The sequence below is a fragment of the Helianthus annuus genome, chromosome 1 (assembly GCF_002127325.2).
Source record: "Helianthus annuus cultivar XRQ/B chromosome 1, HanXRQr2.0-SUNRISE, whole genome shotgun sequence".
NCBI lineage: Eukaryota > Viridiplantae > Streptophyta > Magnoliopsida > Asterales > Asteraceae > Helianthus > Helianthus annuus.
Genome location: NC_035433.2, coordinates 54,308,352 through 54,380,440, shown reverse-complemented (window position 1 = coordinate 54,380,440; position 72,089 = coordinate 54,308,352). Strand labels below are relative to the sequence as shown.

The following is a 72,089-nucleotide window of genomic DNA, read 5'->3' as shown; positions in this document are numbered from 1 at the left end:
CTTTTATGACATAAACATACTAGTTTCACCTAGTGCACATATAGTACATGATTTCAACTATGTTTTGCTATATATGTTAAGCATGCTAGCACATTGATCTCACAAGACACTTTTGTTTCATATGTTTACTTAGCATATGGACGCATTGTTTTACATGACATTTCTGCTATGTATGTTTACTGAGCATGCTAGCACATTGTTTTACATGAACATTTCTACTATGTATGTTTACTTAGCATACTAGTACATGGTTTTCATAGCATGCTTACATTGGTTATGAGATTTGGTATGTTCAATCGGGACAATAATACATTCATTAACATTGATCACGTCGCTCGGTAGTATGTAATGGTACCATAGGACTTGACAAATCCCGTTTCTGACTTCCTAGGTTTGTTTAGAAGTTAGGAATGACAGAATCCGATATACATAATTTAGATAAACCTTTAATTTGTTTAAGGGTTTGTCGCCACAGTCGCAAGGCTTGAATGTATGCGATTAACATTACTGCATAAATGTTTGTAATCATAAAGCATTATTTTCTGCAAAACATAACATTTGATTTAAACTTAGGTTTATTCAAAAAACCTTGTTTTGTACATTTTACTATGGGGTTGAGTAATTACTAGTTATTCACCATACATGACATTTGTTTTCACATTGACATTATCACATAGTTTGAGTAGATACTTTCTGCTTGCTATGCATTACAGTTGGTAATACATGATACATTTCTCACATGACATTGAACATGGTTTGTACATAAACATTTTGACATTGAACAAGACATTTTGGTTGGTTATTGATAAGTGACTTATGTAACGGGGCTATGTGTTATATGATAAAAGCATGGTGGATACGCCGCTGGTACTTCCTACATATAAGTGCTTTTATTGTATTACACATTGTTGCGTTATCTAAACCATTTGACATAGACATGAAACATTTTATACAAGTACATGACATTGTTTTACAAATTACACATTTTATACAAAATTCATTTATACTTGGTTATTCATTTAACCATGCATTATCTTTTTTATCATCATTTGATTTTCACATCGATTTTTCATATGATTTTATAAAGGAAGACATTTTACAAGGTTCATGACTACATTTTTGTAAACACTTCTTTTAACTACAAGTCATGAATCCTGCATAAACAAAACCTATGTATCTCACAGGAATTTTTATGATGACGTACCTATTTTTACATGTGTTTCAGGTGCTAATGCATGATGATGTTTGTGCTTCACTTAGGCGGACTCGGGCCTTAGTGACTTAAAAGATAGTTATTTTTGTTATTTTAGTTTGAACTCAAAGACAATGTAAACTCTTTAATCAATAATACAAAACTTTAATTACCATGGTTGTTGAAACAATAATTCTGTCGCTCCACTCCCCGACATTTCCGCCGCGGTTTGTTGTTTTACGCGGTCGGGTTGTGACACAAGATTAAAAGCTACGTAAAAACATCAACTTAAGCATAAACGATCACCGGTTTTCAACCACGTATCACATCCCCACACTTGTCGTTTGCTTTCCCTCAAGCAAATCTGTTTTTCACTTTCACGTGGGTCGAACGAGAAACACACGTCCCATTCCCGTGACTTAGGTTACGGTCTAAAGTCATACCCGGTTCAAACTTTTTACAATTTACAAAATATCTAACAGTAAAGTGAATAATCACATATAAAATGGTTATCCAAGATTAACTCACTTTTGAAACCAATAAATTATGCACATCCCTCACAATGTTCTCTCCACTCGGTTTAAAATTGGCTAATAATTGATGCATTAGCACTTTCGAAATAATCACTCAAACCGATTAGAGCACGTACCCGCATAGGCTTGCAACTGAATCATTCTCCACCACCGAACACGGATACTAAGCACAAGTCAAAAGGTCTTTAAAGGGTTGTAGCGGGGCTAGGTGAAGGGTATGGAATAGGATATTTTTAAAGTGGCTAAGGTGATGAAACTCGATTTTTATTACAAAATCACTATGCTAAACACAACTATCTACAACATCGAGCTAGAAGGCAACACTTTCCGCCTTTTATTCAACAAACTAAGACACATATTTTTGTATTTTCTCAACAACTTTTCTCCCTTTTTTTTCGTAACATTTTTTGATTTTTTTTCACAATAAATAAATAAATCACAACTATACGAACATATACTCCTACAATCGAATTTTCATCATACGGGCTTAAAAGGAAAAGGTTTACGGTTATGGGCTAATTGGGTTGGTCAAACAAAAGGTTTATGCTCAAAGTGGGCGACTGGGGGATTTATTTGGGTAAAGATAGATAAATGGTTTTAAAGGAAAAGGTTCACCTAACGCCTTAATCATTCTCGTTCTTGTATTTAGTCTATGGTCTCAAACGTATCAAAAGATGCAAGTTCTACAATACATGACTAATGGTCCACTCAAACAAAGAAACATAAATATGTAATTCTATGATGTAAAAGTGGCTCAAAACCTCACATATATAAAGGGTATGGTATGTGACATGCATGATGTGCTAGTTTCTTAGGCGGATTATTCCCAAATAACCACCCGCTATATACCCGTCATGCTACTAACTTGAACTTGACCATGACAAAAGACCAAATGGGTTGTGCCATCCCTCGTTAACTTAGTTACTTGTGCTTTTTAGATCGCTTCACACAAAGACATTTTGAAAAAATTTTGAAATTTTTCCCCCATCCCCACACTTGAGATAAACATTGTCCTTAATGTGTAGTGTTTAAATGAACGGGTCAAAAATCGAAAAACTTTTACTCCCTATCCCCACACTTGAGGTAAACATTGTCCTCAATGTGTAAGAACTAGAGTTTTTAAAACGCACAAGGTATGTGACACGGCTAACTTCCCCCAAAATTTCACCCCGAAATTAAAGTACAATTACAATCCACTTATTTGCTAACTAAAAATCAAAGATAAAAAGAAACGTATGCACCTATTTTTTCGCTCATTCCTCGTGTGCTCTTCATCTTTCAACAAAACTGGTCGTCTCACGAACATGATGTACCTACAAATCTCAACCCTTGTGTAGAAGCAAGCTTCTCACAACCATCAAAATTTGTTAGTTACCTAGTTCTACCACTTTTATGAAAACATTACCACGCCACACGTTATTTCACTTTGATTTATGTGGAAAAAAATAATGTACAATAACAACAAACCTAACTCACTTTTGTAGGAATCACGGTTGCATTTAGCTTAAGCAACAAGCTCTTTTAAACCTCCTGATAGCTCGGGAGGACGAGTAGGTCTCGTGAGGGTTATATAGGGAACACACCCACAACATTCATTTAAGTAAGAAAATAAAATAAAATGAATAATAGTACAAACTCTACAACAATCATACCTGATTTTCCTCTAATGATGGTCGAAGTGCACATTTGCCTACCGAGTTTCCAACATACGCTCGGTAGTTGGCATGCCGAATCCACACTCTTTTTATTTTACGCGGCATGCGTATTAAGCAGCTTTGGGGTCGTTTCTTAACAAATTGGCCAATGTCTTGCAACGTCACCCTTCGAATCCTTATGCCCAACCTTCATCCCCAACTTTGTTGGTTGGAGTGATAAGTATGGGAGAAGGATAGATATGAATTTGGGCTTCTTTTGGCTCTGACCCATCTCGCGGCATTATGTCTTTTGCTCGGTTCAAACATTCAGTTTCTTGCTCTGGAAGATCTATAACCTCTTCCACCACATCACCATCCACCATTGTACCATTAGCCAAAACCTCCCGCTCGCGTTTAATTTGGGCTATTTCCTCGGTTAGTTGACCAACCTGAATAACCAAAGCCTCAAATGATTTGTCCCTCAGCTCGTCTTTCTTTTTCATTTTTATCATCATGTCCATGATTGCATCGAGCTTAGAGTGTAATGAATCTTGAGGCTTCTCGCATGTCGGCTGAGGGGAGTCATGATAATATTCATCATACTCCTCCTGGTAACTTGGGAAATGTGGCAAGTCGGGTTCATAGTTGCTGTAACCACGCTCTTGCTCATAATGGTAATCAATCTCCGAATAGTAGTAGTCTTGATAAGTTGGTGGTGGTGGTGGTCTAGCATATGGATAATGTGAGGATGGACTATAGAAATCTTCATAATCCGCCTTCCTATATTCACACAATCCGTTGAGGTAGTCTTCCCGATCCTTGTAGGCTTGAACTTTTTCATAGAAAACAGAGCAATCCTCTAAATAATGCTCTCCGCTTCTGCAACACTCACACAGATCATCATCTACCCAATTCATATTGAAAGATGGTACCTGCAAAACATGTACCTGCACAAACAAGCTCGACCACCCAAAGTAAAATCACAAAAATACAACAAAGAAAAACTAAACTAAAATCGAACAAGCAATGAAATACTAAGCACACTAGCTCCCCGGCAATGGCGCCATTTTGACGTGACCGTGTCGTCCCGATCAGTCAAAAACCCAATTAAACCTAGGTAGCTAGGGTAAGTCGGGTATCGTATCCACGAAGAGCATGTGGTCAGTATCGCACGACCTGTTCGATTAGTTAGACTATTTACAAAAATGTACAAAGTGATTATGAAGATTCCTAATTTTCTTTGTTTATTTGGTTTGAAAAGAAATCGGAATGAACCGACAAATGACTGTTATCTAAAACAATTGTTTACTAACTAAGATTGAAAAACTAATTTACTTAATTGAAAACAAGAATTGGGACTACGAATCACACCCGGTTCGATAATTGAAAGACCTAGGGTTCCTACATGTTTTAACTTGATTCAATTGCATATAGTGATTAACAAATTTCTATCACGAAGATTAGGTTCCAATTGTTATCAACGTCATAGACAACGGACCGCAATGCACTTCGTTACCTCGGACATGTAAATCCTAACCTAAGATAAGGCATAATTGCATATAACCATTTCGCAAAGTCAAATTTTATCATCACTCGACAATTTACGAATTCGAAACAAATGCAAGACAATTATCAAAGGTTTCAAATACTAAACAATTTGTCACAAAATCAAATCAAAAGACAAATGCAAAAACCCAAGAAAATCTTACAAAATCTACACCGGGGTGAAACCGAAGAGACTAGCCATTCATGGTTGAATGTACGTGATCACCGAACGATGAACACGATCACCACACCATGATCTTTGTGTCTTGGAGGAATTATGGAGGTTAGAGTTTGAAGGTGAAGGTGGAAGGATGAAGATGATGCTGATGGTGATGGTGGAATCGATTAGGTTAGAGATGATGGAGAACAGTTAGGTTTTAGGTTAGAGGTGAAGGTTAGGAATCAATTAGGTGTGAAGAGATGTTTTTGGAATGGGTTAGATGATGTTTAGATGATCCCTCATGGTGTTTTTATCATTAACAACTCGTAACCCCCGAAAACTTGGTCAAAGATGGTTTTAATTCGTCCCAACAACCAAGAAACTCAAATTTCGCGATAGCAGAAACTAAGGGGCGTCGTCGACGCCATTTAGGGCGTCCCCGACGGCCCCTAGATGTTCCAAGTTCGTCCAACGCACTAATCCACTGCCTACGAACATTTTTTGCCGAAGGAGGGTTCTGGAGGGCGTCGCCGACGCCCCCCCATGCGTCCCCGACGCCTCCTGGTTTTGCTGGTTGTTGGACCCAGTATGGCCTTAACAACTTCTTTTTACATAATATGGCAAGTGATTTCAGTATATGTGAAAAAAGATGTGCGGAAATGAAAATCAGACTTTCAAGAAACAAGACCTACAGAATTATCAAGTTTATATCACTTTGAAACAAATTAGTTTAACAAGGTGATTGTAAGATTATTATCTAATACAAATGAATCTTGATTTCTGTGGGTGAGAAGAGCAGTGGAGTTTGGGTGTTTGTATATGAATGCTAAGCTTCAAACTCAAGTATCTTCTGCCTCTCGAGCCTTCTATTTATAGACGGTTGTGGACATGAATAAACAATTGTTTATTCATGCAATAAGTCCTGCGTAAAGTAGGAATTTGACATATTCATTGAATCCATCGTTCAAGTTGCATTTGTAATCATGATAACCAATAATGTCATGCTTCGGTCATTGGTGGCAGGATAGAGTTGTGATTTTTAGACAAGTAGGTCTTTCATCAGAATTTCTGATAAACCACTTCATCAGAAATTTTGGTGAACAAATCATCAGAAAAGTCTGATGATCAGAATCGTCAGAAACTGATGATATTTCATCAGAAATATCATCAGATCCATCAGAAATGACCTTCTCTGATAATCCAAATCAACTCTTGATCAACTTGTGATTCTTTGAAGTAGATACTTTGCATTTTAGTTGTTCTATCTGATTTTTTCTTCTTCTTGCTGTGATCTTCAGGACTGTTATCTTCTTCAGAGATCCAGTTGATTGAGATTTTCTTCAATACTTATAAATAAAGTTTCCTAACAGTTTCCCCCTAAGTATTGTAAGAAAATGAACTACCTCATGAATATAAAATTTCCAAACAGTGGAAACTTAATACTTGCAAATTTAAACCAGTTGCTAAAGTTTTGAAAAACAAATTACATAAAAGATGAAGAAAAAAAATAAACAAGTTTTAATTCAGCTTCATTCTCTTATGCACATCTCCTTTCTTTATCTTCTTTTTGTAGGAGATATACTTGTTGCAGCTAACATACATGTCTTTGTGCCATTCTCTTGCTTGGATCCATTCTTCAATCATTTGCTCAATTTCTTTTCTGCTTCCCTCCAAGTTCTTTTCTATCTTCTGAAGATGTTCTTGTCTTTTGTTCATGGTTTTCAAGATATACCTTAGAGTTTGATTTGAGTACTTACAGATGTCAACACTTCTGAACAGAGCTTTGTTATTATCATAGTCTCTGAAGATTACACCATATTCTTGTTTTCCATCTTTGCTTGTCTGCATAATGATGTCTCCAGATCTTGCATCTTCCAATATTTCTGAGGGAACTTTTGTCTTTGGTGATCTAAAGTACACCTTTTTGTTGTGCACATGTTCATAATTGATGCATAGATCAAAGTCTGAAAAAGCCATTCTTTCAAATAGCAATATTCCAGCCTTTGATATGCCATTCAATGCCCTTCTGACCTCTTGGTTATTTTTCTTTTCCTTTTCATAGTGATCCTTCATGAACAAAATGTCCAAAGGATGCAACTGGTCAGCTAATTCTTCATCAGTCACCTTCTGTTCATCCCCATTTTCTCTTTGAAGTGTGTATCTGTTTTGTACATAAGTTCCTCCTATATCATCAGTTGCAACTTCCACTTCATCCACCTTTAAAATTCTCCTTACCGGATTCTCATTGTGCTTGTGAATGCTATATGACCCTCTTTTCATTCTTTCTTCTCTTAACCCCAGTCTGGTAGGAGATAGTGATCTTGGCATTTCATCTTCTTTTGTTAAATAGTAACTCACCAGATTGTATTCTAGAAAATGTCATTACATCCCTTGCAATTTCTTTAACCATGATGGACTTGGTTTCAGAGATTTTTCTCTTAACAATCTTTGACTTTGCCTCACCTTCTTGTTCCCATTCCTTCATTGTTTGTATATTCATATATTTGCTTATTGCTGAGTCATCAGATACTGTTGGATTTGGAATAGCAGCTAGCAGTTTCAAATTTGTAATGACTTGAGGTTTTGCAGCTGCTAACCTTTTCAGCATTTCACCTTTTTGGGATATTTGGAGGTGGACCCATCATTGTGGTATCAGCTTTGGTGATTGGTGTGGTTGATGATTGTTGAGGAGTTGACTTTGGAGCTTTCTGATGTGAGCTTACAGCATGAATTTCCTTCATGAGTTCTTGAGGATCCACTTTGGCTAAACTTGCAATATTGAATTGCATCTTCTCCATTAGTTGTTGTGTTTCTCTTACCAGTTTTGAGTTGCTGGCCATGTTTTTCTGAATTTGGTTGAATTTAGCTTGAGCTTTCATCTGATTTTCAGCCCATTCTTTTGACAGCTTCTTAAAGGAATCTGTGATACTGTTATTACTTGCCCTTAGAATGGTAACTTCTTCCAAAACTCGGTTTCCACTGCTTGACTGCCTTGACTCCATCACATTTACAACTTGTGCTTTGATCTTTTCTATTTCTGTGAGAATCATTTGGATTTCTGATGCAGAAATGTTGAGTTCTGGTGCTTTTTCTTTCATCTTCTGAAGAGACTTTAGTGCTTCAGTGTTATCATCAGTTTGTTTCTTTATTACTTCCACTGATTCTGACAAAGTCTTCATCTCAGCCCTTTGACCTTGTATTTCTGACAGCAACATATCAAGTTTTTCTTCCACTGGATTTTTGCATACTTTGTAAACATTTTCCAACATAGTTTCCAGATTTTCTTGATTCATGGGTTTTTCAGGGATATTTGGAACAACAGATGTCCCTGCTAACATTCCAGCTGCAAACATATTTGCTGCTGTTTTGGAAATGAGAGGGTCACTTTTGGCTTTACTAGAATTTGGTGCAGCCTTAAGTTTACCAGTATCATCTCCACCAGAGGTGAGTGACATACTCTCATCCTGGATTTCCTTATATCCTTGAACACATCAATATGTGATTCTCCATAAGTTTTTAAGGTAAACATATTACCTTTTTCTGGATTTCGTTGATCAGTTTCCTGATCTCTATCTGTTGAGACCTCATACTCCTCCTCATTTTCTGATTCAGAGTTGAGATTAAAAGCACTAGTAACCTTTTTATCAACATCAGTTTTTTCATGTTCTAAATTGTAAGAAACATTTACTGAACTTTCTGAGTTAGTTTGTTTTGAGTGAGTATCAACTAAAACAGTTCTTGAGAGAGATGTACCAGCGATATGGGATTCATCATGATGTATTACTTCAGTTGCTTCAATTTCAGTGCCATCAAATTGAGCTTCTTCATAATGATCTCCAGCATCTTCATGAATTCTTCCAGCAATATGTGATTCTGCATGATGTTCTTGTGCTGTCTCTTGTAGCATATCAAAATCTGGATGAATTCATCCTTCATGAATTTGATCATTTTCAGCATCATCTGGTAAGTTGGTAATCATCAGAATTCCTTCTCCTCCTACCTCTTTTGATGATCTTGACTTTTGTTCTTCATCTCCTTCTAGTGATGAAGAGCATTTGAAGACTTCTCTGATGGCTGAGTCTGATTTGGTTAGAAGTGCCTCATGCTGTATTATGAACTGTGAATCTGGTGTAATGAAACATAGCACGCTTTCTGGTAATATAGGGATATCTTTGTCAGATTCCCATCCATGATTAAAACTCCAGGCCTTCATTGTGTTTGATCTCCACAGATTTTCCAAAATTAGAATCTCTATTTCTCTTGCAGCAAATGTTTCAGAAATGAAAATAGAAATTAACCTCGGATATGGCAGATGTGAGATTATTTTTCCATTTTTGGTGATGACTGACCTCTTGATCAGGTTAAAAATTTCTAACCCATAATCAATTCTGAACCCAGTTATGAGTCCATACATGATTGTTGGAACAGCTTGATTAATCTGATCAGTTCCTCCGATTTTTGAGGTGAGACATTTGTTTAATACTTCCATCATCACTTGCCATATCGATGGCAATTCATTTCTTCTGATTGAACCAATTTTGTTGATCTTCTTGTTTTTGTAACCAAGCCTAATGATAAAACTTAGTAGCTCTTTCTTGCTTGGTGCTTCAACATAGTTATCAAGAATAGGTAGTTCGAGCCATTCTCTTACCCTTGCAGGAGTTAATGTTACATAAACATTTTCCCATACATGAGCAGAGATTTGGTTTTCTTCAACTTCATCAAAGGTGTGAACAAATTGTTGTAGCAGCTTTTCTGGTACTTCTCTCTCTTTTGTTAGAGCTCCTGAAATTGGACAGTTCATGAGATACTCTATCAGAATTTGACATCTCATATCATATTCTGAATGCTCTGTATTCATCAGCAAATTGTTTTCTTTCATTGGTAGAAATTCAGTGTCTTCAATGAAAGATACGTCGTGTTGAACAATTGGGATGTTAAGGTTTACTTCGGCCATTTTTGAGGTTTGTGAATTAGGGTTTGGAATTTAGGGATTTTTGAGTGAGGAACAGAGGAATTTGTGAGAAAGGTGTGATTTTTGAATTTTTTGCTAAGTGAGAGTTATATAGTGAAGGGTTTTAGCAGAGAGTTGTGGGTTTATGGAGTTAGGAGGATATGGAACGTGTCATGCAGTGGCGGTTAAAGGATTATTAAATGTCTTTATTACCGTTTGATCATGGGATGTCGGTTTTTGATCCATGATATAACCGTTAGATCGTGGGTATCAAGACTTTAATGATGATTAATCGTGTAATCGTGGTTGTGCCCTTTCAACTTGTTCTTTTAATTTGCAGTTTCACTGAAGTACTCATCTGAGTTCATATTGGAGACAATTATCGGTTGTATGACACCTTTCCATTTTTGTGGACCCTACTCTTTTGAGGAGGTGCAATTAACTTTCTTCATCTTCATCCTTTCTTTCCTTGTAAGTCAAAGTTCTATATCATCAGACATTCAACAATTTCTGTTAACTAGTATGTATTTTCTTTGTTCTGACTTTTGTTTGACCCCTTTTGATAAGGTCAATAAAAGTCAACAGAATTTGATGTGTTTTTCCCCTAAATTTGTGACCGTTTTCACCAGATTTTAAAGCAACACTTCATCACTTTTGGTATTGAGTGAATAAATTTTTTTTTTTTTTGAGATGAGAGGGAATGAGATAAAATTAGAAGACTTACACTGGTTTTTCTGGTACCGTCCTGATCTCTTTGTCTTTTTCTAATGTTTCCTTGTTTTAATAGAAAAATTTGATTGTTTTACCAGATTTTATTTTTGGTTATCAGAAATTTAGAATTTTGAGTTAAAATTTCATTTCTGATGATCATATCCATTTCCCTATTAGCAAAATAACACAAGAATCAATTTAATGCAAAACAAGCAGCATATTATATAAATATATTTATCATACAATCTATCTACACACATAAGATCCAATCATGGAGAGTTCTAATCAATATCTATTCCATCTCCATGTTCTATCTCAAGAAGTACCCAAAGTTCAGTTACCAAACCAGAATTTTTATTTGTTGGTCTGAGTAAACTGATGCTTGCATTCTTTTGAAGATACAACTCTGCTCTTTGATAACCAGCAGGTATACCACCAAAGCCCAGTTGGCTTGTGATTATCTTCATCAGAAAACGAGGATACATCAAAAATGGCTTGCCTGACCACATGTTGCTTGCAAAGTCTCTCATTAAATAATAAGAGAAGTTGTAAGGAATTTTTAATGTGATGGCTCGGCAAATTTCTAACAACTTATTATGTCACACCCCGATTTCCACACATTTCACCGGTGGGCCCGGTGGGGGATTACCGTGACGTAGTTGGCAACAATACAGTCAAACAACATAATATTTAAATGCACAGCGGAAGCAAAAGATCGATATATTTCAACTGAATATAATTGTAATATCATGTATCACCAATAGTTGAAATAATCCACAGGGGATCAAAATAAAATAGGAAATAATGTTCAACAGTTTGACGTCCAAGCTTGCGAGACTTATTGTGGACGCTAGGAGGAAGCCGGCCTATTTCGCTTAGTACCTGCACTTAACCTTTTTGGGAAAATACGTCAGTTTTTTACACTGGTAAATACATTCAACCGACACTTTTGAAAAAGGTTTAATAAAATTGATTTGAATTCACGTGGCACAAACTTTTATAACTTGGGATAATTATTTTAATATAATACTTGTAAACGAATTACATGTTTCTTTGCGTTCAGTAGCCCGTTCCGTAGACCGGGTTAAAGACTAATAGACACACCACAGGTATAATACCCACAAGGCTAATCCTTAAGTGAGATACCATTTTTCATATGCAGCAGTCAGGTGTACGCCTACACCCCGTGCTTAGGTCGTGGCCATCTCGTAAGATGATGCCAGGGATATCCGGGACATGGTCATTAACCCCCCAAAGGCTTTAAGCAAACTAATCAAATTTTTAACGGGTCATCTTGATAATACTTAACCACTAATCGATTAAGATCAAATGCTCGACCAAGCGGTATTTTATATACCATACCCTAAGCCCGTATAGGGAAATAAGTTAAAAGTATTTACCTTTGCAAGTATAATTCACAAACGTCTAATGCAAGTAGCTTTTACCGGGTCTCCTATTCTGGAACGAAGGTTATAATAACCTATTAGAATCCAAACGGGTCTTTGATTAAGCTTAAACTTAGACCCGTTAGTTTTAACGAAAGATACGGTTCGAACGCATGATTAAGCGAAGACCGGCATAAAATGTGATTTAGACCCGACAAGTTTGAACACTTGTTTAATATGGTTAATCCAATCATATTCTGGATTTTGAGATAAAACGACAAGGTTTGACCCGTTTCGGCTAATTTATGTAAACTAGTTACATAAACCGAACCGAACGCGTAAATGGCGTAACGGGTAACCGTAAGAGTCCTACACAGGTTTCCTAAGTTAATATGCTCTAAAGAGGTTGTGATATCAGTAGGATACCTTCCATTATGCCCATAACGAGTTTAATCCCATAATACGCCCCGTATGGGTATTTTGGTTATTTTAAAGATTATAAAAGTGATTAATTTCACTCCTGTGATTCGAGTCTGAATAAATCAGTAAAATAACTTATTTTAACTAGTTACCTCAGGAGGAAATAAGTCTTACTTGACAAAATGGTTTTAAACTCAAACTATGCGTTTAATACGCGTATAAAGTCGTTTTAAGCGATTTCTGGGTTAAACAGGAAATCTGAGTTTTCTGACCAAGTTATAAAGTTCAAAAAACTTTATTTATTATTTAAATTTAGTGGCAACTGGATTCGTGTCAAAATACTATGTAGAACTTATTTTATGTTCGAAAAGGATATATTCGGTATTTACCGAATCAACGCCATAACCTTAGGTTATGAGCAGGTTAAAAATAATTAAAAATCTCAAAATATTATATTACATCAGTGTGTAAAAGGTTTGGTGTCGAAATTTGGGTCTAGATAGGCTTTATGCTAATTGCGTCGTTTAATTACTAAAGTTTTCTTAATTGCGCTAATTAGCATAACTCCCATTCTAGACCTCGTATTGACATGAATTTTTTGGAACATGCTTAGAAATCAGTAACTAAAGTTATTGTCCTTTCACATATCCAAAATTCTCGTTTAAGGTCAAAAGGGCATTATGGTCAACTTTTAAGCATATAACGGAAATGTACAAACGACTCGGACAAACAACAAACCAGCCACAGAGGTTTATACCATCATGTAACCTGGTCCTAAGAGAGTCCTAAGGCATATCCAAGTCATACCAAAACGGGTCAGAATTGAAGTCAAAGCAAAAGTCAAAATTTTGCGACTTTCGGTTCCGAACCGGGTCAAAACAGTAAATGGTCGGATCAAACAAGCTTAGACCAGTTCTTATACTTATTATCAAGTTATATGAGTGATAAAACAGGTTACATGCCATCTACATTGTTAATTATGCGTTAGATCGAAAATTAGCATTCTGTTAACTTTTTCTAAGCAACTTTGACCCGACATTTGAACTAGTTAGAGTGGAAAATCAGAGGGTGCCCTTTTAAGGGTTTAATGCCCACATAATTACCAACATATAACTACCTTTGATTCGACTAATCACTGGACCATTTGTTATTAATCGTTAAGTCAACCGTTAATTACGACGGATTGACTTTTAAGCTAAAACTAAGCAAAAACTTAACTAAGAAGGGTTAGGCACACTTACTGAAGTCCTATGCACGACCAGAGATGCTTAGTGAAGACACTTGAGCTCCAGAAATGATCAGAAGTGTTGAATGAAGGTGTGGTTACAATGGTTGCATCTCATGGCCTTTTATAGTGATCATGGATGCATTAGATCATGACACACAAGTCTACAAGTGTAACCAGATCATCAACAAGTGTCTCTGAGGCCTAGGGGTCGTTTAGGGGGTGCCCATGCTGTTGCAATAATGTTTAAAGTCGGTTAAAACACCAAACAGTGCTGCTGCCCACGTATTCTGCATCTGGGAGTCTGACGCGGCCAGGCTTACGCAGCCCGCCTTAATCTCACTGACAGAAATCAAATCTTCGCACTATTGACGCAGCCCGCGTAAGCCCTTGTTATACCTTACGCGGCCCGCCTGAGACCTGCTGTAAGATTTTTCAAATCTTTTTCAATTATTGCAGTTGGCTCTTGGTTTTACGGAGGGGTAACTTTGCATTTTGGGCCTTTCTTATTTACGTATAAGGGCCTCGAGACTTTTACCCATCTTGTTAAGTCCTTGGTTACTTTATTACTACCCGAAAGTCTTAACTTTCAATGTTGACGCTTTCAACCCCTCATGTACGAATTTGATCATGACTTTCTCATTTTATAACGAAACTTTATGAAATTTATATCGTGCATTCCAGTGAGCATAATTTACCATTACAAAGCCTCGGGTTTGATAAAGGGTCACTATGAGGTATAACTTAAACATGTTGACACATTTAACCCCTGTAGTTTGTAATTTCTCACTTTCTTCCATATTTAGTTCCGTATGATCCATGATTCATTCGTTTGAAGGTACGAGCATCAAGTAGGGTTACTGTAAAGTATATTTATCCCCTTTTGACATTTTGAACCCCTTGAATTCACATACTTTCTGTGTTTGTCAACTTTAGTCCCTCTATAGTATTCTTTAACACGTTCAAGCTTATGACACGTGTCAATACATTATAGGACGTAAATTTTCGAGGTGTTACATCCTCACCCCCTTAAAATAAATCTCGACCTCGAGATTTATTGAAACAAATGAGGGTACTTTTCTTTCATCGCGGATTCTACCTCCCACGTGTACTCGGGACCTCTATGGGCATCCCATTTAACTTTTACAATCAGTATATACTTCCTTCGAAGCTTTTTAACCTGTCAATCCTCGATCGACACAGGTTTTTCAATAAACTTCAAACTCTCGTCTATGTGCACCTCTGTATGTGGTATAACTAGTGATTCATCAGCGAAACACTTCTTCAGATTGCAGATGTGGAAAACATTATGAATACTACTGAGCTCTTCCGGTAATTTTAACTTATAAGCAACCGATCCGACACGTTCGATGATCTCGAAGGGTCCAATGTATCTCGGGCTTAACTTGACTTTCTTACCGAATCGCATCACTCCCTTCCAGGGTGATACCTTAAGCAATACCTTGTCACCTACTTCGAAGTTAAAAGGTTTACGCTTCAAATCTGCATAGCTTTTCTGCCTATGATGGGCAGCTTTCAGACGGTCACGAATCTGGACAATCTTGTCTGTCATTTCAAATATTATTTCTGGTCCTGTCAATTGGACATCTCCAACTTCCGCCCAACAAACGGGTGTTCTGGACTTTCTACCATACAAGGCTTCGAAAGGAGCAGCTTTAATGCTCGTATGGTAGCTATTGTTATACGAGAACTCGATTAATGGTAGGTGGTTATCCCAACTACCACCTAAGTCAATCACACATGCACGAAGCATGTCTTCCAAAGTTTGGATTGTACGCTCACTCTGTCCGTCCGTCTGAGGATGGTAAGCCGACTGAAATTTAAGCGTGTGCCCAAAGATCTTTGGAAAGTTTTCCAAAAATGTGACGTGTATCTGGTATCTTTGTCAGAGATAATAGACACAGGCACGCCATGTAGAGATACAATCTTATCTACGTACAATTGGGCTAACATGTCGGAGCTATAAGTCTCCTTATTGGGTAGGAAATGTGCTGACTTAGTCAACCTATCAACTATTACCCATATCGTATCATTTCCTTTCCTTGTCTTTCGCAACTTGGTGATAAAATCCATCATCACCATTTCCCACTTCAACTCGGGAAGTTCAGGCTGTTGTAACAAACCTGACGGCTTCTGATGTTCAGCTTTGACTTGTGCACAAGTCAAGCATTTAGCAACATAGGTGGCTATGGACTTCTTCAAGCCTATCCACCAAAATTTTGCTTTCAAATCCTGGTACATCTTGTCAGCTCCAGGATGAACGGAGTATTTGGAACTGTGGGCTTCTTGGAGAATAACATCTCGTAGTCCCCCATAAACTGGAACCCATATTCGTCCATTTAACCTTAAAATTCCGTCCTTGCCATAGGATAACTATTCTTCAGTTACCCCTAGCTTTTCATTAGGATAGTTAGCTTCTAGCACAGCTTCTTTCTGTGCAGCTAACAACCTTTCATTCAAACTATTCTTTATTTCAATGCTCTTGGCATTGATTCTAATAGGCTTCACCCTTTCCTTTCGGCTCAAGGCATCGGCGGCTACATTCGCCTTGCCAGGATGGTATCTTATCTCACAATCATAATCATTCAAAGTCTCCATCCACCGTCGTTGCCTCATGTTCAAATCCATACAAATAGTGCCTCCATAGCTTTAGTGCAAATACAACGGCACCCAACTCTAAGTCATGGGTGGTGTAATTCTTTTCATGCACTTTCAACTGACATGAAGCATAGGCAATAACCTTGCCTTTCTGTATAAGCACACATCCCATCCCGGTGTGTGATGATGCATCACAGTATACTACGAACTCTTCTATTCCTTCAGGCAATGTCAACACAGGTGCATTGCTTAGCTTCTGCTTAAGAATATCAAAAGCTTCTTGCTGCCTAGGGCCCTAGTTAAACTTAATATTCTTTCTAGTTAGAGAAGTTAGGGGTGCAGCAATCCTTATAAAATTTTCAATAAAGCGCCTGTAATAACCTGCCAATCCCAAGAAGCTGCGAATTTCTGTGGGCGTCTTCGGCTCTTGCCAATTCATGACAGCTTCTACCTTAGCGGGATTCACTTGGATACCACGCTCACTAACCATATGTCCAAGGAATTGGACTTCCCGAAGCCAGAATTCACATTTAGAGAATTTGGCCTAAAGCTTCTCCTGTTGAAGTAGTGAAAGAATACAGCGAAGATGCTTCTCATGGTCAGCTTGGTTCTTTGAGTAAATCAGAATGTCGTCAATGAAGACGATGACAAATTTGTCCAAGTATGGCTTGCAGACACGGTTCATGAGATCCATGAATGCCGCTGGTGCATTAGTGAGCCCAAAAGGCATCACTAGGAACTCGTAATGACCATAACGAGTCCTAAATGCAGTCTTATGTACATCTTCAGCTCTAACCTTCAGTTGGTGATAACCTGACCTCAGATCGATCTTAGAAGTAACTTGCCCCTTGAAGTTGATCGAACAGATCGTCGATCCTGGGCAATGGATACCTATTCTTGATAGGGACCTTGTTAAGCTCACGGTAATCGATGCACAGACGCATCGATCCATCCTTCTTCTTGACAAATAAGATTGGTGCTCCCCAAGGAGACGAACTAGGTCTAATGAAACCTTTGGCTAGCAATTCATCCAGTTGTGTCCTTAATTCTTTCATCTCTGTTGGTGCCAATCTATAGGGTGCTCTAGCAACAGGTGCTGCCCCAGGGATAATGTCAATCCTGAACTCCACTTGCCTATCTGGGGGTAATCCAGGTAGTTCTTCGGGAAAAACTTCAGGGTATTCTAAAATGACAGGGATATCTTCAATCTTGGGTTTCGGCTCATCAATAGTTACTTGTGCCATGTAGATGACATAAACCTTCTTCAAACATCTAGAGGCCTTGAGCATAGTCACTTGCTCAGGCAGTCCATACTGTGTATCTCCCTGAATGGTAAGTGATTCACCTGACGGAGTCTTGATTACCACTTGCTTCTTATTATAGATAATCTGGGCCTGGTTATGAGATAATTAGTCCATACCAAAAACTATGTCAAAGCCAGCTAACTTCAAAGGAAGTAGGGTCAAAGGAAAAGAGTGGTTCTTAATAGATATGGAACATCCCTCTAAAATGGTTGAGGCGGTTTCTAAGGTGCCATCAGCTAGTTCCACCTCATACTTCACACTTAAAGTCTTAACAGGTAAATTCAGCAATTTACAAAACTTATTGTCTACGAAAGATTTATCAGCTCTTGAATCAAATAGTACTCTTGCATAGACATCATTTATAAGGAAGGTACCTGTGATCACATTGTCATCTTGCACTGCTTCCTTTGCATCCATTCTGAAGACTCTAGCATTGGTCTTCTTCCCTTCATCAGCCTTCTTCGCATACTTTGGGCAGTTTGTCTTGATGTGCCCCTTCTCATTGCAACTACAGCATGTCGCGTCTTTCAGTTTCTTTCACTCGAGGGTTTTATGTTCCGTGGATTTACAAATCCCACAAGGCCTTGTCTGAGATTGGGATTTTGTGTCAAGTCTGCATTTCCCATAATGGTATTTCTGACAAGTCTTACACTTGGGCTTATCTCCAGACTAATGCCCATCTTTTCTTGAACCAGATCCTTCTTGTGGTCATTGTTTCCTCGGTGCTTCTTGTTCGATTGACGCGAGTTGTCGTCATCATCATGCTTTCTCTTCTCGGCATCCTTGTTCCTCAGCGATCTCAGCCTGACCGCATCTAGCGTGAGGGATAAGGATATATCAGCTACTGACCTGAATGTAGCTGGCCGAGAGGCTTTCACACTAGCCTTGATCTCCGGAGCTAAGCCCCCTATGAAACGAGCTATTCTTTTGGGTTCCGGGGTCACCAGATAAGGAACCAACCTTGACATCGTGTTAAAGCTCGTAAGGTAAGCTTGGCAATCTAGATTCTTCATAGTTAATGACAAAAAATCCGACTCGATCTTTTCTACCTCATGCTGAGGGCAGTAGTTTTCTCGGATGAGGGCAACAAATTGTTCCCATGACATATCGTACAGCGGAATCTTCCCAGTTGCCTGAATCAATGATCTCCACCAGGCCAAGGCCTCACCCTTGAACGATTGTGACACAAACTTTACCACATCCTTTTCAGCGCACCCGCTGATATCAACCACTATGTCCATCTCATCTAACCATGTCATGCAGTCTATCGCTCCTTTCTCCCCTGTAAAATCCCGGGGCTTGCATGAAACAAAGTACTTGTAGGAGCAACCCTTATCACGGGGTCCTTGATTCAGCACAACTTTTTGAGACGGGACACTATGATGGTTTGAGGAGTGACGATCGTCATCATCTTTTTTGGTTCATTTTTCTTGGAGGGAGGCTTGCTATGTGCCTCGGAATGAGTCTTGGGTTTTGTATGCGGTGCGGATCGAGTCCTGCTCCGAGTCCCGCTCGACTCACTGTACTGCCTATCCAAGGCTTTCGTAACAGCATTGTCAATTAATGCTTGAAGTTCTGCACCCGCGATATTAATACAAACCTCATTCTCATTCTCCTTTGGATGACTATTTATTTCATCCGAGTCAGCCATTTTATCTTGATCTGCTACATAAGATAATGACAAAAATTTATTTGGGAGTTTATTATGGAATTGTCTTTTATGGCAATTCATTAACCATGGTAAACATAGACCATATTTGGTTAATTTGTTACTCACATTTATTTAGGATTTTAATATAACTTATCCTAATTACAAACAGTATTGTTAGTGGCACAAAAGCCTAGTCACGGGGACATTTTAATTTATAAGCCAGGATTTCAGAGAATCAAGGCATAAAGGTTTGAACATAGTTCTTTACCCTTTTCTGACAGGGAGTCATAGACTACAACTGTCTTCTGCCTTATATGACAATGAGTATGGCCCGTAAGCACTACATCACTAATGGATGCTTGATATGTGATCATCTTAATCGATGATTTAAACCCATGATTTATAAATTATTAAATTAGGTTTGGAATCCCTTGAAGGATCCTTGTGTAAAAATGACATGTGTGATTTTAATGAATCACGTCTGCCAGGAGTGTTAACATGTTACAGAGGTTAACAGGGATTTGAATCTTTTAATCAGGTCTTACTATCTTGGTCGGGTCTTATAATGACACGAAGGCTAGGTTATACCGTTAAGATTCTTTATTTAATAACTGGTAGGCAGATTAATTTAAAAGGAATGATTTTTTGATTTATTTACTTCATATATTTATGCATATAATGACAAAATGATATTTATAAACTTAACATTCCAATACATAATAAGAGATTGCACACTGCCCTAAACAGGACTTTTTAAAAGACGAAATACCTACGCAGAGGTTACACAGAAAACAAGTCCACGCAGGGACCAAATACTAGGATAGATGTCCACACAGGGACTGAAAGATAAGTCCACGCAGGGACTGAAAGGCAAGCCCACGCAGGGACTAAACACACAATAAATGTCCACGCAGGGACTAAATACTAAGACAAATGTCCACGCAGGGACTTGATTGAAATAGGAAATACAATAGTACATATAGAGACTAATGATCTCGCTTCTTCTTCCCTTTCAGTAGGTTTGCCAGGACCTTGAGGAATCCACGATTGTTCTTATGTTCTTGCTCGAAATCTCGCTCCACCCTGTTTAAACGGTGGAGGATTTCTTCCTGTTCCGGTGGGGAAAAACGTGGTTGCTGCAACGGCTGTTGAACCGGAGGTCTAGCAGGTTGAAGGGGTATGGTCCCAGATCTCGCGTCAGCATCGACCGCGAGTGACCATTACCCTTATCAAAACCCCCACTAGCTAACAACCTACTTATGTCCGTGCGGGAACGCATCGACACAGTGGTTGAATCCAATCTGTCCAGTGATGGAGGAGGACTTACCTGGAATATGAGAACGGTATAGCGATGCGGCTAACACCACATCTGGTGTATGAAAACGGAAGTATTCACAGCGATGCGGCCTGGCATCGCATCCAGTGAACACTTCTATCAATACAGAGAAGCTGGATAACAACAGTCACCACAGCTGACGATGCGACATGGCACCGCATCTCGCGTATTTCTTGATCAAAAGAGTAGGACGCGGGAACATCTACAGTTACCGCAAACGGCGATGCGGCTGGCACCGCACCCTATCTACCCATCAAGTGGGACTGACATCACAGAGCAAGTAGCACCAATGGCAGCCGCCTGTCAAGGCTACGTAAGCAGCAGACTGACATGGCGTCGCCTCCCCGGCCGACATGTCTGACACACCTGCAAAGGTGCAACATGCCGTCAGTCTATCCATCCACCTCCTCCTTCACTCCTCGGCTATAAATACCAACCCCAAACCAGGTTTGAGGTATCTCTTCACAACTCTCTCACTACTAATACTATCATACTTTGCTACCCAAGCAGATTACTGATTCTCACGCCGGAGAGTGGTAACAAGGAGCACCCCCCACCCCATCCTCCTTGTTACGAGTCACGGTTTGTTTCCTTGTGCAGGAGATCAACCCACCGGTGACCAGCCAGCGATCCTCGAGAGGAAGGGATTAACCCTTCTTGACGAGACCAGTGAGTTAACCCTGTGTGGTTAACCATTGTTTCATCATTGGCGCCCACCGCTACTCTTAGCACTTTTTTCAACCATCCTTCTCCCTCTCAAAAAATCATGACTGACCACCAAAACAACACTACCGGGGATAATCTACTCCCCACCAACCCAGGAAATGCGGGGACAGCACCCCCGGACCCAAATCCGGGCCACATTGGCACCTCCACGCAAAGGGGTCCATCCCTAACGTTCGGACACGACCTATCACAGTACGCATCTGTGATCCCTCCGGACATGGACCCTCACACCTGGTATGACCAGCTGGCCGCCCTGCTGGCCGCAACGTATAACCGAGCTTGCGCTGAAGCGCAAATACAGGCCGGCCCTACCCCGGCACCAACCACACCTGCAGGTCGTATTTTACAATACGACGGCAGAGCACCCTCACGTCCAGCCTCCAGAAGCAGGCGTGAGGACCGCGGATCCTCTTACTGTGAGATCCGCACATTAGATGAGGACGACTCCTCATACGGGTCCGGCACCAGAGGACCAATTCAAGGCCGCCTAGGCCCCCAAGGTGGTAATAGGCGGCAATCCACAGTCCACCGCGGTTCTGGCATCCAAAGCCGGCTGGGACCGCTGCCCCAGTATGAAGGTCATGGCCGTACCGACCCGGACGACGATACATATTACGGGGATTCGCATGACACCAGCAGCAGACCGGGAGGACGCAACTATATTCCTCCCACTCATCCACGCAACACATACCTCAGGGCTGCAAAGCGCCCTGAAAACCAGCCCTACAGGCCGAAAGCTGCGGCCGAAAACTCAAAATTCGCCACACGAATTGCCCACGCCCATGTCACCACAACAAAATTCCCATTTAACAATGGGAAATACAGCGGTTCGTCCGACCCGGACGACCACATGAACGTCTTCATGGGCGCGGGATGCAACGGCCAGTGGGATGAACCTACTTGGTGCATTTTTTTCCTCCAAACCCTCACAGGTTTGGCCAGGGCTTGGTTCGATTCTTTGCCAGTGGCATCACTGGTCTCATTCGAGGACTTGCATGCAAAGTTCCTCGCCCATTTCAGCCAGCAACGACGTCACGAACGTGATTCGTTAGATGTCATGAATATCTGGCGAAGGGACGACGAATCTCTAGAAGCATTCGTCGTCCGGTACAATAAAGAGTGCCTAGAAATAGGTGACGTGGCAGATCAAATGGCACGAAACCATTTCATCAAGGCCGTCAGGGACAAGCAGATGGTTATGACCATCTCTGGCAAGGAGTACTTGCCTAAAAAATGGGAAGATGTCATGGCCGCAGTCAAGACATACGCCCAGATGCAGCGGTCCCTTGAACCGCATATGTCAAAGGCACAGCCCCAAGCCGAAACCTCCCATCAGGGGTCCAAGCGTAACAATAAACGCAACCGGGATGTTGGAAATCGCGACAGCATTTCCAAACCATACTTCCCGCGGACCAACCCGTTTGACCCAAGGAACCATAATTCCCAACGGGACAACCGGGCGCCAAAGAAAGATTCTCGGGACCGCAACTGGACCGAGATCACTGTGTCGCCAAGTGAAGTCCTTCTTACGGACGCACAGCTCTTGCGACCGGCCTAACCAATGAAGTCCAAGAAAAATCAGGATCTCACTCTTTATTGTGAGTATCATAAGGACTCGGGCCACACCACAAACAACTGCATCAGTCTCCGGCTGGAGATTGAGCGGGCCTTAAAAGAAGGGAAACTACAACATCTTTTGCCAGGTGGGCAGAAACCCACTAAGCGCATCACCCCTCATGGCGAAGGCACCTCCTCAGGGAAGAGGACCATGTATGTGGCCTCAACCCACATGATCAACGGAGGAAAAGGTAGGCCGCATAAGGCGGCGAGAAGACCGGACAATGACTGGAAAGACGAGCAAGTCATCTTTCCAAAAGTCCGAGGCGGCCCGCGCGACAGACGCGCCTTCGTTATTACAGGCCAACTGGCTCATTACTGCACCGAGCGTCTATTCATCGACCCGGGCAGTACTTCCGATATCATCTATGAGCAATGCTTCAACCAGTTCGATCAGGAGGACAAAGATCGGTTGCAAGCAGTGGACTACCCGTTGGCCGGGTTTGCAGGGGAAACTGTCTTTCCCCTCGGCCAAATTACGTTTCCTGTGCGCCTTACCAGCGGAAGGCACACACGAACAGAAGAGGTAAACTTCATGGTTTTACCTCATACCTCCAGATATGACGTGCTCCTTGGGAGAGAATCCCAAGGTGATTTCAACATGATTACGTCCGTACCCCACTCTGCGGTCGGTTTCCCAACCGAAACGGGGGTCGTGATAATCTACGCACGCAGAGACGTCATGATGTCGGACGAAATACGTCCGACCAAGATAGCAAGGCCTACCCCCAACAACTAACCAGAAAAATGGGTTCTCAACGCGAGATACCCAGAACAAAAGGTTACGTTGGGCCACGCCTTGTCTCCCAACACCAAAGCGCACCTGAAGCAGCTTCTCTTCAGGAACCAAGACATTTTCACGTGGACACCCACAGACATGACTGGGTTCCCGCGTGAAATTGCACAACATTGCTTAAATACCATGCCAGTTGTTAAGCCGGTGATTCAAGGCCAACGCCACCTTGGATCCGCTAAAAACCAGGCGATGCATGAGCAGGTGGAAGAACTGCTCTCCGCAGGCATCCTGCGGGAAGTTAAATACCAGACTTGGTTATCCAACCCAGTCATGGTAGAAAAACTATCCGGGGGCTGGCGCATGTGCGTCGATTACAAAGATCTCAACAAAGCCTGTCCCAAGGATTGTTACGCACTTCCGGAAATCGACGAAAAAGTCGACAACCTCGCACCATTCAGATGGAAGTGTTTCCTCGATTGCTATAAAGGCTACCACCAAGTACAGATGGCAATCGAGGATGAAGACAAAACGGCATTCCGCATACCCACCGAGAATTACTGCTATACAAAAATGCCGTTTGGGTTGCGCAACGCGGGCGCAACCTATCAAAAACTGATGAACGACACTTTCCGCGGGCAAATAAGCAAAAGTGTCGAAATTTACATGGACGACCTAGTCGTCATGAGCATGGAGAAAGATACCATGCTCACTGATATTGAACGAACATTCCAAACTCTGCGAAGCGTTAACATAAAGCTCAATCCAGGGAAATGCTCGTTTAGAATGGAAGAAGGCAAATTCCTTGGATTCATCGTAACCAAAGATGGATTCAGGGTAAACCCAGAAAAGGTGCATGCGATCGAGCGCATGCCATCGCCTTCAACGATGAAAGAAATGCAACGGCTGGCCGGCAGGCTAGCCGCACTAAATAGATTCTTAGCCAACCATGCAGCTAAGTCCTATCCCTTCATCAAGACCCTGCGGAACTGTTTAAAGAAAGAACAATTCTAGTGGACCGTAGAGGCCGAAAATGCCTTCCGGGAAATGAAGGAGTGTTTGATACAACTCCCAACTCTAACCGCACCACGCAAGGATGAACCACTCATATTATACCTATCTGCCGCAGACAATGTGGTAGGTGCAGTATTGATAGTGGAGCGGGAGGGGGTTCAAACGCCCATCTATTACATCAGCAAGATGCTCAACGACCCAGAAACAAGGTATTCGATAATGGAAAAGTTGGTATTAGCACTAGTGCACGCATCAAGACGGTTGCGACGCTACTTCGCGAACCATGTCATCACGGTGCTAACCAATTACAGGATCGGCCCGATCCTATCCAAACCTGACATTTCTGGGAGATTAGCAAAATGGGCAATCGAGCTGGGCGCGCACACACTGAACTATAAACCGCGCCCCGCGATTAAAGGCCAAGTCTTTGCTGATTTCGCCGCCGAGGTACCAGCCGATCGCATTCAAGAATGAGAAGCAGCACAAAATCCTACGCCAACACCAGCTTCCTCGGAGATTTGGGCACTCTTTACTGATGGTGCCTCCAACGAGGAAGGTGCGGGCGCAGGTCTGCGACTCGTCAGCCCTGATGGCCAAGAACTTACATATGCAATCCGCCTCGATTTCAAAAGCATAAATAACGAGGCAGAATATGAGGCCCTACTGGCAGGACTACGTTTAGCAGTCAAACTCGGCGTGCAACATCTGGAAGCACACGTCGACTCTTTGTTGGTTGCAGGACAGATACGCGGCGACTATGCCGCAAAGGGGGATATCATGATCCTCTACCTCGAGCAAGCCCTACAACTAACATCAAAGTTCACTTCATTTAATATCCGACATATTAACAGAAGTGAAAACAAATCCGCGGATGCACTCTCAAAACTTGCATCCACCAGCTTCCAACACCTGGCAAAGGAGATACGCATCGAAATTCTACAAAATCCTTCAGTACCCCTGCGCCAGGTCAACGTCATCCAATACGGCACAACATCTTGGATGACACCAATTATTGCATATTTGCAATCAGGTGTGACTCCCGAAAGCAAGTAAGAGGCATGCAAGCTACAATACAAAGCATGCCATTATCAAATGGAGACGGTATCTTATACCGCAAATCATACCTAGGGCCACTCCTATGATGCGTCAACCCCCAGGATGCCACATACCTCATCAGAGAGATACACGAGGGTATGTGCAGCATACACGCAGGACCACGCATGGTAGTGGCCAAAATCATGAATGCTGGGTATTACTGGCCCGGCATGCACTGGACGCCGTCAAAGAGTTGCGCAAATGTATTAACTGTCAACGACATGCTCCAAAAACTTTGCGCCCCAAGAACAACTTGGTCCCGGTCACCACCGCATGGCCCTTCCAGAAATGGGCATGGGATTCCCAAGGGTTGGGAATGGGTTAATAAACTAAAACGGAACTCTACATATCCTCCTTGGGTAGGATATGTACGGCCATCCTCCTTGGGTAGGATGCCACTATAACTCCTGCGTATTCTCCTTGGGTAGAACTACGTACGTTCGTCCTCCTTGGGTAGGACAACAACCTTAACTTACTAGACAAAACTCTATCATGAAGTCCTCCTCTTTATATCGACTTAATCGCCGAGGCCGAGGCCGATGGCGAGCGGGTCATTAGTTAATAGCGCTATTAGGTTTAACAAACCTCACACCGTGTCGTTCGAACGGGCGTGTACTAATGGACTATGGCAAACTGTTAGTGATGATAGACACTGATGCAGGGCACAACTTATATTTCGTTAGTAGTCGATATGGGATGGTCTAGTGGTTCACAGGGGAAGCCCTCCACTGATTATGGTTATGGTTTGGGAAACAGGGTAAACTGGTAATCCACATGGGAAGCCCCCACCATCTATGGATATGTTTGGGAAACAGGGTAAATTGGTTAATCATATTTTCAACTAGGGGGTAAACCCCCACGGCAAGTAAGCCAACTAAAGACAAACTATGTTTTCGTAAACAACGTAAAACGAACACCCAACTGTGAACTCGCTCAACTGTGTTGTTGACTCGTTGTTACATGCCTTGCAGGCCTTTAGGTGCATACCAATGGAACTTGCTGTCTGAGAAGTTGGAGTGGTCATGGGTCGAGCAACATGGAAACGCAACACAAGACTAAGAGCTTATACACGTGGTTTATAAACACTTATCGAGTTAAATATGCTTCTTCTGTAAAATGTGAACTATTGTAACATTGTAACACTATTGTTAATAAATGAAAGTTTTATTTAAATATACTCGTGAGTTCAATGTGATTGGTGGCTAAGATCCTGGTACGTCACACGCCCCGCGGGGGTTCCCGCATGTGGTATTTTGGGGGTGTGACAGATTGGTATCAGAGCCATTGGTCATAGTGAACTTGGTTTTAAAAGGGGAAAACGTTTTGTAAAACCAGACTATAACCGAAAAGTTCTGAAAAAGGGAATACGACCATGACACTCAGCTCCAGATTGCAAGGTTCGTCTCTCTTATACTCATTGTACTACATAACTAGTAAGCACCCACATATGATATTGCATGTGAATGCACGATTAGCACAACAGTATGAATTCATGTACACTCGCACGTGTTATGTGACTGATAGGGTGGTATTTCCCTAAACCTACATGACTTACGCTTCGTGATACTCTTTGTTTGCTACTCGAGTTGGAGGAACCATTTGACATGAGTTAGGAGGAGCTGAGATGAGCATGCAAATCACAATATTATTGTGGGTGCACACATAATAATAATGTGGGATGCATGCGAGTCGCAGTGATGCTTAACAAGTGAAAAAGGGGTTCCGTCTCGCTATTTGATCAATGTGAAACAAGCGAACCTATATGGGCCATAGCAGTAATTGTCCCCTACTCAAACTCAAACGTGAACTATTCATTTATCTCTGGATCCTTTAGAAACTCAATGCTATCGAGTGTTACCTGAGCACCCATCTGAACTCAACGAACTGTGTAGACTGTTAGGTGCTTATACGAACGTCCATGTGTTGGATGTCGCAGCGTCGAATGATTGATCGATATCTTTCTCACCTTTCTTAGCTTGCTGGAACTTAACGTATTGACGCCCCAGATTCTGAAGTGCGATCACTTCTGCAACACTCCCACAACATATTGGGTATTACTCGAACCACTTGCAACATTGATGGACATGAGGATGAGCGTTGCACATTACCGACCTCAGTACCTTGACGACCCTGATTACCGGCATTGAGCACCAGCGAATTGGCTTCAATCGAATCCTTAACCCTTGTCAGTGACCCATGGGAGTCAACTCTTACGAATCACTCGAGGCATAAGTGATGATAATTGACCTTAGTGTGGTATGCGTAACTGCCAGCACAGTGAGTAGCGCTTTAGGACGTGGCTCAGGATGTGAAAGGATGATCTATGGTGGTGAACAATCGTAGGGATTTGTTTCGAGCAATGACATTGGGGGTAGCAGTCACAACGATAACAAGGTGCTCGTAACCCTAGCTTTCAGTAAGGAAATAAAGGCGCCTACAATATGGAGTGGCCGTAGTTAAGTTAAGGGGTCAACGATCAAAGGAACAACGCCAGTACTTGGAACCCTAGTAATGAAAATAGCAACATCAGAAATGGTGCTCATGGATGGGCGTTTAGAATTGGCGTGAGCGACGTCAGGACTTTAACGGCATGGTAGCTAGTATGAGTAGCAATCAGCTTCGTCTCTATTTCGTTTGACCCAGATGCTCTTAAGAGTTTGAACCTGTTGTGGAATCGGTCAATGGCTAGACAACGGAAACCTCATATGATCGTTGGAATGTAGACACGACCTTGTGGGACAAGTGTTCGACAACGACCTTCTTCTGTTATTCTTGGTAGGTGTACCCTGTGAGGGGACAATTCTACGTAACCCTCTCCTTCGTGGAGGATTGATATCTGTTCTAACGCGCCAGAGTGGCACAACGGTTAGCTTCATTTCAGTAAGAAAGGCCAGGAGTGCCTACGGAAGGAATTTTCCCGCAGTGTTAACGCTCGATACTGATGTCAAGGCTAAGGAAAGGAGGATCAAGGATCCACCAATTATTCGTGATTTCTCCCTAAGTGTTACCAGAAGAACTGTCAGGTTTATCTACACATCGTCAGGTGGGATATCAGATCCGTATCATGCCAGAAGTAGCCCTTGCTACTAGTACATCTTATTATCTTACACCAGGAAGGTTGCAAGATATGCCTAATCAACTTCAGGAATTATTAGACTTGAGTTTCATCGGATCTAGCTTTCGCTTTAAGGAGCCCTCGCGATACCCGTGAAGAGAAGCCTTTCCGTATGTGTACTGATAATCGGGAACTCAACAAGATGACAATCAGGAACCGTTTGCATCGACCACGTATCGACAACCCGTCGACTAGCTGCAAGGAACAAGCATCCATTCGGGGATTGGCCAGTGAACGAACTATCGACAGATGGGGATCCAAGGGGTGAATGCTTTTAAGAACAGCATGTCGAATGTAATGCAGCCATTTCAACGTTATACACCATGACCATTGGGTTAACCAACACACCAACAGCTTCAAGGAATCACATGAATCGACCGTATTTGTTGACAACATTCTGAATCCTGACCAGGAGAATGGAACGCCATGGGTGGCATTTGTGTCTTATTTTAGGGCTTCTGAGGGAGGAGCAACTCTGCTCGAGGTCCTGTTAAATGTAATCTCTGGGTTAGAGAGGTATCTTTTGGATATATAATCAGCGAAGCGGAAATGCACGTGGATCTCGCTGAGATCCGTCTTGGTTGGAACTGATCGACACCAAAAAGTCATTCGTGGATACAACAACTTCTTAATCTTACTTGATGCTATCACAGATAAATCACAGGATATGCGAAAGTCGCGCAGCTTAAATCTCTCTAGCACAGCAGGGTGCTGTGTTCGTGGAAGACAGTACAGGAGGACGTCATCTCAGCTTTCGAATCCCGACACTGCAATGCCCTGAGCATCATTTTACCCGAGGGTACGGGTGATATAGTGGTATGCCATGATGGTCCGAATCAGAGTCCCAGTTACACACCAACGCAACACGGGAGAATGCTGACTTACGTGATGGAGCTACAAGGAGTAACTGCATGACACACAACTGGCGGTGAAAACCGTGGCCTTGGGATTTTAGATGGAGGCATTACTTGGACGGTACCAGATGCATCATTTAGACCGATCACAAGGGCCTCCCAAGTGTCGACGTTCGAAAAAGCTAAAGCATACAACGTCACCGCTGGATGGAACTTCTAGATGAATACGACTGTGAAACCTGAACGTACACAAGCCCTGCAGCTCACTATCGACTCTAACTTACCAGTATCAGACTCGCTCTGTTCAGACTGGAGAATTGAGGGAAGAGTAATTTTCCAAGTTGAACCCATGCGGGGCATGGAGAAGTAACCTTTGACCAGTCGGACGATACACGCTACTTCCTGAAATGAATGTGGGTCCTATTACACGGCAACTGTAGGGAACTCGCGTTGAGCAAGCGCACCAGCTTCGACATACTAGCCGCCTGGGTTTTTGATGGAAGGCATTAGGATTTATAAACCCTGTACTGGTAATCGGACATGAAGTCTCATCTAGTTAAGTATGAGAATGATAGATCGACTTGTGGAAAGTCAAGGTGTAGCGTCAGCAACCAGCAACCCCCACATGGAAATAAAAACAGACTGCATTGGATTTGGTCGAAAGTCTACTTACAACGCGAAACGGAAACAACATTACCTGGATACTCATTGATTGTCGGGCACAACCAGCACACTTTCTAGCCATCAAAGAAATGGATAAGTTTCTACACTTGCTGTCCTCTATCTAAAGGAAGTGGTTGCTAGGCACGGGGTGCCAACCTTCATTACCTCCAATCGCAACCCACAATTTGCATCTGATTTGTAGCAAGCGATGCACAAATCCTTTGGCTCGAGTTAGACATGAGCATAGTATATCACCCACAGACGAATGGGCAGACTGAACGCACCATCCAAACTTTTGAAGACATGCTTCGAGCACGTGAAATCAACTTTGGCAGCGGTCGGAGAAAACACCTCCCCTATAGTGGAGCTTTCGAATAACAACAGTTACCATACCAGCACTCAGGCTGCTCCGTTTGAGGCATTGTACGGACAGAGGTACCAATCATCTCCTTGTTGGGCAGAAGTCAGAAACGGCCAACTCACCGGCCCAGAACTCATCATACACACAGTAGAGGAGATTGCTCAGATGCGACAACGAATGACGACAATTCGTGATTGCCAGAAAGGCTACGCTGTTTAGCGCAAGAAACCACTCGAGTTCCAAGTTGCGGATCGAGTACTACCTAATGTCTCACCTTGGGAAGGTGCACTTCGTTTTGGTATACGAGACGAAACTCAAACCCCGATATGTTAAACCTTTCGGAATCACAGAGATATTTGGCAAGGTGGCCTACAGATTAACCATACCCGAAGAACTCAGTGGAGTTCGCAACATATTCCGTGGGTCGAATCTGAAGGAGTGCCTGTCAGATGAAACCCTCATAGTTCCTTTCAAGGAGCTCACCATCGACGGTCAATTGCGATTTATCGAAGAATCTGTGGAAATTTTGGACCGGGAGGTCAAGATTCACATATGCACCAGGATACCTATTGTTCGAGTTCGTTGAAACTCCCGTCGTGACCCAGAGGTTATATGGGAACAAGAAAACCAAAAGAAACTCAGATATCCCCATTGTTCGAGAACAATGAAACCACTACTGAGGTTGAAGCTACTGCGGAATTTCGGGACGAAATTCCAAACCAACGGGGGGGTGATGTGACACCCCAGGAAAACCAGGAAACAACGCAACACAACTAGCTTCCTCAGTAACCACGTGCTAAATTTCGGGACGAAATTTCTTTCAAGTTGGGGATAATGTGACAACTCGAGTTTCCAAGGTCTTTCCTCGACACGTTACTTGTTTACAGTCATGTTTTCATAACTTGCTTGCATTGTAACTTGTTTATGCTGGATATATGTTAGGGCACTAAACTATGGTTGAATGAAATAATAAACTGTGTACTGCTTGATGTATTGTGGTGTGTCAATGTTATTAATATTATTGTTATAAGAGGGATTTCACCACAAGCACCTCGACGAAAACCCTATGGTTTTCGTCATAACCATCATGACGAACTCAAGTGTTTTCACCATAGCCTGCTCAACGAAATCCAAGGGATTTCGCCATGAACCTCATGACGAAATCAGGTGATTTCGCCGGCCCATGTCTTCGCCGAAGCCCAGTCAGGGCCCAACACCTTATAACTTCCGTATAAACGAATATAGATTGCGTAAACAGTTATTAGAAAAACCCTAAGGTCTCTCTCCCTCTCCCCTGTGCGACGGCAATCCCTAGCCCTCTCGAAACTGTTGTTAGCCTCGTATCGTAACCAGTTAGTACGCCATCTCTGTTATTAGATTGTTGTTATGCATTGGGTGATTGTTATATATATTGTCTGTGAACTGTTATGTATATTAGGGGTTGTACTAGAAACCATGTTTATATGTTGTGAAGTGTAGGATTTGAGGATTTTATTGTAAATCATTCGGATAAGATCTGATTGTTATGTATATTGCTCATGTTCGATTTGATGATATATATATATATATATATATATATATATATATATATATATATATATATATATATATATATATATATATATATATATATATATATATATATGTATCTGAATGCTTAAGTGAATGATGATTCTGATTGCACAATGACTGAATGATGATTCTGACCGTATGATGGAGATGATGATGATTATGTAACTGTTAAAACGTAATTAGGGCTCCTGTAAATACGTAACTGATGATGATGATCATACTGTGCTGAAGAAAACACAACAACGACGAATACACTTTGGGATTTCGTCGCTGGAGTGTTTTCGCCAAAAGGTGATTTCGCCGAAAGGGATTTCATCAAAAGTGTTTTCGTCTGATTTCATCAAAAGTGTTTTCATCAAAAGTGTTTTCATCAGAAGTGTTTTCATGAGAAGTGTTTTCATCAAAAATGTTTTCATCAAAAGTGTTTCACCAGAAGTGTTTTCGTGAGAAGTGTTTTCATCAAAAGTGTTTTCACCAAAAGTGATTTCGCCATATGTTCTGTGAAGTTGAAATATTAACACAGTAACTCTGTTAAGTATGTAACTCTGTTAAGTATGTAATTCTGTTAAGCATGTGATTCTGTTAAGTATGTTAATTCTGTTATTAACTCAGTTAGGTCTGTTAACTCTGTTAAAGTATGTTAATGGATAACTTGGTTAGAATAAACTGGGAAAGCATTTATGTGAAGCATGAATTGCATGAATTTGATTAACTGTCTACATGATACATGATAATGATTGCCTAAGCACACCCTGTGATATTACTGTGATGTTAGTTTGCATGTGAATCGTTACAAACATAAACTGATTGTGTATACATGCATACTATAGGCTTTGATTGAATTGTTTGTGCACAAGTATTTGAGCATACCGAGCAAACCGAGGTGAGTTCACACTTTCTACAAGGCATGGGATTCCCAAGGGTTGGGAATGGGTTAATAAACTAAAACGGAACTCTACATATCCTCCTTGGGTAGGATATGTACGGCCATCCTCCTTGGGTAGGATGCCACTATAACTCTTGCGTATTCTCCTTGGGTAGAACTACGTACGTTCGTCCTCCTTGGGTAGGACAACAACCTTAACTTACTAGACAAAACTCTATCATGAAGTCCCTCCTCTTTATATCGACTTAATCATCGAGGCCGATGGCGAGCGGGTCATTAGTTAATAGCGCTATTAGGTTTAACAAACCTCACACCGTGTCGTTCGAACGGGTGTGTACTAATGGACTATGGCAAACTGTTAGTGATGATAGACACTGATGCAGGGCACAACTTATATTTCGTTAGTAGTCGATATGGTATGGTCTAGTGGTTCACAGGGGAAGCCCCCCACTGATTATGGTTATGGTTTGGGAAACAGGGTAAACTGGTAATCCACATGGGAAGCCCCCATCATCTATGGATATGTTTGGGAAACAGGGTAAACTGGTTAATCATATTTTCAACTAGGGGGTAAACCCTCACGGCAAGTAAGCCAACTAAAGATAAACTATGTTTTCGTAGACAACGTAAAACGAACACCCAACTGTGAACTCGCTCAACTTTGTTGTTGACTCGTTGTTACATGCCTTGCAGGCCTTTAGGTGCATACCAATGAAACTTGCTGTCTGAGAAGCTGGAGTGGTCATGGGTCGAGCAACATGGAAACACAACACAAGACTAAGAGTTTATACACGTGGTTTATAAACACTTATCGAGTTAAATATGCTTCCGCTGTAAAATGTGAACTATTGTAACATTGTAACACTATTGTTAATAAATGAAAGTTCTATTTAAATATACTCATGAGTTCAATGTGATTGGTGGCTAAGATCCTGGTACGTCACACGCCCCGCGGGGGTTCCCGCATGTGGTATTTTGGGGGTGTGACAAATTGTGTTTAAGTGGTTATACCCTAATCAAATACTGGTTTCATTATCTTCCCATATTTAATCGGTTTGATCCATTTAAAGTTGTGTTGTTTTATTTGTAAATTATTATAATTTATAATAATCTAATTAATTTAGCTAAAATCTTGTATAAATATAATTTTCAACATATTGATGCAATGGTTGTTGTAACGTATGCATTATGGTTTGTATAGTGATAATGATATATATTATATACAGATTACGATGAACCTGTCAAACGGGAAAAAATAGACGCGGGCTCATCATAACGCGCGAGTTCTAGATTAACTTAGTTATTTAATTTTATGTTTTACGTTTCGGTTTAATTTCTTCGTATTAACACCGCAACTTCAGTGTTGGTGGTCGCTGGCAGTAGTGTGGCATTAGTGCTCGCCCCCGCCGCAACGCGCGGGATTCTTAATACTAGTTTTAAAATAATTATAAGTTAAGGCCCATTAAAATAACATACTTATCTAATTGGGCTAAAATTGAAAAGAAATTTAACATTAATGTTGAAGTTTGTACGGTGGGCCTGTGGATCCATGAGATGAAGTGTGAAAGTTGTGTCACAGGTAGCCTACCAACCCAACACGAGGGAGGGTGTGTGAAATCATCATCATCATCATCATCATCATCAGAAAGGGTTTTGGAAATGAAGGTGGTGGTACAGCGAGTTGCCTCCGCCAGCGTGGAGGTCAGAACAACACAATCACATACATTTAACTAACATCTATCTATCTATCTATCTGTTCTGAATCAGCCTCCTGTGTAATTTCAGGTAGAAGGGCGTACGGTGTCGGCAATTGGCCCCGGATTGCTTGTTCTCGTTGGAATTCACGACCTCGATTCTCATTCCGATGCTGATTATATGTATATATGCCTCCTCAACCCTCTTCCTCTTCCTCTTTTTCTTTCTAATTTCTTTGTAATTTGTTTGTTTGCAGATGTCGTAAGGTGCTCAATATGAGATTGTTCCCTAACGATAAATCTGGCAAAACATGGGATCAAAATGTAACTCTTTCTTTCTTTCATCCCTCGCCTTTGATTTTAAGTATATCTAAATCTAGTATTTCTTTTGGTAATGGATCCTTCTTGGCTGGCAGGTAATGCAAAAGAATTATGAGGTTCTATTAGGTAAGTAAACATAAGGCTTTCTTTCCCCATTTATTTAATTTTCATTTTATTATTATTCCAAAATATGTTTTCTGATTGGTGGTACATACATACTTACAGTTAGTCAATTTACATTGTACGGGATACTAAAGGGTAACAAGCCAGATTTTCATGTTGCAATGCCACCTGATAAAGCAAAATCCTTGTATGCTTCCTTGGTGCAAACATTCCAAACTACTTACAGATCAGATGCAGTAAGAGGTATCTTACTTTTGCCAATTTCAACCCATTTGCTTGCTTGCTTGCTTTACAGATTGTAAAAAAAAAAAAAAAAGTTAAAAAAGAGGTGTAATTAACAGAAGAAGCAGAGTAAATGTTTGAAAAGTTAGCTTAAAAGGAAGCCACATAAAAATCAGCTTAAATGAAAGCGGGGTCGAACCAGTCGATTTAGGGCATAAAAACCTTCCGAAGCTTTGTTATTAAAACTGAAATAATATATAGTTTTATTAACATTATTGACACACTATTTTTTCTATATCAAGTTCGCTAATTTTTGTAAAGTTGGTCATTTTGGATGCATAGATGTCAACAGCGGCTATAGCGCGTCCCGACTAGGCACCGATTAATCTTGATTAATTTCCGGTTAATTACAACTAATCCCGAATATATCCGATTAATCCCCGGTTAATCCCAATTAATCGCTAGTCCCCACCCCACCGGCCGACTAGCGACTAGCGATTTCTACACCCATGCGCGTTACATAGTGAATCGATGTAGTGTGAGTGTCGCTATTAGGGTTATAGCGACTGATAGTGAGAATAGCGACATTTAATTTTTCTATAAAATAGTTGGATTATAGGTTTTTGTTAAATATACATTTAAAATAGCATATATACCAGGGTATTTTGAGATACCATACATATAAAAAAATTAAAAATTTTTTCTCTAGTGTATCGCTATATATAAAATAGCCGCCCACTATTTATTGCTATTCGCTATGTAGCATATAGGTACCTTGTCGCTATTCGCCATTAACAACTATGTTTGGATGTTGGACTTGATAGGCTTCATGTACAGGTTGTCCAGTTGTGGTTTTTTTGATTACTTAAAGTATGAAACATGGGTACAAAACTCTACTTTAAGATGTTCTATGCATTTGCATACACATCAGGCAACTTTTCACCTAGTTCAACATTAACTTGTTTTTCAAAAACATAAAATCTGAATTGGTAGAAATTGCCACTTCGAGATGCAAGATAATTTGAGCTAAAAATTGAACTTTTTAACTTGAGTAATTAAAATCTTATTAATGATTCAGTATAACCAACCTGAAACCTCTTTTTGTATTAAGTTCTATCGAGTTTATTGTTTATTGATTTTTTAGTGTTTTTGTATTCAGATGGAGTATTTGGGGCAATGATGAAGGTGAGTAGCTGTAATATTTCTAAGTAGTAAAGTTCAGTTACACACATTTAACTTTAATCATTGAAACTGTAAAGAAAAAAGTAAGTCTTACCATGGTCATTATTTTGTAAAAACAACCCAAACCCCCGAACAGGGGTATGGTGGTCATTTTACATTTATTATAAACTTAAAACTATACCAAAACAAATCCTTTATGTGAAGTGGTTGCTCTTTTATCATAAACTGGTATTTGTGTTTTTTAATGGTAATCAAATACATCTATACATGTAACTCTCTCATCGTTGGAAGGTCAATTTGGTCAACGATGGTCCAGTTACAATGCAGCTCGAGTCACCGCAGTCATCAAGGTCAATTCTTTCAACCATCACTGAACTCATTGTATAGTTTTGTTTTCTTAGTGTATCTATATTTATTAGTACCACAAAAGTGAAACGCTGGTACAAAAAAACATTGCGGTAATGTGTAAAAAAAAAGTTATAGATTTACGCGGTGTCATAAACTTTATAGATTTAAGTGAAATACCATGATGTGGAAACTTCATATATAATTGTGAAACACCACGATGTCGAAAACTTGAGATTTAAGTGAAATACGGCGACTAATCTGTTTATAAATGGGTTGTACCAACTGCAGCAATACAAAGGATGGCGTAGAGGCAGAAAGCACTATGAATGGAAAGTAATCCGGGATATTGATTAAGCTCTGGCTTCTTATATATGTAAAACTTTAGGGCCCCATATTTGTTTGGATTATATATCCATAAAATATCTGATTTTTATTCTTGTGATTTTTTTAATACAAGTTGGTATTTTGAATTGGGTTTTTACCTATATCCTCTTACAAGTTGGATTTTTTTATACAAGTTGATTTTTATTCATGCATCATGTTGTGGCGTTGATAGCCAAAAGACAAGGGAGTACATGCACTAATCAGCGTTTGTCTCAATTGCTGAGTGTTATGTGACTTATGTCCAGGGCTTGATGCAAAACTACTATCGAGCCGGGGGTCTCACTGGAAGCAGCCTCTCTATTCCTACGGGGTAGAGGTAAGGCTGTCTACATCTTACCATTCTCAGACCCTACCTTAGCTTTGCTATTGGTGGGATATACCGAATATGATGATGATGATGACATATATCCTCTTACTAAGAGGCCTTATTACATATTTACCCAACCTTTGAAATCAATTACATATTTCCATTCCTAAACCATATATATTACATATTTATATTTTTCATTAAATTACTCTTATTGACGCCCCGCTTGCGGTATGCGCATATAATGTATATATGTGTGGGCGCTTGGAGGGCAAAAGTGAAAGTCCACTAATTTTAACGTTATTTTACTAATTTAGTGAAAATAACATTAAAAGAGAGGGATGGTTAATCATGCATCATGTGGTGGCGTTGATAGCCGAAAGATAAGGGGTACATGCACTAATCCGCAGTTGTCTCAATTGCTGATGTTATGTGCCTTATGTGTAAGGCTTGATACAAAACTACTATCGAGTCGGGGGTCTCACTGGAAGCAGTCTCTCTATTCCTACGGGGTAGAGGTAAGGCTGTCTACATCTTACCCTCCTCAGACCCTACCTTAGCTTTGCTATTGATGAGATTTACTGAGTATGATGATGATGATTATAGGGGGCAATCTTGTCCCAAAGGCTTTCAAGTGGGTTAGTTTGGGTTGCTTTTAAAATTATATGGGTTAGTTTGGGTAAAATATTTTACTAAACGGGTCACAACGGGTCAATTGAAATTCCATCTTGTTATTTTCGGGGCAAAGCGGGTCGACAACTTTAAAGAAATGGGTCGATGTGGCTTAGCGCCTTAAAGAAACTGGACAGGTTTCGGATCAGAATGGGTTTCGGGCCGGCACAAGCATCCGCACAAGACGGGTTACGACACAAAACAGGTTTTGGATCGGAACGGTTTCAGTTCGAACTGAGTTTCGGACCGAGACGGGTTTTGGCACGGGACGAGTTTTGGATCGGAACGGGTCCGTGCGGATCGGGTTCGGGCCGACACGGGTTTCCACACGGGACGAGTCTCGGATCGCAACGGGTTTTAGGCCGACACGAGTTTCCGCACGGGACGGGTTTCGGATCGCAACGGGTTTCGGTTTGGTTTCGTTTTTTTGTTTTGGTTTGGTCGGTTTTTTCTGTTTTGTTTTGAATCTATTTCAATATTTTCAGTTTTTTTTTTTGTTTTTTTTCGGTTTTTTTGTTTCCGTTTGGTTGGTGTATTCGGTTTCGTTTTGGTTGAGTTTTCACTTTTAGTCTCGTTTTAATAGGTTTTTTAGTTTCGTTTCCGATCGGTTTTGATCTTTTCAGTTTTTTTGTTTCGTTTCAGTTCGGGCTTATTTTTTTGTCTCGTTTCGGTAGGTTTTGATTTTTTATTTCGTTTTGATCCATTTTTTTGGTTTCGTTTCGGATTGCTTTCAATTTTGTCAATATTTTTGTTTCGTTTTGGATCGCTTTCGCTCTTTTCAGTTTTTTGTGTTTCGGTTCGGTTTTTTTTTGTTTCTGTTTGGTCGTTTATTCGGTTTCGTTTTGGTTCGGTTTTGATTTTTTGTTTTGTTTTGTTTTGTTTTGTTTTGATGGTATTAGCTCTCGACCATCCCGACTCATCCACCCACGACAACAAGGTATTCTACATGACTCAGTCAGGCAACTTAATTTCTAACCACTTCGCAACACAAAGCCATGTTGAAATCGCAACGCTACACTCCTGAAAAGATGTTTTACAGAATCCACATGATTAGCACAAAACACACATAAAATGCTATGAATGTCATCTTTGTTAATACACAAATTTTATCTATCCCGAGTAATAAAGATTTGACTGTAAGTATTTTTTTCTTTTTTATTATTTTATATATTACGCAACTTGTGTTGTATCCCACTAATAAAAGGCAAAGCCTCTCTTATAGTAAAAACCCAGGTTCGAACCGAGTAAGCCGTTCAACTGTGAGTGTTTCAACCTGAATCGACCCGAACGTGTTTCAATCCGATAAAATTTCCCCTTGATGTACAATCTCTCTTTTTTTTAAAGAAAGCAATTTTTAACCAACCCGGTCCGACCCGAAACCTGTTCTGACCTGGACCCGTTTCAACCCGAACCCGTTCCGACCCGAACCAAAACAACCCTTTTTGTAATTAACCCGTTTTGACCCGAACCTGTTTTGACCTGAACCCATTTTGACCCATGAACCGAACCGACCCGACCCGAACCGACCCGTTTGCCAGGTCTAATGATAATGATTAAATTACTCTTATTGAATTACTTGTTTACCCTTAATGAACTTATTAAATTACTTATTACATGTTTTCCCTTTCTAATATCATGAGTTACATATTTTCCCTTTCTAATATCATAATATTTCATAATCAATTGCTCCAAAAAAATGCATAGAGCTTCAAAAAAAAAAAAAAAAAAAAAAAAATGCAATTCTCACTTGCAAGTTTCGAATAATATAAATACATCATCTATACTATATAATAAAAGAAACATGTTTTGGGACACTTGTCATTCTCTCATTTAATTGATTAAAATTATTAATAATACTAAAAATAATAATATTTAATCTAAATTAATACAAATATACCAAATTTACGCCAAAACATTTAAAAATGCAAAGTTTAAAAGTTGAAGGGTCGGTATAAAGCATATGAGCTAAAGAATTAATTACCAAAGTATGGACCATAAATGTAAGTTACAAAAGTAGAAGGTCAAAAGAAAAATTCTATATGTCAAAAATGTAAATTATAAAAGTATATGTTAAAAATGAAAATTTTCAAAATTAAAGGGTGATAGTGGAAAATCACCCAAAGTTAAGGGATGATAGTGGAACATCCACCGTGATTGTACTTTAAGATATATAGAAATTATTCCATATATAAATAAGCAAACTTTTTGTGCATAACCACTTGTAACATGTGTTTTAAGAGTTTTTCAAAAAAAAAGTTGATTTTTTAATTTTAACCCAAAGGTTTTTACCTTTTGCAATTTTAACCCTACATAATTTGTTTTTTTAACTTTAAACCAAACTTTTCATTACTTTTAACCCAAAGAGTTTTACCTTTTACAATTTTAACCCTACATAATTTGTTTTTTTTTAACTTTAACCCAAAACTTTTCATTATTTGCAATTTAACTTCACAACTTTTGTCACTTGTACTTTTTTTATCTTTGGCAAATTTTCGGTTTATGTATAGTTCTTAATTTTTCGAGTTAATACGACGCAACGTAAAAGTGTGGTTCAACTTTTTTATGTTTTGTTTCAAATTTTGCAAGTTAATACGACGCAACGTACATGTGTAGTTCAACGTTTTTACCTCTATTTTTTCATGTTTGACAATTTCGTCGCAACACGCAGACCCTAGGTCGAGTCAGTGTTGGTGGTCGATAACCGTTGTGTGACATTAGTACTATTTGACACCGTTTTACGCCCCACCGCAACGCGGCGTGTGCTTTGAGGGTTTTCCAAAGAAAAAACCGTTATGCATATGGTTGTCGTAACATTGGCTTTGGGGGTTTCCAAAAAAAATTGATTTTTTTTACTTTTCAACCAAAAGTATTTCATAAATTACTTTTAACCCAAAACTATTTGTTTTTTGCTTTTAACCCAAAATTTTTTTATCTTTTGTAATCTAACCTCACAACTTTTTTTACTTTCAACTTTGTTCCTTTACATTTTTCATTTTCCGCAAATTTTTCGCTTTATGCTTGGTTCTAAATTTTGTGACTTAACGCATCGCAGCGTGCGTCTTTGGTTTAACTTTTTTCCGTTTCATTCTAAATTTTGCGAGTTAACATGATGCAACGTGCGGGTGTGGGTGAACGTTTTTACATCGTCTATTTTCCCCGTTTGACAGGTTTAACATAACTTGCGGGTCCTAAATCGACTTAGTCATACCTAAAGAATCCCCGCCGCATTGCGGCGGGTCTCAATTCTAGTTCTTATTATTAATAATATTTAATCAAATCTAAAATCTAATCTAATACAAATTTTTATTATCAATAATATTTAATCAAATCTAATAAGAATTAATACAAATTCCAAAGTTGATATTAACTTTCAAATAATTAAAAAAAAAATCCGCCTAACATCACAAATGTTTCTGTTAAATTCGATTAATTAATTTGTTCAACAATCACTATTATCTTTATCATTCACTACGGTTAACCGATTTATCATAATACAACCTCCCACCTATTCAATCATATGATTTTTCAATCTTATATTAACTAAATAAATAAAGATTAATATTCAATCTTATCCTACTCTAAATATAAAAAAATTCGTTAATTCAGATTAATATTTAATCTTATCCTACTTTAAATATAAAAAAATCCGTTAGTTTTTTTAAATATATTTTTTTTATTATTTGGTATATAAAATCATATTTATTCAACCTATGTAATACACGGGGGTTTTTAAAAATATAACTTTTTTTTTATTCTTTGGTAAACAATGTTACATTTATTCAACCCGTGTAATATAATGGTTTTAAAGATATAATTTATTTTATTATTTGGTATATAATATTACATTTATTCAACCCATACAATACATATGGTTCTTATAGATATAACTTATTTTATTATTAATATATAAAATTACATTTCTTCAACTCGTGCAATAAAGGAGGCTTTTAAAAAGATAATGTTTTATTATTTGGTATATAAAATTCATTTACTCAACCCGTGTAATACACGGGGTTTGATGACGGGGGTAGCCCAAGACTAAATAAAATGACTAAATATGTAAACGCTCAAAGGGTTAAATGGTTCAATGGTTGAAAAGCTGAGGAGATGAAGTAAAGCAATACGGGAACAGTAAACAAGTCACATCCTCGGACAACTCCACCAACTCGCTAGCCGCAAAAGCAACGCAGGTTTGCAGAGCACACGCTATTATCCAGGGGTCAAAAGGCTTTAACCCCCAAAAGGGGAAGCCCCTCACTGCAAGCAAGGTCACTAGTTAAATACATTCTTCTTTGGGAGATGTCTTCTCCTATAAATTGACACTTCATTTACTTCAGGAGACATTCCTGGCCAGCCCTGATTCTCTCAATCTCTGGTCATTCATCTCGAGTACTTGCTTCATGCGAGTCACTCTCTTTCACATCCAACCCACACATTCTATTTGTTCCCTCATCCGAACCTGAACATATTTCGGAGGAGGATCCTTGGCAAATAACAAAATAAACTAGTGAACCTCCTTCCACGTCTTGCAAACGTGGGGGGACCCCACGACCTGCGTTAGGCAAAGTTGAATCCTTCAACCCTTTTGCCTAACCGGTCCAGCTACTACCGCTGGTCTATTATTTGTTGCATCAATAAGTTGGCGTCCACCGTGGGGCTACGCCACTATTTCTTCTCAAAAAGACCTAGTTGTGTAGCTCTCTTCTCTTGAAATTACAATGTCAGAAAGTGGATCCCCGGGAGAAGTAAATCAGGTCCCAAACGCCTCCACCCCGGGCACTAGCCAAGCTCACGTGGCAATACCAACTTCTTTTTCAACACCAGGAAGCACTCCCGAGTTTCTCACTTTCAACACCCCAACTCCGTCCAGATCTGGAGTCCCTTCTCCCAATGTTGGTGTCTCCGACACCCCAACACGTGTCGAGCTCACCCCTGAGGGGGTTGCAAACAATTTCCTTGAGTTGAGATCTCTCCTCAACCAATATGTAAGTAGGGAAAGGGAAAAAGGAGTGAGGATTCGTCTAGATTATGATGAGCCTGAACCAACGTTATCTCCCGGACCTCCTGTCCCTCCTTTTGCATCTAGGGAGGAGGCTGGTCCTAGTAATCCTCCAAATCCTAACCCATATCTGTACGTGAGACCAAATCCTACAACACACCCTCTCTTTTCATCTCAACCAGCTACTAGTGGTGCTCCTCTGGGCCATGAGCTGACCTTAGATCAGTTCCTACAGTCCCTAGTAACAAGCTTTCCAGCTTCTACAACAACTTCATGGGAACAAGCCCTATCCGTGCTTCCATTGGCACGAAGTGCAGTTATGAGCACTCCCCTTGGAGTTAGCTGCCCAGTCGCACCTGGAAGCCTCCAAGGCTTCAACCCTTTGTCCCAGATGATGACCTAGATGATGGCCAGCTTCCCGTGGCAACACTTCATCAATCAAGTGCTAGCCACTCAGGGGAATAACAATGGTAATAACAACGTGGGTACAAGGGTTGAAGAAGATTTGGCCAAGCCTTATAAACCAAGCAACCTTTCATGCTTTTCACAGCAGATAGCCGATTATGACTTCCAAACGAAAATCAAGATGCCGGCCCACATTAGAACATATGATGGGACGGAAGATCCTGAAGACCATCTTCAGATCTTTACCGGTGCAGCGAGAATCGAGAAATGGTCGAACGCTGAATGTTCATACAAACCCTTGTGGGATCAGCGAGGATCTGGTTCAATGACTTACCTGCTCTAAGCGTTCGAAGCTTCGATGATCTCAGCAAGGGGTTCTTAGCCAATTTCTCCCAACAAAGGCGATACGTCAAATATGCTACAGTGATCTTCCAGATCAAGCAAAGAGATGACGAAAGCCTTCGAGAATTCATAAAGAGATACAAGAAGGAAGGTCTAACTTACGTGGGGGCAGATGAGAAAATGAGGGTGGCTGGTTTTATGAACGCCATCACATCCAAATACCTCACAAGGGATTTCAACAAATCCCTCCCCAAGACCTTGGAAGAAGCTCTTGAAAGGGCTGAGGCCCACATTCGAGGAGAGGAGGCTGTGGATATCAAAGAACAAAGGAAGAGAGGATCCAGCTGGCGAGGCAACAGCCCAGTCAGAAAAAGAGGGAATTTCAACTCCTATGACAGACGCCAAAAAGGTTCAGACCATCGAAGGTCTGAAGGTCGCAACCCTTCCAACAGGGAAAAAGGGATAAGTTTCACCCCTCTCACCAAAACTCCTTAAGAAATCTTGGCAACCGAAGAGGTCAAGCAAAACTTTCCACCTCTTAGGCCTCTTCCCAAGAGCAGAAAGAATGAAAACTCCACACAATATTGTGAATTCCATGAAGAAAAGGGGCATCACACCAACGATTGCTTCCAACTTAAGAAAAGAATTGAAGAAGCTGTCAAGTCCGGAGAACTTGCTCACCTGGTGAAGGGAGTAAGGGACAAAATGTCTGAAGGAAAAGGCAAGGAAGTCAATATGGTGGATTTTGACGGAAGGGTTCCATAGAAAAGACAACGGTTGGAAGCTTGGGAGCTTCACTGTGTTTGTTTTCCTCCAACAGAGAAAGATCCTCTCTCAAACCCTCTTGTGATAGATGCAACTGTGGGAACGTTACAAACAAGTAGGGCTTAAATAGATACTGGGGCAGCCACTGAAATCATGTTCGAGAAATTCTTCAACCGCTTGAGCAATGAAGAACGTTCAAGGCTTCAACCCTCTGAGACCTCCATAAAAGGTACTGCCGATATACCCCTTAAGCCTTTAGGGCAACTGACACTTAATGTTCGTTTCAACGAAGGTCAGAAGGAAAGAATCCAACCACTCACCTTTGTGGTCATTAGCATACCTTCAAGCTATGATGTAATCATCGGAAGGCTAGGACAATGTGCATTTTACATGGCCGTATCTGTTGGTCATGGAACAGTCAAGTTTCCCACCGAGAGGGGAATAGCAACCCTCCAACCCTCTCACAAAGCCTACTTGACTGAAGGCGAAAGTTCCAAAAGCGAAGAAGATAGGCAAAGGATGGCCATCAATCCTAGGTACCCTGAACAAAAAATAAGGGTCAATCCAAGCCTTTCACAGGAAACCCTCTCGTATCTCGAAAATTTGTTAATACACTACAGCGATATCTTCGCTTGGTGTCCAGAAGATATGACAGGGATCCCTCGGAACATCGCCGAGCACGAATTAAGAATACCACCGGATGTCAAGCCCGTGGTTCAAAAGAAAAGAAGTTTGGCACCAGAAAGAAGTCTGGCCGCATGCCAGGAAGTTGAAAAGCTTATGTCAGCCGGCATTCTCCGAGAGGTCAAGTACCAATCATGGGTTGCAAACCCAGTTATGGTCAAGAAGCCAGACAACTCCTGGAGGATGTGTATAGATTTCAAGGATCTTAACAAAGCCTGCCCCAAGGATTGTTATCCACTACCAGAAATTGATCTCAAGGTGGACTCCCTCACTGGCTACCCTTTTAAGTGTTTTCTTGATGCTTACAAAGGGTATCATCAAATACTCATGAAAAAAGAAGATGAGGAAAAGACGGCGTTTAACACTGATAGAGGAATCTTTTGTTACCAAAAAATGCCTTTAGGCCTCAAGAACGCTAGAGCAACCTACCAACGTCTAGTGGACAAAGCCTTTGCAAGCCAAATAGGTAAGAACATGGAGGCATACGTCGATGACTTGGTAATTAAAAGCAAGACGGAATATCAGATGCTCGATGATATTCAAGAAACTTTCCAAAATCTCAGAAAAGTTAACATGAAACTCAACCCGGAAAAATGTTCATTCGGGTTCGAAGAGGGAAAGTTCTTGGGTCATACCGTTGGGAAACAAAGCATCAAAGCCAACCCAAGTAAGGTAAAAGCTGTTCTCGAAACCAAGTCACGAAAAACCAAGAAAGAGGTGGAAACCTTAAACGGGAAGCTTGCTGCCTTGAAGCGTTTCACGTCAAAGCTGGCAGAAAGGTCTCTCCCCTTTTTCAAAACACTCAAAGGTTGCACTGATAAGAAAGACTTCAGATGGACGGAGGAAGCCGAAGAAGCTTTTAAGCAAATGAAGCAACACCTGGCCTCCCTGCCTGACATAGCAGCCCCAGAAACGGGAGAGTTAATCTCAATATACCTCTCTGTTGCTGAAGAAGCAATAAGCGCGGTCCTGACCATTGACAAGAACAAATCCCAGGTACCCATTTATTTCTTCAGTAAATCTCTAAAGTTGGCTGAAACCAAATATCCTCCTCTCAAAAAAATGGCTCTAGCCCTAGTACAAACAGCTAGGAGACTTCGAAGGTATTTTCAAGCACACCCCATACAAGTGGTCCCTGACCAACCTATCAGAAGTGTGCTTGAAAAACCAGAAAACTCGGGACGGTTGGCCAAGTGGGCAGGGGAACTGGGTGAACACAACATCACCTATGTCCCAAGGAAAGCCATCAAGGCCCAAGTATTGGCCAACTTCATTATAGAAGTCCCTATGCAAACTGTCACTGAAGTAAACACTGCAACCCCTGAACCCTCTGACCTCGAAGCTTGGAAGCTTTTTACTGACGGGGCTTCAAGTGTTGAGGGATCAGGGGCTGGACTTATTCTGATTAACCCAGAAGGGTTAGAATTCACGTATGCACTTCGCTTTGATTTTCAGACAACAAACAATGAAGCCGAATACGAGGCACTGATAGCCGGTTTAAGGCTAGCTAAAGAAATGAAGGTCCACAAGCTTGAGGTGTTCACAGATTCGTTGTTGGTATCGAGCCAAGTGAATAACAGCTACATTGCAAAAGAGCCCAACATGAAAAGGTACAAAGAAAAATCCAAAGAATTAATGAACACCTTCCAGGTGTGTACAATCAAATAGATTCCAAGATCCCAAAACAAGAAGGCAGACGCCTTAAGCAAGCTTGCATCCCTCACTTTCGCTCACCTAACAAAAAAGGTGTTAGTGGAAGTGCTAAAAGCTCCATCAATTGATGAATTGGAAGTCCAAGACGTAGTCACTGACGAAGGTCCAAATTGGATGACTCCAATCAAGAAGTTCCTTAAAAATGGTGAACTACCCAATGATCAAGTAGAAGCTGAAAGGGTTAAAATCAAGGCAAGGCAGTACGTACCGCAAGGAGAAACCCTTTACAAAAAGGGTTACCTTGCTCCCTTGTTAAGATGTGTTGGTCCCGAACAAAGTCAATATTTGATCAAAGAGATTCACGAAGGCATATGCGGAGCTCATTTTGGAGCCAGGTCGGTGGTTGCAAAGCTCATGAACCTTGGATACTTCTGGCCCTCAATGCATCACGATACCGCTGAGCAATTAAGAAGGTGTGATGCTTGCCAGATCCATGCACCGATCCCAAAAAGTCCTAAGCATGACCTTGTCCCAATAACCTCAGCATGGCCATTCCATAAATGGGGAATTGACATTGTCGGTCCATTTCCCCCAAGCAAAGGAGGAGTAAAATTCTTGTTGGTAGCAATAGACTATTTTACAAAGTGGCCCGAGGTTAAACCACTTGCAAAGATTACAGGCAAACAGGTCATCGACTTTGTTTGGGAGAACATTATTTGCCGTTATGGATTGCCAGGAGTACTCGTCACTGATAATGGAAAGCAGTTCGCTGAGAAGCCTTTTAGCGTTTGGTGTAAAGAGTACAGGATCAATCAGATCTTCAGCTCAGTAGCTTACCCGCAATCAAATGATCAGGTCGAAAGAACAAACAGAAGTATAGTGGAAGGTATCAAAACAAGATTGGGAAGGTACGAAAGCAACTGGCTCGACGAATTGCCTAGTGTTCTATGGGCCATAAGAACAACCGAAAAAACAAGCCATAAAAGAACACCCTACAGCCTGGTATTCGGATCCGAGGCCGTGATCCCAGCCGAGGTGGGAGTTGTAACACAACGAATTGTCAACATGGATCCCGAAACAAACCAAAAAGAGACCATGTTGAACTTGCAACTCCTAGAAGAGGCACGAGACCAAGCTGCAATTCAAAAAGCCAAATATAAGTAACAAATGGAAGCCTACTACAACAAGAAAGTCAAGAATGAACGATTCAAGCCGGGGGACCTAGTCCTTAGAAACAATGAAGCTAGCAAAAAAGAAAATCAAGTAAAGCTTGGCCCAAAATGGGAAGGTCCATATACCATCCTTGAAGCACACAAGGGTGGATCCTACAAGCTAGCAGATTCAGAAGGCAAAAGGCTTCCAAGGCATTGGAATGGCAAAACCCTGAAAAGGTTCCATGTTTAGGCAGGAAAGTTTGGTTTGTATCACAATGTATTTCGAACAACACTATGAATACCTTTTGTAAAAAGCAAGTGTTGCTTGAATGAATGAAGTTGTTTTATCAAACTTGTCTTTCTATCCTAAGATCAGGTTGAGAACCTAGCAAAAAACTCCATGGCAAGGGCCATGAAAGGGGATGAGCTCCCAGGCCACATCGCTCAATAGGTTCAAGGGTTGAATGAACCTATATAAGGGGTGAGTTCCTAAATCAACACAACTCCATGAGACTCATTAAGTTAAAACAAAATTGTCTCATAGACGGGTTTGAACAACCAACACCAAATGTTCCTCAAGCCTTAGAAATATAACCAACAAACAGGCTTATGAAGTCAAATGAAAAGCAAAGAAATGATAGAAAGCATAGGTGCTATGTCTTCTTGTTAAAAACACCAAGGCTAAGTGTCTGCAGCACTGAACCCTTTAAGGTGTAAAAAACATAAAGGCAACACAAACTCGACAAAGACAAAGTTACAAGAAAACGAAAATAATCCAAAGGATGACAACTTGAACAAAAAGTTAAAGATACAAGCCAAATCAAGTCACAAAACTAAGAAGCCTTCAAGGCTTCAAGCCACCTTTATGACAACTCGAAACCCCAAAGGCTCCAACCTACCTACGAATAGCCAAAAAGCTTGAAAGGTTAAAGCCAACCAAACTGCCTTAACAAAACAGGCATAAGTATAAAAACATAACACAAAGAAAATAGTCAAACATCCTACCATAATCAAAGAAAGCCCTGAAAGACTTTCAAACAAGAGTTAAAGCAAGTCCTAGTAACTTGCAAATTTAGCTATTGTTCAAACGGCCATAAGGGCCTAAAATACCACCAACAGGAACCTTCAGGGTTCCTAAAGACCTAATATTGTTTAAAGGTTACAAACCAAAAATTGTTTTAAAACAAGTGCTAAGAAAGCTACGAATTTCATGCATCAGTAAAAGGCTTAGAGACCCCAGAACTGCTACCTTTGGCCTTCTTAATCTTCTTAACCTTTTTAGCTTTTGGACCCAGATCCTCAACAGCTGAACCTTCCAAACTGGCATCCTTCGGAGCATCAGATTCCCCAGGAAAAGTATCTTCACTATCTCCCGAGTAGGAACGTTTCCTTGAAAGGGAGCCAAGCATTTTAGCACACAACTTTTCATTCAAACCACCCGGCTTCAGTTCCTGCAAAACGGAGAGAGGCTTACCATAACAAGAAGCCACCTGACTCACACACGGGTACGAAAACCTCTCCATTTGTTCAACGGAACTCTTAAAAACATCGGAAGCCTCGGGACGGTACAGGGGAGACTTCTCTAAGGGATGGCCAGACTCGTGAAGCTTATAACCCGCAACAAGACCTTGGTGTTTTCCCGGATTGAGCAGTTTAGTGTAAACATCACCAAGAGCGGAGTTAAACTCTTTAGAATGTAAGAGATAGGTAACCACCTGGTGAAAACCCTGCTCAATGAGCCATTGGTTATCTCCAGTAGCCTGGGCAACCAAAGTCTCCAAACCATCTTTCTCCTTAGCAAAAGCCTTCTGTTGCACAGCCAAGGCCTCCCGGTCAGACTTCAGCTTCAGAAGGCTAGCTTCAAAGCTCTTCTTGAGATCACCCATCTCAATTTCGTGCCTCTTCGTTAACTCCTCCTCTTTCTTGGTCCAAGCCAATTCCTTCTCAGAAAAGATCTCGATCTCCTTCTTCATGGCAACAATTGAAGCTTTCATTTTCTTCTTCTTTTTGGAAGCCTCCTCATATTCCTGCATCCCTTTAGCAAAAGAGTAACACCTTCAGCCAAGAAGGCAGAAAGGTTGCAGGAGCTGAACATCATCCTAGAAATAAGATGATCAGCCTCCATCTCAGATATGGCACTTCGAACACCGGGATGAGCAAAATGAGCCAAGGCTTCGGCACAAACAGCCGGATCCTTAAAATTATCACCAACCTTAACCCCCCAATTAGGCACATAAACATCTTGACTCTCTGAACCTTCGAAGCTCTCAACACTTTTGGCTGATGAACCTTGAATAACCGGAGGGGTACCTTTCTTAATCAATTTCTTCTTCTTGCTGGAAACAACTAACTCCTTTTCCTTACCCTTGCCAACATCCACAGCCTGATCCCCTGATGCCTCAATATCATCACTAACATCGATGGGCTCTGAACCAGAAGGCTGATCAACACCCTTCAGATAACATTGGGAACGACGGGTGGAACCTTTGGAAGCAGTAACCTTAGTAAAGCCTTTAACATTCGGAACATTGACATTACCAGAACCCTCAAACCTGTAATCAGAACCCTTAACAACCGCATTTTCGCCGGGAGTGGCAGCAACATCATCAAAGGCAACATCAGAGGTGTCATCGCTTTTAATAAAATCAAGGGCAGACATAACTGCAACATAGATATAAAAAACACATAAGCAAGCAAAGAAAAAGGAACAAAAAAGCAAGAAAAGAATAAATGCATACCCTTCCCATCTCTAATAAGCACCGGATCCCGGTTAGCATTTTCCCGAACTTTACTTATACCCAACAACAACAACAAATGCTCCGGAAAAGGGCGAAGCCTCGAAGGGCACCACCTAAGAATTTCTAAAAAACGAGTGTTTATCTCGGAATCAAAGGGCTCCGGCTCATTCAGAATAGCATCCGGGTGTCTCCAAACAAGTTTAAAAGGAACAATTTCCTCCGACACCCAGAAAAACCGATCTTTCCAAACCCCAAGTGTAGAAACCATGGATGAAATTAAACAAGTGTCAACTTGACTGGTTTCAAAGGCGAACCAATCACCATTTTTAGCAAGCCGGAAAAAGCGACAGAATGATAAAAGAGTGGGATCATACCCGCAAGCCCGACACAGAATCTCAAAGTGTAAAACCATAGCCATACCAAGGGGATGAATCTGACCAAAAGACACTCGATAATATTCCAAAATATTCAAGACAAAGTTTGAAAACGGATAACAAAGATTGGAAAACTCAAAATGACGACAATACAAGGCGATCATACTAGAAGGACAGTCATTGATGGATTTATCGCAAGCCGGTGCAACCGGTTTATACTTTGCCCTATACCCCATTCCATACAAAATAAATCGACTTCCTCTTGGGTCAGTCGAGAAAAGGATGCCATATCCTTACGAGCACCCATGACAATGAACAATTAAAGAGAAAATAAGAAAAACGGAACTGACCTGATTTTGAAAAAGGGGGATACTTGAGAGAAATAAAGAGCAAGTTATGTTCTTCAATAAGAAAAATGTGTAAATAAATGAGATTAGGGATAATTATCAAACAGGCAGAATTTAAAACCGCCGCCTGACAAACTGCCACGGGTCTTGTCAACTGTCTTGTCAAATTCCAAAATTCAAAAACCGTTTCAACCTTTCAACCCTTGAACCCTCGAAGCCTTTGGACAGAAAAACACACGTATAGAAGTCAGAAGTCTTTGAGCTCATTTCCCAAAAACCTCTGACTTGGGGGGCTGATGATGGGGGTAGCCCAAGACTAAATAAAATGACTAAATATGTAAACGCTCAAAGGGTTAAATGGTTCAATGGTTGAAAAGCTGAGGAGATGAAGAAAAGCAATACGGGAACAGTAAACAAGTCACATCCTCGGACAGCTCCACCAACTCGCTAGCCGCAAAAGCAACGCAGGTCTGCAGAGCACATCTCACATCCCCAAAATCCACACGCGGAGTACCACCGCTTGGGGGCGTGACATGACCAGGATCAAGCCACCAATCATATCGAACATAATAAGTAATAAATGTAAATCAACCAAACAATATGAAAGGTGTTCAAAAGAAAGCATATTAAGTGTCTAGCAGAAGCATAAATGTAAACCCAATGTAAGTAATAAGTTCAAATGTTTAAATGTTTTAGCATGGCATCCACGATCCATGTCCCACAACAACTGTGCCTCCCGTGCAAGCTCCATGTATACCTAAGGTCCTGCAAGGCATGTAACAGAGAGTCAACAACTAGTTGAGCGAGTTCACAGTTGGTTATTCAGTGTGTTTGATAGGATAGTAAATCGTATGTTCGTTTAGTAAACCATGTATCATATGCATTTGTTTCGCAGCCCTCTAGGCATGTGTGCGAAGATTAGTGGGAGTTTCCCAAGTATTCTAGACTAGGTATATTTGTATCGCAGCCCACCCGGCATGTGTGCGAAGTTTAGTGTATGGTTCGCAGCCATTCCCGGCGTGTGTGCGAAGATTGGTTCTATTATCGCAGCCATTCCCGGCGTGTGTGCGAAGAGAAGTGTTTGTATCACTAGTCTAGCAGTATCTATCAAAAACCTTCCTCTCCCGAGGCCCAAAGTACGTAATCCCGATAACAACTTAAGTATAAGAAATCTTCCAAACCCATTCCCGACCCTGGGAATCCCATGCCTTGGTAAGAGTGTGAACTCACCTTGGTTTGCTCGGCAGATACACAGAAAAGTCAATCAAGCTATTTGGTGGTCAACCACGTCCTACCATGGTTACCATACAAGTCAGGTTCATGTTCAAGTAGTGCACATATGTTTTCTACACATATTCCATCTAGTTGCATACAAGTATTGATCATGGCAGTTCAACCATAGTACAAGTTCAATCAGTACAGTCACGTAAATAAACGAAGTCCAAGTATGCGGCCCAAATAGTTGGGCTCGTAACAGTGTATAAGTCCAAACGTGTGCACGTGTTCCTGGTCTCGAGTCGAGACTGGAGATCTCGAGTCGAGACTAGGCGGTCTCGAGTAGAAGTTTTGGTGTTCTCGAGTCGCAACTGAGGAGGTCTCGAGTCATGCATGTACTAGTCGAGACTAGACGGTCACGAGTCGCAACCAGACCCGCAACCATGGTCTCGAATTGTGCTGTTTGTGTGTGGGTGTTGTGGTCTCGAGTCGAGACAGTGAGGTCTCGACTCGCAATCCCTTGTCGAGACTATGAATGTAACAGATTTCCTTAATTGCAGTCCATTATTTCGGTATCCTTTGCTAACAAGTTTGGCAGTTTCAATTTCAGATCAAATCAATAACTTTCCAGCAATCATGCATATTCATATTACTTTAATCATCAACTATCAAAACGATCAATTAACATCCCGAAACATTGAATCGGATTACACAAGTGAATGGTTTCATATACTAACATGCAGCCCTAGTCCTTATGTTAACAAGCCAATAATACAACACAACCTATGATCAAAATTTATTAATCTGTTAACATGTAATCGGTCTTAGATCACCACAATAGCATACAAACATATCAACAATTTAACCATGAAAGCATCCATCATATTAACCGATTGTTTTTTATGAATAAGTTGATTTGTACGAGTACTCAAACTAGTTTCATCATACCACCTATTTACTATCATGAATCCCTAGTTCGTAACGTGACATCAAACATAGCAAGCAGTCAAGAATTAACACTAACCAGAAAACCGAGAAGCCTAGATTGCTCGAGATGGGTGGCTTCGGGTGGGGGCTGTCGTCGCACAAGGAAGAGAGGAAAGGAGAGAGTTCTAGGGTTTGTGTGTGTTGGTGTTTTTTGCAACTAATGAGAAACCACACCCCCTAAAGGTTCATGTATGCGTAATGGGTGAGTGGGCCGAACCCATCTTTGGGTTGCCCTTGGTCCGAATACAATGAGTAAGGCCCGAATGGGCTTGTGCGATCGGCCAATAGCTGTGCGGTCGGTTCATGTTGTGCATTTTGGGCCCATTCAATATACAAACATTCCATACACACAGCACATAATCATAACATTCAATTAATAAAAATTCACGTAATTACATAACGTTGCACAAAGATAGCTTCGAAATACGAGTTGTCACATTATCCCCAACTTGAAAGAAATTTCGTCCCGAAATTTGGTACGTACTCACTGAGGAAGCTAGTTAAGTTGCATGGTTTTCCTGTTTTTCCTGGGGTGTCACAGCACACGCTATTATCCAGGGGTCAAAAGGCTTTAACCCCCAAAAGGGGAAGCCCCTCACTGCAAGCAAGGTCACTAGTCAAATACATTCTTCTTTGGGAGATGTCTTCTCCTATAAATTGACACTTCATTTACTTCAGGAGACATTCCTGGCCAGCCCTGATTCTCTCAATCTCTGGTCATTCATCTCGAGTACTTGCTTCATGCGAGTCACTCTCTTTCACATCCAACCCACACATTCTATTTGCTCCCTCATCCGAACCTGAACATATTTCAGAGGAGGATCCTTGGCAAATAACAAAAATAAACCAGTGAACCTCCTTCCACGTCTTGCAAACGTGGGGGGACCCCACGACCTGCGTTAGGCAAAGTTGAACCCTTCAACCCTTTTGCCTAACCGGTCCAGCTACTACCGCTGGTCTATTATTTGTTGCATCAACAGGGTTATAACCTAGTTTTAAACTATTACAAAAAAAGATATAAAAAAAATCAAAAATCAGTTCCAAAACATCCATATTTTCATCAACTATCATGAATTAACTAGTAGAACCACCCGTCGCGATGCAGCGGGGTACATATTAGATTCAACTTCCATTTCAAATGATAGGGTTATAAGTTGAATCTAGGCCTTCCCGTAAATGTTTTAGACATATTATTATAGCAGTGAAGTAGCATGTCTTTATTTATACCCAAGTGAACATTTGAGACAAATATTAGTGACAATTCATTTAGTCCAATTTTTATTTTCCGAATCCCATTTCCTCGATGTAAGAATAAATGAAGGTCCAATATATTTATGGCTCTCACGTTGCGGTTCAAGCAAACTTTAAACTACTCAAGATTTTCCAACTTTAAATTACTTGTTTATCACTTCATTTTTTTTAGCTTTTTTCTTTAATCTCAATAATTAGAACATAAACACAAAACTACCAGTACAAAGTAAAATTAATAGAAGTCAAAAGCTTCCACCAAATAATTATTAATTATTATTACTATTATTTTTTTGAAGAGTGACTTTCTATGTACAGGACCTATAGGTCACCGGGTTCTTGTCAAAGACAATCCCCCGTTAATCCCGTGTTACGGACGTGATGTTCTATCGGGCCCCAGCCGCGTACGGAAACTGACCTTCGCCCGGAAACCATACTGCCCCCACATGGGTAAAACCGCTGAGGTAACAGCTGGGTGAAAACCGGGTTGCCCTCCGGATCGAACCATGCTTCGGTAGAAACGATCCATTACTATTATTATTAACTTGTATCAGACTATATATAAAGTACTTTATTTTGGTTTTCAATTTAATCAGTTATTATTCTAATGTTAATATGGAGTACTCTTGTACCAAGAAAAAAGAGTCTAAACAACTTTAATTATACCCTGCCACTCCACTTTCCACCATCATTACAAATTCTAGCTATTTTGTGTTTTCCTAGACGTCCGTTGGATTGTTTTTCTTTACGCTCTTTTTAATGATGGTTTATTTACTAAAATGCCCTTCAACATCTTCTATGAATATCATCATGTTCACAACCATCTCCTATGAATGTATACTTACAGGTGGGAACAATTTCTTGGTGAGCTTATTTCTACAGTTTTTTTTTTTGCTCTAAATGGCGCCCTGACCAACTCGTCGGAAAAAAGAGGATTATTATTGCATAGTCCAGAAGCTCAGAAAATCCATCATAGCTTCAAATAGCTTCAAATAAGTGGTTACAAAGGAAAAAAGTCTTAAAGTCTTCAAAACGATAAAATCGTAAGCAATTTGGTTCAGCTATGGGTCACCCCATTCTCATCATCGCCTTATTTTACCACACACAGTAAGTCCATCGCTGCCTGTGGATGGCCGGAACCACCGGCAACGGTGGAGCAACACCCATATGTTTTTCTGTTTCACTCCATAGCTCGAGTGAGAACAAATAGTTCAAACAATGAACGGAGAACAAAAGAACCCACTGCTACTGCGCCGCCGCCACAGACGGCCGGAGCCGCCCGGCAACGATGACCCAATAACCAAAAACTTTAGATTGAGACAATATAACAAGTTGTCTAAGAGAACTGATGTTCAAGTCACAATCCAAACATCTAAAACCACCGACTGGAACCGTACAACTTGATACTGTACACAACAATAGGTTCAGCAAAGACTAACACGCCGCCGCCACAGACGGGCGGAACCGCTGGGCAACAGCGGACCAACATCCCAAAAGTCTAGAGGAGATGTTGAAGATAGAGACAAGATGTTGAAGATGAAAGCAAAAAGCTAAAAGGTTTATAAACAAAAAACAACCAAATAACACCTGTCTAAAAGGACACATGTTCTGCGAAAAACCAAACACGTAAAACCACCAGCCCCTAGTATTGAACTAAACCACCTTACTGCTTTATAGAGCACATGTTATGAACCACTATGCAACGTTGAAAGCTAACAGTACAACCTCTAATGCACCCAGATGTTACAAAATTAGAATATATAATAGAGAATAACCCAAAACAAAGCAATTCAGAAACAGTATTTCATAATAGGTACATATGTCCAACTCTAGCATCAATTTTTTTTCTACAGAAACAGCAAGTGCCACATGCCCCAATCTCACTCCCAAACAAGAAATTTGAAGTTTTATATTTAACTGACATGCTCAAACATTTATTAACCAATGTAATGCAATTCATTCAAGATAATATTTGTGGTATTAGAATATAAGAATACTAATAATGGCAAGATAAGATTTTACTAATTACGATGAGATATTTAATCTCAATACACAACCACCAATACGAGTTATTTCCACATTATAAATTTTCAACATTGTTATGCATAAGATAGTTGTACTAGAGGCTTAAGTGAGTTTTCAAAATAATTTTGATATTAATACTAATATATTGTTATGCATAAAAGAGTTGTATTAGAGGCTTAGGGGAGTTTTCAAAATAAATTTGATATTATACTTTTAAATAAAAAATATTTTGTTTTTTTACTTTTATTAATCTTTTGCAAATTTAACCTCAGAACTTTTTACTTTCAACTTTAGCCTAGCCCGGTATATCCAATTTTAGTTTTACACCATTGTGAACATTACGCATTTTTTACTCTCTGATCGACGTTCTTGGCATTGAAAAATGTTCGTAAACTAAATCACACGTGTATATGTTGACATTTAAGAGATATACAGTCAAGAAAATCAAGAGCAATGGTGATATATATGCGGATTAGACACCAAATAATAAACGCTCAAAAATTGGCTACAATTTAAGTAATATGTTTAGTGACGGCATCAGATTCCTAGTTAATGGAGAAAGGTCTGTTGGCAAGAAAAGTTGTGCCAGGAGGTTGTCAAGTGTTTTCGCTCGACGATTCCATTCTTTGTTGGTTGGTTTGGCCCTTGTTCCTGTAACACGAATCCTAGCCGATATATCCCATTTTAGTTTTACACAATTGCGAACCTTACGCCTTTTTTACTCTCTGATCGAGGTTCTCGGCTTTAAAAAATCTTCGTAAACTAAATCAAACGTTTATATGTTGACATTTAAAAGATATACAATCAATAAAATCAAGAGCAATGGTGATATATATGCGGATTAGACACCAAAAAATAAACAATCAAAAAATGGCTACAATTTAAGTAATGTGTTTAGTGACGGCATCAGATTCCTAATTGATGGAGAAAAGTCTGGTGGGAAGAAAAGCTGCTTCCAGTAGGTTGTCAAGTGTTTTCACTCGGCGATTCTTGGGTGGTTGGTTTGGCCCTTGTTCCAGTAACTCGAATCCTATCCCGTTATATCCTATTTTAGTTTTACACCATTGTGAACCTTACACCTTTTTTACTCTTTGATCGAGTTTCTCGGTATTGAAAAATCTTCGTAAACTAAATCACACGTGTATATGTTGACATTTAAGAGATATACAGTCAAAAAAATCAAGAGCAATGGTGATATATATGCGGATTAGACACCAAAAAATAAACATTCAAAAAATGGCTACAATTTAAGAAATGTGTTTAGTGACGGCATCAAATTCCTAATTGGTGGAGAAAGTTCTGGGGGCAAGAAAAGCTGCTTCCAGTAGGTTGTCAAGTGTTTTCGCTCGACGATTCATGGGTAGTTGGTTTGGCCCTTGTTCCTGTAACTCGAATCCTTACCTAGTATATCCCATTTTAGTTTTACACCATTGTGAACCTTACGCCTTTTTTACTCTCAAATCGAGTTTCTCGGCATTGAAAAATGTAGGATCAGTTTTGACCTCTCGAATGAGTCAATCAGAGCTAGTGCTTACTGAAAATGTGGCGGAAACACATTTTCAGCATGATACAAAGAAAATAGCAAAAGAATGGAGTAGAAACAGAGAATTCACACTTAAAATACTTTTCTTCACTTGAATAACGCTTGCCGTACGGACAACAGTTCGACGTGGGATCTCAGACAAGGTTTTTTAAGTGAAATCAGCACCAGGGGTATATATAGGCCAGCCGGTCCGCTTATGTGACAAGTCCATAAGAGCGGACCAGAAAACTTGGCTGGTTCGCTTTTGTGGACACATGCCACATAAGCGAACCTACAACATAAACTTCATAAAATTACATTTTAACCCCCTGGATTTATACAAAAAGACCTATCTAGACCCTATACATGATTCTAGCATTACAAAGACGCAGGCTTTAGACATTGTGCACCAACAAAAAATCTTTGTAAACTAAATCACACGTGTATATGTTGACATTTAAAAGATATACAGTCAAGAAAAATCAAGAGCAATGGTGATACCTTTCTGAAAGCACAGTGAAATTACACGTTGGAACTGAAGAGCTTGCTCTTTATCTGCTGGCGAGTAGCGAATCTTATTGATGAATAGACATTCGATGTCTTTCGCTGAGCAATTAACTAACCACATCGGGTCATAAACATGAATATCCCTCAACTCTCCACCAGCTCTGTACGTGATTATTGCTTCGGTCGTCCTGCAACTGTAAACCCAATCAATAAAGCCTTTATAGAATTCCTGCTCCATTTCTGGCATCGGAATTGTCTTCATTGTACGCGGAGGCTTCACATTCAGAATAGTTTCTACAACCCCAGTTTCCGGATCAACTCTCTGAACACGCCTTGGACGATGAGGCTTCCACTTTCGAAATGGCTTCAATTGTTCATATTTGATGTAGCCCCACATCGCGGTATCATTCTTTCTCACCTTGTAATCCAAGACTCTCACCTTTGCTAATTCATCAACGTCCCACCACGGTAATGACATTATGTCATATAAACGTTCAAAGTACTGGACGCCATATTCTCTTCGAATAGCATAAGCGTTAACTTGCGGAAGAAAACCCCAACTAATAATATCGCCAAGCGAAACATTTCGATCTCGTTGGAAATACTTCAGCGGCCTCTTGAATTTTCTTTCATGAGAATCTTTAAACCATTTAGAACGATCAATTTCTTCAACATTCGATTGACCTTCTTTTTCAACATTAGATTGGCCTTCCTGCTCAGCTTCTTTTCTCAAACATTCAAATACATTGTCATTAACTGCTTCAGTTACTTTTTGTCGTAATTCTTCTCGATTTTCAGCAGCGAAGAATTCCATTAACGTTGGAAATTTCGAAGTATCTTCAGGAACCTCTTCATTATCCGAACATTCTTCAACCTCAACTCTATCGTAGATATCAGCATCTTCAACATAATCATACTTATAATCTTGCTGTTTATTGATATCAAACGATTCTAAGTCCTCTTCGAAGTCGAAGGGAATTTCAGGGTTTACACCTTTCAACATTTCCTTATACGCATCTAGATTCACAAACAAAGGCTCATGATGCTCTACAATCCGTGTCTTACTCGACTCCCCCTTACCTTCAGCTTCACCACTTTCTTCATTGATTGTGTCGTTCAACAGATCTTCAACGATTTTTTCATTTGAGGCTTCAGTCACTCTAACACCTGAACCTCCTGCAGCGTCATCATCATCATCACCTTTAGAACTGTGACTGCTCGCAGAATATACAAACTCATCCTCATCAACATCTTCATCATCCTCTTCATCTTCGCCACCAATTAATTCTTGCATTGGAGTTTCTTCTTCGAATAAGCCAGAAACTGCAGATATAGGCTTAGGATTTTCTATCACCATCGAAGGTACAATAGACATTTCAGGCACAGCTGAACTTCCTGCAGCCCCTTTACCCTTTTCTTTCATCTGTCTTTCCATTTCTGCTTGACGTTCAACATGCAGATCTTCTACCTTTAGCTCTTCAAACTTTTGTTCCACTGACGTCCCAAGCATACTTTCAACAACTCTATTCAACATGTAGAACTCATGATCATGACATTTTTAGCTGATGTAAGTTCTTTATTTTTCAGCTTATAGTATTCATTTTCACTCTCTCGACAATTCTTCTCTTCTTCTAATTCAGACACTCGAACTTTCGGAATGTCGATTTCCGTCTGATCAGCTTCAACTTTCTGTGTCAACACTTTGTTTTCACCTTCCAACTTCTGCACCCTACCAGCAAGAGTCTTTTCTCTATCAGCAATCCTTTTGTTTTCAGCCGCCAACTTTTTATTCTCTGCTATTACATTCTCCATTCTCTTTTCCAATTTCAACACTTGCGAATTGTTTGCAAAGTCGAAATCACCAACGTCTAGCAGACTATCTTGTGGTGTATGCAGACCTTTACTTGAAGAACCAGGTTGTACTTGGGTGAGTGGAGGTGTGCCGAAGATATCTTGTGAAGCGAAAAATGGTTGTTGTGGTGGTGGTGTTGATTGAGGAGTAGGTGATGGTTGTCTTGGAGGTGTGGGCTGTCTTGGTGGGGATTGGTGAATAGGTGAATGTGGAGGTGTTGGTTCACGAGGAGGTGTTGGAGGCTTTTGACATTCTATTTCAGGTTGCTTCTTCTGCACAATCTTCTGAGGTCTTTTTGACACTCTAACTTTTGGCGTTGTTTTCTTTCGACGACCAGCTTTCTTACGACCTTTCGGAGTAGATTGTGACTCCAAAACATGATCCGGAGATGGAACATAAGGAGCATCCTCCTGTTCTTGCCTCTTCCTCTTCTTGATCAACTTTTCTTTTTCTACCTCTTCTCTCATTCTCCTTTCGCGTTCAACCTCATCAATCATTTCATCTTCTGATGAACTAGAAGAACTAGTAGTGTCTTTATCAACGTCGTCACCTTCAACATCATCTAACACCTTCTCTTTCTCCTTTTGAATATCAGAAGTAACCGTCTGCACAACATTATCAACAAAATATGCATCTGTCGTAAACAAATCTGTCTCAATTACAATGTTTTCAGCACCAGTCATCTCTTGTTCATTTTCAACATTCACCTCAGGAACATCTTCATCAGGCTCATCTACTAACATTGTTTGCGCTTTCTTCTTTTGTTTCTTCTTCGGCTTTAAAGAAGAACCTTCACTTTCAGCTATAGGAGTTGCAAATCTACGTCTGCGTCCTGACTCCTTCACATACCACTCGTTCTTGGTTGATTTGAAATTCTGAAGTATCTTCAACTCTACAGCATACAACGCCTCTTTCATTTCCTCTTGATTTCTCCAATTTTGGTGATTTTCAGGATCGGGATCCACATAGTTCGCATCTCTAAGTAATCCGAAATTTTCAATCACTAAATCAGGCTCTGGATGATTCGGATGGTATTTGACCAATTGCTTCAAAGTGTTATTAGACATGTGAGCTTGAACGAGAAGATCATCTTTAATATCTCTATCAATCCCAGGGTATGCGTGATCGATTAACATTTGTACAAAACGTGGATACTTCCAAGTTCTAACGTTCGTCGTGATGTTCTCCGCCATATAGTGAAATACCATATGTGAGAAATTGTATTTCTTATTCAACACTAACGCCGTTAACATGTTCATCTGATAATCCCTCATCTGGTCGTAACTGCCTTTCGTGTGACTCAGTGTAATCAGAATACAATGTATTAAAAACTTGAATGATTTCTGAAATTTCGACTTCAAGTAGTTCCCGGTGTTCAAAGCACCTCTGTATCCCAATCGTAGCATACAACCCTTCACCATACGTTCAGGAAATCTTATGGGATAGTTGGCCTCGTCAGGAAAATTCATCACTTCACGAACTAACGCTTCAGTCACCAGAATGGTTTCTAACTTTCCATCCACTTCCACTACTGAAGATATCACCTTGCTAGCCTCATCATATGTAGCATTCTCCCAGAAACGACTAATATGTGATCTGTACAATGGCCGTTGGTCTGTCATCGCTTTCTTTATTGGAATTCGACCCATAAACTCTAAAATGCTGCTAAACTCAGACAGTAACGGATTCTTGTCCACATCTAAATCAATGCAGCTGTTGTGTACTGGATCGAATAAAACATTTGCTGACGCCTTGCCCATGATGTAATTAACAAAGATCTATCAAAATCTGATGAAAACGGGGCTCAAATCGATGAGAAAATGTGAAAAATAAGATGATCGCTCGAACGCCTCAGAGAAAATGATGTAAAAGCGGACCAGATTATGACACGAAAAGCGGACCCCTGTTCCTTTTATATGAGGGTCGGTCCGCTTATAAGACACCATCCACAAAAGTGGACCAATATGTTACCATGACATAAAAGCGGACCTCAATGTGTCATAAAAGCGAACCTGTCTCCAATTTTTCAACAATTCATTTTTTTAATCATTTTTTTCAACCTTTTCGATTTCACACGCTGACATCCAGTTGACCAAGTCCAAGTTAATGACCCTGGACAACTGTTCGACCTACCAAGTCCAAGTTAATGGCCCTGGATGATCAGTTTTATGAAGTACTATGTTGTTTGATTTCAAAAACAGTTCAAGTTAATGAACTTTTCCACATTTCAAACATTTGCACATTTTATCTTTCAAACATCATACCAGATCTTTGTTTGCAATCACAGCTTACCCAACCCTCATCAGACACTGACATGATCTGCACACAGGCTTTGATCTTCCAATTCCCAGTATCAGTTGTTGAAACTAAAATGAGAAAAGAAAATCTTTTTGGGTTTTAAGCTGTACAAACTGAAATATATACACACAATATTTTTGCGAGCGTGTTAGGGGATCATATCAGCTGCCGACAGAACACAAGCACCGTTAAGCTTATTTCATTTTAAGCATTAAGCAATTCGCGTTGATTGTCGGTATATTGATCCATTTTAAATTCTCACAAAATTTTCAACCTGTTCGGGATACGTTATTGGTGTTTTAGAGACTTAAACGTTAACGTGTGTTCCCACCTCAGTATATACTCCCGTATCCGTATCCCAGTATTCAGTCTTACAGGTGAGTATACCACGGCTGATATCTGTAAGGGGTTAGGTGCGAAACCGTGAGAGCTCAGGTCAGAACTTCCGTTCAGCAGAGAGATGACGGCTCGACTTTTCGGTGGGTCCCCTTTAGAGGATCTTTTATGTTTCAACAGCAGCGACTATGAATTTTATTGTTTCATCAGCATGCTGAGCGTGAAGCTTATGTTTCAAAGCTTTTTGCGTAAAATATTATCCGAGGACTAGGTCAGTATTTCCATACAGCAGAAGTCCCGGGATAATACCCCAGATATCACCGAGCATAAAGACCTAGTATCTCAGAATACGGGACCTTTCAAACAGGATTTCAGGGGTTACCTATATATGCTGGAGGTGTTCCCCACGAAAACGCAAGTTAAATTTAGTTTATATCCCAAACTGATCTACTAATTCTGTAAGAACCTACCGGCACATCTTTAGCGAGACTGCTTAATTGCATTTTTACATTACATTTCTTTAGCGTACTGTGCCCGTCTAGCTGATGTACTATCATTTCCCCTATACTACACAACTCTTTTTGAATTTTTTAATGTTTTTGGTTTTTTATGATTTTATCATGTTTTTGTATTTTTCTGCGAATATCTCTCCCTAAAACTAAAACATATTTTTGTGTTTTTGTTTTTAACGAAAAGCAGAAAAAAATACAACTGGACAAACGAAAATTGACAACACGATACGGTTTATGTCAGATCGCCGCCCAGCTCGGCTTCACATTCGATTACCCTCCCAGATTGCAGATTTTTCATCCCATTTAACCTTAAAAGATAATAAAATCTCTTTTTATCAAACGGTTTTGTGTAAAAATCAGCTTTCTGATCATCGGTGCCCACATGTTCAATCCGTATTAATTTCTTTTCGTGACAATCTCGAATAAAATGGTGTCGGATTTCAATGTGCTTTGTTTTCGAATGGTGAACCAGATTTTTAGTAACATTTATGGCCGCTTCATTGTCCACAAATATCGGAGTATCCAAGAATTGCAGACCGAAGTCGCGCATCTGCTGTTGGATCCAGAGGATCTGCGAGCAACAGCTAGAGGCTGAGACGTACTCAGCCTCACACGTGGAGAGCGCAACTGCAGTTTGCTTCTTGCACTGCCAGGTAACAAGCCGAGTTCCGAAGAACTGGCACCCAACAGTGGTGGACTTTGCATTCTGCTTACAGCTACCAAAGTCTGAATCAGCGATGCCGGATAAAGTAAAGTCACCCGAACGAGGGTACCACAAGCCGATGCTTGGGTAACCCTTCAAAGACCGTAAGATGCGTTTGACGATCGTCAGGTGCGATTGCTTTGGGTTCGACTGATATCGTGCACATAGACATGTCGGATACATGATGTCGGACGGGAGGCTGTAAGATACATCAACGAGCCAATGATTGATCGGTATAACGTTTCATCCATCTTCACGCCTTGTTCGTCAGGACAAATACCATGGTTCTATGCTAGGGGGGTGGATGCAGAACTGCAATCGGTCATATCAAACTTGTCAAGCACGTCCATTACATACTTTGACTAGTGAATGAAGATTCCATCGGGCATTTGTTCTACCTGCAGCACGAGGAAGAACTTCATCTCCCCCATTGAACTCATTTCGAACTTCTTCTTCATTACTCTCTCAAACTCTTTACACAAATCGTCGTTAGTGGAACCAAAAATGATGTCATCAACGTAAATCTGCACGATCAGCAAATGGCCTCCTTTTTCTTTTGTGAACAAGGTGCTGTCTACTGTTCCTCTTGTGAACCCGTTGTCCAGCAAGTAGGTCGAGAGAGTCTCGTACCAGGCTCTCGGGGCCTGGTGTAGACCGTATAATGCTTTATCCAGTAGGTACACCTTGTCTCTGTTTAGTGGATCTGCAAACCCCGGTGGTTGCCCCACGTAAACTTCTTCTCGAATCTTGCCATACAGGAATGCTAATTTAACATCGAGTTGATAGACTTTGAAATCTTTCCAAGATGCAAAGGCTAAAAAGATGCGAATTGCTTCAAGCCTTGCAACCGGCGCGTAAACCTCATCATAGTCTATTCCCTCCTGCTGGCTGAAGCCTTGGACCACTAGACGTGCTTTGTTCCTCACCACGACTCCTCTATCGTCACGCTTACATTTAAATACCCATTTCGTCTTTATCAACTTCTGATTCTTTGGCAGATCAACAAGTCTCCAGACGCCCAATTTCTCAAACTGTTGCAGTTCCTCCTGCATAGCATTCACCCAACTGTCTTCGGTCAATGCTTCTTTGTAGGTCCTGGGCTCTATCTGCGAAATAAAACATTTAAGTGAGACTTCTTTCTGCATATCAGCAATAGATGAATAAAAACATGTAAAAGCTTGGTCTATCTGATGTCTGGTCTTAACACCACTCTGTAGATCGCCGATAATTTGTTCTGAAGGATGGTAAGACAGTGTCCTGGCATCACAGTATCAGGCACCACAACTTCCGATTCCAGATTTGAAATGTCGAGATCAACGATTTGATCAACAGCCTCCTCTGATGTCTCATTTGGTTCCTCGTCAAAGGTAGGAGCGGGTTCCTCCTCTGAGTCATTAGAAACGTCAAATGATGGAGCTTGTTCCTCCTTTGGCGGTTCATGAATAGATCCACTTGGTCCTGCTTCATCATCGTGAGTACCCACGGTGGGTATAGGAACATCTAGCGGTCTAGATACTGGCTCTTGCGACTGACTTTGCTGATACAGGTACATAAGAGCAAGTTCCTCATCACTCGGCTCGGACGGCAAATGAAACGATTCCCAGAGTTTGTCGTAGTCAAACAGGAATCTTTGTCCGGGAAGTTGTTGTGATGGCGTGTGCTTCTGACAATCCACATGATGGACCTGAATCACCTTCCCCAGACATGGTACAAACAACCTTTTTAGCGGGCTGGCGTAACCTACAAAGAACCCTTCATTAGCTTTTGCGCCGAATTTACCATCAACATCTATAAAAGTACACGGAGAGCCAAAAGGTTCTAGGAACTCAAGATTTGGCTTGTATCGATGTAGTAGCTCAAAACACGTCTTTTTGTATTTCTTCACGGTGAGAACTCGGTTCAAGGTATAGCATGCCGCTGACACTGCTTCACTCCAGAAGTAAATCGGAAGCTTGGAACCGGCCAACATTGTACGTGCAGTCTCGAGCAGGGTCCTGTTCTTTCGTTCAGCCACACCGTTTTGCTGCGGTGTGTACGGCACACTGAATTCATGTAGTATCCCCTTCTCGTTGCAGAACTCGTACATTTTGTTATTCTTGAACTCCGTTCCGTTATCGCTCCGAATTCTTCTGATCGACAGCTTGTACACCGTTTCCATCTTCTTAAACAAAATCATCAACGTCTCGAAAGTTTCATCCTTTCTTTCCAAACATGCGACCCACGAAAACCTCGAATAATCATCTGTCACCACCAAACAATAAGAATCCCCGCTGATGCTTTTGACATTAACAGGCCCGAAGAGATCCATGTGCAATCTCTCGAGAGGTAACCCGATAGTGTTGAGCATCTTCTGTGGATGTGACTTTCGAACCTGTTTACCTTTTTTACAAGCAATGCAATCATCAGACAAATGAAAATTCTTAACATTTACACCCTCAACTAAATCATTGTGCACCAGAAAATTCATCTTTCGTACATGAATATGACCCATTTTCCGGTGCCACATCATAGTTTCTTTTTCAGTAGCTTTTGATTTTGTAACAAAACATTGTTTTTGAGGAGTTGTTGGCGTTGCAGCGCTCATATCTAGAATGTAAAGATCGTTAACCCTCGGAGCGCGCAACAGCACCAACTCATCAGGGACTTTAAACCCTGGCTTTAAAACCAAACACTCTGATTTTGTAAAATGAACGCTAAAATCCTTATCACATATTTGTGATATACTCAACAAGTTGTTTGTCAACTCTACAATGTAGTTCACTTTGTCAAAAGATATTACGCCGTTGGTAAGCTTTCCCTGGCCGACAATTCTGCCACCTTGGTTTCCAGCAAACCCCACGTAGCTTCCATTTATCGCTTTGATATCATATAAGAGAGCTAATGACCCAGTCATGTGGCGTGATGCTCCACTGTCCATTATGCACCTCGATAGAACAGACTTGGGCAGCCCCTGCAACCAACACACAAACACATTACTCAAACAATGATGCCCACGATTTCTTGACTTCTGACACTGATCCAAAAACTACATTGCATTTTTCATTTGTTTTAGGAAAGTTAAATGTGACATTTGAAACCTCTTTTTCTTTCACATCTTGTTTTACTTTGTTGTTAATTGTGGGAAATTTTGACAAAAACTTATCAAGCTCAGTCTCAAACTCAACAACCTCATCTTTAACAAGATTTGATTCATTTTTCAAAACATTTTCCATTTTCTTGATTTCAACTGGCGGTTTTGATTTCACAATCCACGATTGATTTTCAAAAATTTTTGCTTTGGGGTAAAACTTTGAAGTCTTGTGAGACTTAGAAGATTTGCCAATTTCAAAAATCGACTTCAGCTTATCCTCCGACTTCAAGGTTTCACCTCGTTTAAGAATACGGATCGGGGAAATCATTTCTTGTTTACCCTTTTCAACAACCGGTGACTTTGGTCGAGATTTTTGAACCATTTGATTTGAAATACTCTTGTTCTGAACCTTAGGTTTTTCAACTTTTGGTTTCTCAACCACTTGTTTTTGAACAGATTTTTCAACAACCGGTTTCTAAAAAACTTTCTGACATTGTTTAGCCATATGTCCGATTTCATTGCAGCGATAGCACACACGTTTATCATACTCTACAAAAGTGGTAGTAACAGTTTCCACTTTCAGCTTTTGTGCTGCATTGAAATCGTCAACAGCTTTTTGACTAAAGATATATTCTTTTTCATTTTCAGTGCTAGGACCAGCGACAAACACATCATCAATCCTATCTTTCGGCTTGACTACCTGCTTAGCCATTTTCTTCTCAAAACCAATACCTTTTTTCATTAACTGATTTTTCTTGTTTTGGCTTTTACCCACCCCATCTATCTTTTCCGAACTAGTGGGACGTGAAGAACCAACTGATTTTTTCAGTTTCGAAAAGAAATCATTTTTCTTGATTTCGTTAACACTCAGTTCAACCAACTTTAAAACTTTCTCAACATTCTCGAATTTGACGTTCTGAAGCGGAAACTCAATGTCAGAATAAAGTTTGTCAGTTCCAACCATAGTGTAAACCACCATGATCAGATCATTATTCGCACTTTTAACCGTTTTCGACAAATAACGATCTAAGAAATTCCCATCCTCCTCAGAATCACTGACAGACTCCACCGAATTAGCCTTCTCAGATTTTTCACTTTCATTGTCACACCCCCAAAATCCACACGCGGAGTATCACCGCTTGGGAGCGTGACTGACCAGGATCAAGCCACCAATCATACAGAACATTGTATAAAGTAAAAGTAAATGCAATATAAACCAAACCAATTCCATATGAAAGGTGTTTCCAAAACATAAGTAAGTTGTCATTGTTTAGCGGAAGCGTATTATTGTAAAACTCATAGCAAATAAATGTCAAATATCAAAAGTGTTCAATAAGATGATCAAGATCCAAGCCCCACAACGACCTGCTCCTTCCTTGTGCAAGCTCCAATATGTACCTAAGGTCCTGCAAGGCATGCAGCAGATAATCAACAAACTAGTTGAGCGAGTTCACAGTTTATAGTTTAGTTTGGGTAATAGTGCGTCCGTTCAGTTAAGTTTCATATCGTATCAGTTCCATCGCGGCCTCCCAGGCATGTGTGCGAAGATTAGGTTCGTTAGTTCGCGACCGTAGTCTTTACCGACCAGGGTGTGTGCGAAGGCAATTGATCAGTTCGTTCGCGACCATAGTCTTTACCGACCAGGGTGTGTGCGAAGGCAGTTGAGTAGTTCGTTCGCGACCATAGTCTTTACCGACCAGGGTGTGTGCGAAGGCAGTTTGTAAGTATCAACAGTTTAATCGTTCGTTATAATATCAAAGTATGCACAAGTAATCATCCAACCCATTCCCACCCTGGGAACCCATGCCTTGGCTCGTGTGAACTCACCTTGGTTTGCTCGGTATGCTAGGTTATGCACTCACAAGAATTTAATCACGTCCTATTGTATGCATGTATAACAAATCAGTTCATGTTCACAATGATTCGCATGCAATTTAATGTTCACATAACAGTCAGTTTGCATATCCGAACAACACGTATTACTTCACATTAAATCATTCAAAGTATGCTTATAACCACATATCTTTCGGTATATAAGTTATCACAGTTGTCTTTCGGATCAATTGCTATGTTTCGAACCATATGTCATCTTTCGACCAACCTATCTTTCGGTTACAACTATGTTTCGACTAACTATTATCTTTCGGCATACACTACTATGGTTCGGTAAAGTCATCCTTCGGTCAACAGCCATGATTCGAAGGACAAGCATCCTTCGGTCACAGCTATGGTTCGAGCAGCAGATATCTTTCGGTTACAATCAGTTACGTGTTTCCTAAATTTTCTGAATTTGTTACATTGCTTCCAAACATAACCATTATCAATCAACACAATTTCAGTATTCAATTACCTCAGAATCAAATCAAACGGGGAGTTTCATATTAAGTCTCATGAACCCTAACTTAACCACATGAACAATAATATCACCACCGAACCGGCCCTAAATCATTATCATGCGATTCTATTAAAACAACATCAAAGCCTCAAGTATAGACAACCAATCATACTAGCAGAACCGTTCGGATGCATCACATACGTAATCGATTAAACAGGTTAACATCATACAAACAATCCGGTTAACATACGCATCCGATTATCAACTAAATCTGATCAACATACCTATTCAATTAGCATACGTATTCGGTTAATATACAAACAACATATTGCAAAACCATCGATAAATCATGAAGTTATGCATACTCGAAGCATCATCTATTAGCATAATAATCATCGCATACTAACCGGAAATCTGGATTACGGAATGGAAATCCTTCGAACAGAGGATAGGTTTGCTATGCCGTCACACACACACGCAAGGGAACTAGGGTTTTTCAGAAAATAACCGTCTGTTTACATGCATTCACGTATATAAACATATTACAGGAATGGGCCAAGCCCATCAGAATGGCTGGGCCGAAACATGTCGAAAGATATGTTTCGTGTTCGAAGGATGAGGTCTTTGGCCGAATGATATGTTTCGGGAACCTTTAATTCGAAGGTTGATCCTTCGGATTGAAAGTCATCTTTCGTGGTCCTTCGAGTCTTTCGAACTGTGTGCCATTTTCGAGTGATCTAGACTAAGTGTTCTTCATAATAGTTATAATATTATTTTCCATTTCAGCAAGTAATCACATATACGCAAAATGACAGTACGCTTCATTAAAACACAACGTGTACAATTACAAGTTCACAATCCAAACAACTAAACAGTCAAAGTCAACGCGCATTTAATGCGAAAGTGAAAGTCAGAAACTCGAGTTGTCACATTATCCCCAACTTAAAAGAAATTTCGTCCCGAAATTTGGTACGCACTCACTGAGGAAGCTAGGTAAGTTACATCGTTCACTGGTTTTCCTGGGGTGTCACATCATCCCCCCGTTGATTTGGAATTTCGTCCCGAAATTCAGTAGTAGTAGCTTCAGCCTCAGAAGTGGATGCATTGGTTTCGAATAGCTGGGGGTACTTTTCTTTCATCTGATCTTCGCGTTCCCAGGTATACTCTGGACCACGCTGGGAGTTCCAACGAACTCGAACAAGAGGGATTCTCTTGTGTTTGAGGACCTTAACATCCCGGTCCGTGATTTCAACTGGTTCCTCGACGAACTGCAACCGCTCGTCGATAGTGAGTTCCTTAAAAGGAATGATGAGGTTTTCATCTGATAGGCATTTCTTCAGATTCGACACGTGGAATACATTGTGAACTGCACCGAGTTCAGCTGGTAGGTTCAACTTGTAGGCTACCTTGCCAATCTTTTCTGAAATTTCGAATGGTCCGACGTACCGCGGATTCAGTTT

General features: G+C 40.5%; 2 protein-coding genes across 6 annotated transcripts; both read left to right on the top strand.

Annotated features, from left to right (window-relative positions):
- Positions 1-34,852: 34,852 nt before the first annotated feature.
- Positions 34,853-37,682, top strand: LOC110866702 (D-aminoacyl-tRNA deacylase). 5 transcript variants are annotated; one of them, XR_004870251.1, is made up of 8 exons: positions 34,853-35,006; positions 35,091-35,182; positions 35,257-35,323; positions 35,416-35,446; positions 35,546-35,686; positions 36,429-36,502; positions 36,825-36,850; positions 37,484-37,682. XR_004870251.1 is itself a non-coding variant. In XM_022115848.2 (8 exons), the coding sequence occupies exons 1-8, from the start codon at positions 34,860-34,862 to the stop codon at positions 37,530-37,532; spliced, it is 612 nt and encodes a 203-aa protein (XP_021971540.2). In that variant the 5' UTR covers positions 34,853-34,859; the 3' UTR covers positions 37,533-37,682. The 5 variants fall into 5 exon arrangements, 3 of the variants coding, with proteins under 3 accessions (XP_021971540.2, XP_021971549.2, XP_021971544.2); XR_004870236.1 differs by lacking the exon at positions 37,484-37,682 and adding an exon at positions 37,139-37,197; XM_022115848.2 differs by lacking the exon at positions 36,429-36,502 and adding an exon at positions 37,139-37,197.
- Positions 37,683-43,963: 6,281 nt separating this feature from the next.
- LOC110890222 lies at positions 43,964-45,069 on the top strand. Its single transcript, XM_022137836.1, has 3 exons — positions 43,964-44,232; positions 44,331-44,729; positions 44,847-45,069. The coding sequence occupies exons 1-3, from the start codon at positions 43,964-43,966 to the stop codon at positions 45,067-45,069; spliced, it is 891 nt and encodes a 296-aa protein (XP_021993528.1).
- Positions 45,070-72,089: the final 27,020 nt, after the last annotated feature.

Coding starts and splice junctions, on each gene's coding strand:
- LOC110866702 (XM_022115848.2), top strand. CDS start 34,860: ATGAAGTGTGAAAGTTGTGTCACAGGTAGCCTACCAACCCAACACGAG. Junction 35,007..35,090: donor TTGCCTCCGCCAGCGTGGAG/GTCAGAACAACA, acceptor GTGTAATTTCAG/GTAGAAGGGCGTACGGTGTC. Junction 35,183..35,256: donor CATTCCGATGCTGATTATAT/GTATATATGCCT, acceptor GTTTGTTTGCAG/ATGTCGTAAGGTGCTCAATA.
- LOC110890222 (XM_022137836.1), top strand. CDS start 43,964: ATGGCCAGCTTCCCGTGGCAACACTTCATCAATCAAGTGCTAGCCACT. Junction 44,233..44,330: donor GCAGCGAGAATCGAGAAATG/GTCGAACGCTGA, acceptor CGATGATCTCAG/CAAGGGGTTCTTAGCCAATT. Junction 44,730..44,846: donor AAAGGTTCAGACCATCGAAG/GTCTGAAGGTCG, acceptor TCCACCTCTTAG/GCCTCTTCCCAAGAGCAGAA.